The sequence below is a fragment of the Myotis yumanensis genome, unplaced genomic scaffold, assembly GCF_028538775.1.
Source record: "Myotis yumanensis isolate MYYU_CA2020_CCGP unplaced genomic scaffold, mMyoYum1.0.hap1 SCAF_21, whole genome shotgun sequence".
Taxonomy (NCBI): domain Eukaryota; kingdom Metazoa; phylum Chordata; class Mammalia; order Chiroptera; family Vespertilionidae; genus Myotis; species Myotis yumanensis.
The window spans coordinates 11,799,534-11,871,320 of record NW_027223772.1 but is presented as its reverse complement, the minus strand read 5'-3'; the positions used below and the strand labels follow the sequence as shown (position 1 = coordinate 11,871,320).

Genomic DNA, 71,787 nt, shown 5'->3' with positions numbered 1-71,787 from the left:
GTCCTGTGACTCCAAGTCCCTCCAGGCTAGTCCCCCTCACCCATGTGGACGCCTGTGGCCAGATCTGCCAGGCTGGCCTGCCAGGCGCATTGGCCGCTGCAGCGCCACCTGGTGGGGCCTCTGCGCAGTACCAGGAGGCCATCCTTTGCTCAGTAGTGTGGGTTACCTCATCCACCCAGCATTGCTTACTGACAGTCTGTCCCTGCAGAATAATGTCAACACAGGACACTTCTGCGTTTTGACCAAGTCAGTGTCGAGAGCCAGAATTTTTCATGAGGTCACTGGTTTGGTCATCATGATGTAGAATATTTGATCTTCTGACTTATTTTATTAAATGTTTTCTATTAAAGAAGGATATAATTTTTTGTAGATGTTAGAAAGGAGGGTATGTCAATATATTGCGTGTATACCAGGTGTCAGCAATTTATAGTCAGTGGGTGAGATCTGGCCTATTGCCTGTTTATATATGTCCCATGAGATAACAATAATTTTTATTCACTTTTTAAAAGTTAGAAAACAATGAAAAGAATATTTTTGATACATAAACATCATATGAAATTAACATTTTGGTGTCCATAATTAATGTTTGGTGTCCATAATTACTGTTTGACTGGAAGGCAGACATGTACATTCATTTACATATTGTCTTTGGCTACTTTCATGTTACAATGGCCAATGTGAGTAGTTATGACCAAGATGGTATTGTCTACAGAGCCCAAACCATTTACTACCAAAGCCTTTACACAGGAAGTTTGCAGAGCCTTGTCCTTCACCGAGTAGATGAAGGCCATGTGCGTTATTATTAGCTCTGTATTTGGATTTCAAATGATTTTAAATGTCACATATTGCACATTTTAAAATCAACAAAATATGCCTAGCTAGTGTTGCTCAATGGTTGAGCATCAACCAATGAACCAGGAAGGCACAGTGCTCTGAAACCCAGTCATTTGCCTGGGTTGCAGGCTCAATCCCCAGTGTGAGGTGTGCAGGAGGCAGTGGATCAATGATTCTCTCTCATCATTGATGTTTCTCTCTCTCTATCTCCCTTCCTCTCTGAAGTAAAAAAAATAATTAAAAAATAATAAGTAAAATCAACAAAATATGGTAAATATTCACCAGTAAAGGAATACATACATAGTTCTGAAATACTTATATGAATAAATATTACAGGGCAGTTAAAATCAATAAAGAACTATTTGTCTCAAAGTAGATACATTTTAAAATTTATGATAATATAAACAAAAGAAGTTCCAGAATATTACATAAAATATACCTGTATATAAATCCAGAAAGAACTAATACCACATAGGGTTGATTGATATCTATCTATAATAATAAGAGCATAATATGCTAATTAGACTGAACATCCTTCCAGACGAGCTTCTGGACAAAGCCAGGGCTACAAGGGATGCTCGGGTCCCGGGTGCCTGACAGCGGTCAGGGGGCGGGGGGGTGGGGGGGAAGGTAGGAAGCCCAGATCTCTGGTCCCAGAGGGAAGCTGGTGCTGGCAGCTGGGGGAAGGAAGGCCTACTCTTGCATGAATTTCATGTATCGGTCCTCTAGTATATGTAATAAATGATTAAAAACCTAAATTAGAGTAATGATTAGAAAATTTATAATGGAAATATAAAGAGAGAAATTGGACTGAAAAATTATACAGAGTATTACTGTATTGTATTATTTCTTTATTATTGTATTATGTTTATTTTTTATAATCCTCGCCTGATGATATGTTTATTGATTTTAGAGGGAGAGAAAGAAAGAGAGTGAGGGGCAGAGGGAGAGAGAGAAACATCTATGTGAGAGAGAATCATTGAACACTGCCTTCTATATGTGCCATGACTGGGGATTGAGCCTGCACCTTTTTGGTATATGGGACGATGCTCCAACCAACTGAGCTACCCAGCCTTAGAGTTTCATTATTTATTAAAAAATGAAAATAGAAAGAAAGAGGGCAAGATATGATCTCTGTTTTTTCTACACTGTTTATTCTACATCTACTAGATGTTTTCTGTACCATAAATATAACTTATCATAAAAAAGGAAGGCAACATGGCCATGGAAGTATTTATTTTTATTTGTTGACAAGAGAAATGTGAATGGTGTAAATGCAGATCAAATCTGCACATACCACCAAAAAATAAATAAAATTGATGGTAATCAATTGATTGGATTCTGATAACTTATCAGAGAGTCACCAAATTATGACTAGCTTATCCTAAAAGAAAAATAAATAACAGCCAATAGCTTTTAAGGAATACACACTAGATATATTAGTTCTTCTAATGCAACAGGGAACTGTTCCAAGGCTAATGTCAGACATTGAAACCAAATAAAAACTGAGCTTCCTTATAAAAACTTTATTGTTCCCAATAATTACAGATCACAAGATAGTTGCTGCTCATTACTTGCATATGGCTAAATAAATTCCAGTAACTAGCTATGGGATTAGCTTTCCAATGTTTAATAATTTACCTTATTTATCTCAGGGAGTTTGAGGTTTGGCCATTCTGCCTTGTTTCACAAAGTACATTGAGCCTCATTTCATTGCCCTTTTCCAATTATTTCTGCTAAGCTTAGGATGAGCCCAAAGAACTAAAGTAGCATCCTGGATATTTGGTTAACATGCCCCAAAGGTGTGTGCTTTAGGGATAAATCTCCAATAAAATATGTTCAAGGCCATTTCAAGGATGAACCAAACTTCCAGGAACTCTTCACATTTCACCATTCTTGGAAAAAGATATCCTTGATGCCTAAAAGTGATCATTTCCCAATTGTACTAATTCTAGGAACAACCATATGAAGCCTTATCTGCAAATAGTAATATTGTTGGACTCGGAAGATAACAAGGTCCCTCTGTTGTTTAAAAGCCTCCCTGTGTCCCAATCAAAAGAGTGACTCTATATTCTTAGTGTTTTTCTAAACACTTACTGTCCCCTGCAATTCATTTGCCCTGTGTGATGACTGTCTTTTACCCACACCGGTCTTTAAACTTGTAGATAATTTATATAATCTACCAGATGACTCTTATGATTTATTAACGTTCTGAAGTTACAAGAAAAAATACTTGCTTATACTTGCTAATACATCTTAGTTCCCAATATTTCAGAAGGAATATTCTAAAAGACCACAAGATGGGGGTATTCCTGCATACAAGCAAATGCTCTAAGTGGTGCACTGAGCTCCCAAGTTTCAAGTTCTGCTTTGTTTATGTTTGTTTGTTTGTTTGTTATTTTAATTTCTTTATTGATTAAGTTATTACCTATGTGTCCTTATCCCTACATTACACCTCCCCCCCCCCCCGCCCCCACTCATGCCCTCACCCCGTGTTGCCTGTGTCCATTGATTAGGCCTATATGCATGCATGTAAGTCCTTTGGTTGATCTCTCCCCCTTACCCCCACCCTCCCCTACCTTCCCTCTGAGGTTTGATGGTCTGATAGATGTTTCTTTGTCTCTGGATCTGTTTTTGTTCATCAGTTTATGTTGTTCATTTTATGTACCACAGTCCCTAGTGGTCTAGTGGTTAGGATTCAGCACTCGCAAGTTCTGCTTTGACCAATAAGGTAGTCATTACCCACATGTGGCTAATTTAAAATGAAGTAAAAGGAGAAATCACACTCCTAAGTTGCACTAACCATGTATCAAGAGCTCAATAGCCATATGTGGCTACTGGCAACTCTACTGAACAGTGCAAAATAAAACATTTCTATTCTCACAGGATTTTCTAGTGATTTTAAAATTAGTTTTCTTTAATTTAAAAAAATGTAGAAAGTAAATCATATCAAGCACCATCTCAGATCACAATGGCATAAAACTAGAAATCAACTACAATAAAAACTATTAAAAAAATCAAACACCTGTAGGCTAAGTAGCATGCTACTAAACAATGACTGGGTTATCAGAGAGATCAAAGAAGAAATAAAAAGCATCATGGCAACAAACGACAATGAAAACACAACAATCCAAAATCTATGGGACACAGTGAAAGCAGTCTTGAGAGGGAAGTTCATAGCTCTACAAGCCTGCCTCAAAAAACAAGAAACAATGGTAATAAATTATCTAACCTTACAACTCAAAGAGTTAGAAAGAGAGCAACAAGAAAAGCCCAGTGTAAGGAGAAGGAAGGAAATAATAAAGATCAGAGTGGAGATAGACAACATAGAGACCAAAAAAACAATACAAAAGATCAACAAACCAAGAGCTGGTTATTTGAAAGATTAAACAAGATTGATGAACCTCTAGCCAGGCTCACCAAGAAGCAGAGAGAGGACCCAAATAAACAAAATCAGAAATGAAAGAGGTGAAATAACAACCAATCCCACAGAAATACAATTATGAAAAAATACTATGAACAACCCTATTCCAACAAAATTCTATGGACAACCTAGATGAAATGGACATATTCTTAGAAAACTACAAGCTCCCAAAACTCAACCAAGAAGAGTCAAAAAACTTGAATAGGTTAATAACTACCTAAGAAATTGAAACAGTGATCAAAAAATCTTCCAGCAAACAAAAGCCCTGGTCCGGACGAATTTACAGGGGAGTTCTACCAAGTATTCAAAGAAGAACTAAAACCTATCCTCCTCAGACTATTCCAAAAAATTCAAGAGCAACGCACATTTCCAAGCTCTTTCTATGAAGCCAGCATAAGCCTAATTCCAAAACCAGATAAAGACACCACAAAAAAAGAGAATTACAGGCCAATATCCTTGATGAACATAGAATCTAAAATACTCAACAAAATCCTAGCAAATCGGATTCAGCAATACATTAGAAAGATCATACACCATGACCAAGTGGGATTGATTCCAGGGATGCAAGGATGGTTCAATATCTGCAAATCAATAAATGTGATACATCACATAAACAAACTGAAAGACAAAAATCACATAAACATATCAATTAATGCAGAAAAAGCATTTGACAAAATCCAACACCCTTTCTTGATAAAAACTCTCAGCAAAGTGGGAATAGAGGGATCATACCTCAACATAATAAAAACCCTATATGACAAACCTACAGCCAATATCATACTCAATGGGCAAAAACTAAATCCATTTCCCCTAAGAACAGGAACAACATAAGGATGCCCACTTTCACTACTCCTGTTTGACACAGTACTAGAAGTACTAGCCATAGTGATCAGACAATAAGAAAAAATAAAAGGCATCTAAATTGGGGGAGAAGAGGTAAAACTGTCCTTATTTGCAGACGACAAGATATTATACATAGAAAAGCCCAAAGACTCCATCAAAAAACTACTAGACCTAATCAATGAATTTGGCAATGTAGCAGGATACAAAATTAACACCCAGAATTCTATGGCCTTTTTATACACCAATAATGAACTCACAGAAAGAGAAATGAAAAAAAAAAAACAATCCCATTTACCATTGCACCAAAAAAAATTAAGATACCTAGGAATAAACTTAACCAAGGACATAAAAGACCTATACTCGGATAATTACAGGACATTGAAAAAAGAGATAGAGGAAGACATAAACAAATGGAAGAACATACTATGTTCATGGATTGGTAGAATCAACATCATTAAAATGTCCATACTACCTAAAGCAATCTATAGATTCAATGCAATGCCTATTAAAATACCAATGGCATATGTCAAAGATCTAGAACAAACTCTCCAAAAATTCATCTGGAATAAAATAAGACCCCGAATAGCCACAGCTATCCTGAGAAAGAACAATAAAGTTGGAGGGATCACAATACCAGACATCAAACTATATTACCAAGCCACGGTTCTCAAAACTGCCTGGTACTGGCACAAGAACAGACATATAGACCAATGGAACAGAATAGAGGACCCAGAAATTAACCCAAGCCATTATACTCAATTAATATTCGACAAGGAGCAAGAGTATACAATGGAGTCAAAACAACCTCTTTAATAAATGGTGCTGGGAAATTTGGTCAGATACATGCAAAAAAATGAACCTAGATCACCAACTTACACCATAAACAAAAACAAACTCCAAATGGCTAAAGGACTTGAATGTAAGACCAGAAACCATAAAAATCCTACAAGACTCCATAGGCAGCAAAATTGCAGATATATGTCGTAGGAATATCTTTATAGACACAGAAACTAGGGCAAGAGAGACTAAGGAGAAAATAAACAGATGGGATTACATCAAAATAAAAAGCTGCTGCACAGCAAAAGAAACCATCAACAAAACAACAAGAAAGCCCAATGCATGGGAGAACGTATTTGCCAATGTTATCTCCGATAAGGGTTTAATCTCCAACATTTACAGGGAACTCATACAACTCAACAAAAGGAAAATAAACAATCCAATCAAAAAATGGGCAAAAATGGACTCTAAATAGAGTCTTTTTGAAAGAGGACACTCAGAAAGCCAAGAGACACATGAAAACATGCTGAAAGCCACTAATCATCCAAGAGATGCAAATCAAAACGACAATGAGCTACCACCTCACACCTGTCAGAATGGCTATCATCAACAAATCAACAAATGAGAAGTGTTGGAGAGGATGCCGAGAAAAAGGATCCCTCCTTCACTGCTGGTGGGAATGCGGACTGGTGCAGCCACTGTGGGAAACAGTATGGCGTTTCCTCAAAAATTTAAAAATGGAACTGCCATTTGACCCAGGAATACCACTTCTAGGAATATATCCCAAGAAAATAGAAACACCAGTCAGAAAGGATACATGCATCCCTATGTTCATAGCAGCAAAATTTACAATAGCCAAGATTTGGAAACAGCCTAAATGCCCATCAACAGATGAGTGGATTAGAAAACTATGGTACATCTACACAATGAAATATTATGCTGCTATAACAAAGAAGGAATTCTTACCCTTTGCAGCAGCATGGATGGAACTGGAGAACATTATGCTAAGTGAAATAAGCCAGGAGTGAAAGAAAAACACCACATGATCTCACTCATTTATGGATAATAAAGAACATTATAACCTGATGAACAAAAAGATAGATTCAGAGGCAGAAAAGCATGGAACAGACTGTCAAATTACGGTGGGGAGGCTGGGGAATGTTTGGGGTGGGGGAGGTAAGAGATCAACCGAAGGACTTGTATGCATGCATATAAGCATAACCAATGGACACAAAACACTGGGGGGCGGGGGGTGAGGGCATGTGGGGGGGGGGGGGGGTTAGGGGAGGCCAGGGGAAAGTCAATGGGGAAAAAAAGGAGACATATGTACTACTATCTGTAATACTTTAAACAATAAAATAAAATTTAAAAAAATAAAAATAAAATAAAAATTGCATTGAGAATATAAATAAACAAATAAATAAATAGTCAAAGGGTAGATTCAAAATTGTGAATTTTATATCTGAACTGATGGGTTTATGTACAGTAATGATATTTTATAAATTATTCTATCAGTTTTTTTGCATATCTGTATATGACTTGTTCTTACACATTTTTGTCAGGTGTGAATGTTACTATCTTTATATAATATATATATATATATATATATATATATATATATATTAATAGTTATTACTAAAATAGATGAACTCAATAAATTTGTCACTGTATCAATGAAAAAAACCAACTACCATTTATTATGGAAATACCAACCTTGTTGCTTAGAACCTGCCTGGATCTTTTCCTTGGGTCATCTCTGCCATCTTTCTGAGGAAAAAACAGCTTTGGGTTCATTCTGTAGCATCCGTAAAGAGATTTAAACTTAGCCCAAAATTATCTAAAATCCAAAATCAAAGGGTGCGCACGTTTTGTCTTAAGCTAGCTTTCTCTCTTTACGAGTACAGAATCCCAGATGCATCCCTTAAATTCTGCAAAATTTTACCGGAAAATAAAAAACATAGGGGAAATGAGATTTTTCTAATAATACTCTTGGGAGTGGGCGTCCATTTTACAGGATCACCATGTGTCTCCCCACCCCCACATCCTGCTTGCTTTGGGGAAATTTAGCAACTGAACTGACCGCCCAGGTTTCCTTTCTTATTGAATTAAAGCCATGCTTAATAGACTAACAATAAACACATTAAACTAAATACAATGACAGATCAACAAGACTAAAGAAATCAAAGATCTTCTCCTATTCCGCTCTCCACAGCATTGACTGGCCTTTAAAGTTATTTCAGCTCAAATCTGCCTGTCCAAAGGCATCCTTATGGTAATTGTTCAACATGGCATCAGAGAGTTCCCTGGCGAGAGGATTAACAGCTCCATCCTCTCTAGCTGCCAAGTCTTTCCACACTAGAAGCAGAACAAGACCCCACATAGTTAGATGACAATGGCACTCCTTTTCCTTGAGACTGATTTAAGAAAGTATCTTTCGACATTTTAATTTCTTCATCCTTGATCCTGGAAGCTAAAAATTTACAACGATATTTTTGCCTTTTGGTTGAATCCTTCCCCATTATAGCCTGGCTTGAAACAAAAGACTTTCCCACCCACTCTGGTTCTGGAAATCCAAAGCTTGGCACAGGCTTTACACACCAAGTGAACCTCCCCACCAAATTTTCAGTGACCCCACCTCTACCAGTGACCCATCACCTCCCAGGTGAATTTACTTTCTTCCCTCAGGTGAAATCTTCTTCTCCAGATGTCCCAGTTTCAGGCTCCATAAATGCTGGGGTCTTTTCTGCAGCTGCAAAGGTTCAGGAATCTGGAAAAGGGCTATGATGTAAATTAATAAACTACACATGAAATATAAATTTGGAAGGCATGGGGGAACCAGGGGAGGCTTCACTTTCTAGTGAAGTGGGCTCTCTGAATCTCCGGACCCACCGCTTTGTATTTGCTGGAAAACACACAGGCCCTTTAGGAATGCAAACAGGTAAAGTTCAATAAACAGGAAAACATGATCAGGTTAGGGGATATTCCTTCAGCTATTCTGCCAGCAGCAGGTAAACAGGAAAAGATGATCAGGTTAGGTAAAATGCCTACAGCTGTTTCAGCGCCAGGTAATAACATATGCAGATTTTCAGCCCTGCTGAAGCCCCAAGATCCACCAGCCTTCTGATGAACTTCTTGCTTAATTCTGACCTGCTGGAATTTTCTTCCAGCAGGTTACTAAGACCCCATGCACAGATGCTGACACTGCAGTTCTGCCCCTAGTCCTCCCTGGGTTCCCTGTGCCAACAGTGCCCTCTATGCAGCTCCTTGCTCAGTCTTCAGCGTACAGCCTGGGGTCACCTGCTCTGTGATTCGGAAACATGGCTGGGTCAGCATTCTTCCAGGGCATGGGATACAGAATAATTGCCCCCAAACATGTCCACATCTTCATCTCAAGATCTTGTGACCAGGTACTTTATGTGGCAAAGGGATTTTGCAGATGTGGTTGAGTTGAGGTTCTTGAGATGGGGATTTTCCTGGATTACCTGAATGGATCCAATGTAACTCCAAGGGTCCTTATAATATGGAGGCAGGAGAGTCAGAGAAGCAGATGTGATGATGAAAGCCACGGTTGGAGTGATTCTTTCCAGAAGCTGGAAACAGCAAGAAAATGGATTCACCCCTGTGCCGGAAGCCAATTCCAGCATGTCATAATTGCAAGGTTTCATCGAAAGGTTGATGAAACTTGGGGACTCAACAAGGGCTGAGTCACATATGTTATTGCCTGTTGGGAATGGCTGAGGGCATTATCCCAAACCTGAAAAAGATGCATTAAAATCATTGCTTGCTGCCAGACAGCTCAGGGCATCTTAATCTACATGTTATTGCCTCCTACTGGTTAAACACCTGAACAGCCTGAATAGGCTAATTCTGCCCATTCTGACAATGGACTGTGTATAGGAAACCTGACCCTTTCAAGTGTATATCTCTGCCTCGCCTCAGGACAATTTGTGTTAATAAAAAGCATGGGGTCCTGAGATGAGGAGATCTTAGTTTCTTTAGCTGGGCTCCTCTGAACCCCGAATGCCTTTCAAAATTATATTTCGTCTCTGGACCCTTTATTAAGTTACACACAGCCCCTTCTCTAGATTGCTGAACACTTCTAGATGCTGGAACAAGACCCCTGGGACCCCTGGCAGGAGCCAGCCCTGCTGACAACTTGATGATAGCCCCTTGAAACCAATCTCACACCTTCAGAATGATAATTGTGTGTTGTTTACGTCAGTGAGTTTCTGGTAATCTGTTACTAATAATAGGAAACTAGCATAGGGGAAAAGCTAGAGCTGGACTCAGCACCATCTTCCCTGTTGTTTGCTAAAGGGGCAATTGCCCATTTTCTTAAGTCATAGCTCCATCATATTTGATATCTTTGAAAAGGTTAGTGAGTGTCTGCCAAATTCAGTCAACAGCAACATGCCTGAATGTTCAAAATCTGTACTAGTCCACAGGCTTATCATGGTGGTCAGACGTCTCCTCCTAACCCAGAAATACCTTTGAAGGTCACTGTTACACCTGCCAATGATCTTTCTCAATGTGAAAGTGACCAAAAACCTTCCAAGCACACACTTGCCAACCAGAATGAGAGCAGGAGGAGGTGGTGTGGTCCTTCCAACTCATGGAAGTCTCAGGGCTGAGTAAGGTCTGCGGTGGTGTCTTGTCTGTGGCTACCTTCTCATGTTTCTCTAGATGGCAGTGAAGGACAGAGGGCTCAGACTGCCCTACTCATTTTCAGTGAGCAGAGCTGCAGGTGTTGCCATAGAAAACGTGAAATGCAAAGAGATTAAGCAATCAATCCAGTTTCAGAATTAATTTCTTGAGTGATATTTGGTCATTGGGGGACAGTTACTGCAGGGTTTATCAAATATCAGGATTATCTGCACCAGGTGTTCTTAAAGTATAAACTTGTTAGACATGCAAATCCTCAGGCCCTTCTCTGGACCTAAGTGTCAGGGCCAGCCTGACAGGTTGAGCCAGGCTGAGGTAGGGAGGTGGGAATTGAGAATAGAAAGAAAGACAGGAGAGCGGGATCGGGAGGACTACAGCTCAATCGAGGAACTGCAGCAAGTTTATTAACCACACAATGCTTTTTATACACAAGACACTCAATAGGAGGTCTGTCAAGAGGAATGTATTCTTTGTTCCTCTTAATCTCTAAGGAAGGGACAGAGCAGAAGGACAAATTCTCAGTACAGCAAATCTCAGTAAATAGTTACAGACTTCTTGATAAACCATGAAAGGCTGTTCTCATTCTACAAAGGTTGCTCTCATTCTACTGATAACCGCCATGCAAACAAGTCTGGGAAAACTGTGTGGGTAAGGGTCCCAGCCTTGCTAGCCCCTTCAGGTGTAAGGACCATGTCAGCTTACACCTGGTCTCCAACACGTAAGCATTATAGACTGAGAGTCTGTGTCTGCAAAATTTTTATTTTGAAGCCCTTACCCAAATGTGATGGAGGTGGAGCTTTGGGGAAGAGATTAGGTTATGAGGGTGGAGCGCTCATGAATGGGATTAGTGCCATTATAAAACAGTGCTCTCACCTCTTCCACCATGTGAGGACACAGTGAGATGATGGTGGTCTGCAACCCAACCATGCCGCCACTCTGGCCTCAGACTTCCAGCCTCCAGAGCTGGGAGAAATAAGTTTCTGTTGCTTGAGCCCCCCAGTGTGTGGTACTTTGTTACAGCAGCCCAAGCTGTCTGAGACACTGCTCGTCCCCAAACACCCAGCACCCGTCTTCCTAGCCCTGGTGATGTGGTGCACATTCAGGTCTGAACACTGACCTGTACTATTCTGCTGGACACCCCCTTGCAGCACCATGTAGCCATGGAGCCCTGCCTGTACCCTCTCGGTGACAAGGGCTCGCTAACCTCTATTAGGCTTGGTCATCAAAAGCTCATTCTTGTTTCGAATCAAGGCCTGTCCCTGGATCCAAAGCCCACAGGCTCCATTCTGCCTCTGGGAAGCACTTAGACCAGCGGTTCTCAACCTGTGGGTCGCCACCCCTTTGGGGGTCAAATGACCCTTTCACAGGGGTCACCTAAGACCATCAGAAAACACATATATAATTACATATTGTTTTGTGATTAATCACTATGCTTTATGTTCAATTTATAACAATGAAATTGGGGGGTCACCACAACATGAGGAACTGTATTAAAGGGTCGCGGCATTAGGAAAGTTGAGAACCACTGAATTAGACAATGCATCTATCCCACTGATATCCTTCCTTTTATCACAGAACTCTGGGCTCTGGGGTAGCTCTGGTGGCCACTGGCTCTGTCTGAGTAGCAGAACATTCTTGATGGCTCATGCAGTCCCCTGTGGGGAACACAGCAGCACCTGGCAGATCCAGGTCCAGGAGCTGCCAAGGCAGCCAGAGGCCCAGCATGGATGCTGTGCGAGCTTCTTGCCTCATTGCCCGGCACCTCTGCAGTGTCCAACAGTCAGAGCAGGGACATGGGCCACCAGCATGGCTGCCTTTTCCCAGGACACAACACTCCAAGGGAACTTTGTTGCCCTGCCATCACTCACTCTCACTCAGGTTGGCATGTCCTGGTGCTTACAGAGTTGCACCCTCAGAGTTACATGATTATGTGTGTAAAAGCACATTGTGTATGTAACATACTGCAATTATACATTCCTAAGGATGGAGTGGAGTAGAGGGAGAAGGCTTCTTGGAAGGGCTGGGTATATCTGAAAAGCTGCCCAGAGAGTACATAGATACATTTCAGGATTGAGGGAAGAGGGTGGGAGACATGATGCTAGGAACACAGGCAGGGCAAGATCATGAAACACTTTGCATGTCACCCTAAGGAGTTTGGATTTTTGAAGGATGTGGAAGCAAAGAAGGCATGTGAAGAGGGAGTGGAATGACCAGAGGTGTAGTGTGGAATGCTTCCTGGGAGGACAGTACAGAGGACTGAAGCGGTTGGATGAGGCTGAGCGATCACTCAGGAGGCAGGTGTAGTCACTGGCCAAATGAGGACTCAGATTAGGGCGGCCATACTGTAAGTGGAAGAGAGCATGTTAACCCAGGTGGTTCTGAGGAGGTGGAGTCCACAAGATGGATGGCCAATGAGCAGGGAGAAAAAGGAAGGATAGAGGATGCATCCTGGTTGCTAATCTGGGCTGATGGATCAAAGGTAGTTCTATGGACTCATCTGGAAGGAGAAGCAGTTTGGTGAAAGAGCAAGAATCCAGTTTTAGAATGTTCAGTTGTAGATACCTGTGGGATAAGGCAAGTACAGGTGTCTAATAGACTGTTAAATATAGTGTTGGGAACACAGGAGGGAGGTGTGGGATGGAGATAAATGGAAGCTACTCTTAGTGTGATACTAGGGTCACTGCTTTATAGCTGGTATAAAAGATATTCTAGATCCAGGCTTCTTCAAACTCACCCTCTTCATTCCTCAGGGTTTTTAATAAAAGAAAACCAAATAAGAAATCCCAATATTAAGAACATATTCCTAAAGGTCTTTAAACAGATTAAATCTTCATCTGGCACAGCTAGTTTGAATGTGATCAGATCCATAATGATCTATGCTAAGAATACTGCTGCGAGACACACTTTTCCAGGATGGGCACTCCTCAGTGGTGTGCCCAGTGTCACAACAACACTTGCAGTCAAGGGTATCCGTCCACATCCAACCTACCTCTCTCGCCATGTACCCTCACTGCTTTTGGCAATTATCCTCATTAGAAAGTTTAATTTCTTGCCATCAGCTGACACAATAACACTTTTTAACTTTAAACCTGTGATTAGACTATTCCAAACAAATAGATGAAAAATAAAAAATGTAGTTGTCAAAATGTTCCAAATATAACCAACAATGAACATTATTGGTTCCCCACACCTTAGAACAGAGACCTAAGCAATTTAAAAGGCCCTGCCTAGTCTGGTCCCCACCTCCTTCTGTACTGCAGTGTATGCCTTTGCCCAGTGCCCACTCCTCATCTGCCATATGGGCATATTTGGGAGGCACCAGGCCCTTTTTTCACTAACTGCTTCTTTATGACTGCAAATAAACTGAAATACAATGTAAAGTCAAGGGCAGAAATCGGGTCATTTCCTCTCTTTTGGGTCTTGGTTTCTTCATCTATAAAAGAAGAAGGTTGAACTCAATCAGGGTTAGACTCCCAAGAATGAGATCCCAGGGACCCTCCGTGATATGAATGGGGATCAATAAGATGATAAAATGGAACTTTTGCTCACAAAAGGGCTATAGAATAAACATTTACTAAGTGCCCACATATGAAGTTCATGCTTTTTCACAGTTACTTAAGTAGGTGCTACTATACTGATTTTACCATTTCCATTTTCTGACAAGAAAATAGTCCATGGAGAAGTGAAATGATTTTTTAAGGCAGAGCTATGGTTTTACAAGGCTAAATAAAACAAAAAAAAATATCTCCCCCCCTTGTTTGCTTGTATTTTTAAATTTATTTTTAAAAATTTAATATAGTTGGTATATGATATATATACCTTACAATGTGATCACCATACTTATTGTAGTGGTTATCTGTTACTGTTTGTTTTTTTTGCTTTTAAATAGTATTATATCAACTTAATAATGCAACCAAGATTATCCGGATAATAGAGTGTGCTGGGGGAGGGGGGGAGAGGAAAAATAATTGCATTTTGATTGACAGATACCTTTCAAAATACGACCCATAGGGGAAGGCAAATTATCATATGTATCTTTCTCAATAAAGTTTGGAACCTATGTTACAGTTGTATTTTAAAGCAGAGATCTTCCATATAAAAAAATACCTACTAGGACTCTAAGAAAACTTGTTGACACACAATATGTGCATTGATAATTAACTACCAAAGGTGGCGCAATCCACAGTAAAAGAAATGAGGTCAGTCCAAGACTGAAATTTTAACTTTTGTTTTCTCCACTTAAAGCATGCTTTATCCTTTAGAAATTTAACCTTGATTTTTAAATTTATTTATAGAATTGTATTACATGAATGTGTTTATTTATTTGGCCTGAAATCCCTCCCACCTCCCTTCACTGGGTAACTCACATTTACCTTTAGTTATCACCTAAATATTACTTCCTGAGAATCTCACCTCCCTGGACTAGGTTAATTTCCCGAGACCACACTTCTAGATAATATTGCCCTTGGCCATCAGGCTACTTTACACTCTTGAAATGTCTAAATTCTACATTTTACGCCTCATATAAGGCAAGGAACCACATTGATCCATTTGCAGCTCAAACCTAGAGGTCAGTCCAGTTTCTGAGTCATAGTAGTCAGTCAAAAATTAACATTTGTTCAATAAATAAATGAACGGTAAACTACATGGTAGAAAAAGATGTAACCTATAAGGTTTCTTCCAGATTGAAACTTAAAAGATTTCAGAGGGAAAATATCTTCCCACCAGAAACAAAAGATTGACCAACCAAGTTTTCATCTTGTCTGATCTTTAATTCTAAATAATGGTGGTAGAAAATTAGCACTGCTTAGCAACCACCTTAATAATTCTTCAGTTAGTCTCACACTATTACCCATAATTGTTGTGTAATTTAACTAACAACTCCCAGAGCAGGTGTCTGGAGTCACAGTCAAGCCTCTGGGCTGATGAGAATAGCTTGCATCTAGTGTGGAGAGGGGATTTCCTCCAAGCTCACCTGGCAAAGGAAGGACTTTTGTCAGGAACAAGGGCTTTCAATGCAAATGCATCAGGAGAAGTGCTCTCAGACCAGGAGGCACTGTGCTTTGAGGCCACTCGGGTTTAGTGTGTGCAAAAAGCTTGAGCACAACCCATCAGAGATTTGATCTAATCTCTGCTCTTTTTTTATGTGTGTTAATTCAATTTACCTCAAGTTAAGTTTAATCTGACACTGAGCATCTGCTGTGTGCAAAAAATTGTGCTGAGTGACTTGTGATGTCAAGATGTGAAAGGCTGAACTCTGGCCCTGGAGCTGTTTGCAAGTCAGCAATTCTGATTCCAGCCCTGTAGATGAGGAGAGATCAGTGTGCGCTTACTGAACTGATAATTCTAACCAGCGAAGGTAAAGTTCAACAAAACTATCCCCCAGAAGGCACAGGCACAAGATTCGGAATGAAGGAGCAGTGATGATGTGGGCTGAAAGTTAGAGAAATGATATCAGGTCAGAACACAGGCACCCTAACCCTTCCTGCTTCTCCACCCCACGTGGTCCAGCAACAATCTCCCAACTAACAGTTCCTCTGAATGAATACCCACCTGGGATTTAGTTTCACAAGTGTGATCCACCTTCTGCACGTGCTGTGGCCTCTGGGCTGCTCTAGCCCTACCTGCCTGGGAAACTACTTACCTTCAAAATGCAGCCCAGGCTCATAGATGCCTCCCTCCCCCTCAGGAGCTTCAGATCACTTTGTCATCACAGCTCTTTCAGGAGGACATCACATTCAGGCTGCATCTCATTCCCACAGCTCCTCCCGGAGCTGTAGGATGCTGGAGGGCAACCTGCCTCCAGGTGCTCCTTGGCGTCTGCCACAAAGAGGGGGCCCTCCGCAGTTAGAAACTCTTTCTCTTCCCTGTATGTCCACTGATGTGGCCCTAAAATACAGATTACTTTCATGGGAAACTGACCTAGAAGATCCCAGGAGGCCATAAGATGACTAGAAACATTATTAGACTGAGTACTATTCTCTTTCATTGGTACACTTTCTCAAGATTGAAGAGCTTCCATATGCATTATTTTCTTTCAGTCCTTACAAAAACACTGATTTAAGAACCTTAGAATCATCTGAGCTAGAAGGAACCTTAAAGATCATATGTAACTCTTTCAAACAAAAACGAAGAACAAAGGTTAAAATATTTGCTCCTAGTCTTGAGATTTAACAAGAAAAATAGTTTTCTACTGCAGCAAAGCAAATTACCACCAACTCAGTCGCTTAAGACAATACTCATTTATTAGCTCACGGTTTGGGTCAGAAGCCTGGCGCTATGTGCCTGGTTCCCTGCTCAGGGTTTCAAAAGGCTGAAATTCAGGCATCAGTTGGGCTGCGTTCCCACCTAGAGGCACTGGGAAGGGCCACTCCCAAGCTCAGTTCTCTCACTTGCTGGACCAAAGACATCTTTCCTTGCTGACTGCTGGCTCTTGGCTGCTGGAAGCCACTCTGTCCTTTCCACATGGCTGCCTCCACCTTCACGCCAAAAACAGTGCATCAGATCCTTCCCATACTTCAAATCTCTCACTTCTGCTGCTGCTACCAGCTAGAGGAAATTCTCCGCCTCTGACAGTCTGGCGTAATTAGGTTAGGCCCAGTAGGGTTCTCTCTTTTTCTTACCATCAACTGTACCAAGTAATATAACCTAATTACAACAGTAAAGCCCATCAGATTCAGTCCCAAGGACTATACAGGGTTTGTCCATGGAGGTGGAATGGGAGGGGAATTCTTAGAAGCAAGTTAGAGTCCTGCCTCCACACAAGGGCCTGAGCATCACACAGACATGGGGCTGACACCAGCTCCACCTCATGCCATCTCTGCAGTTCACAGTATCATTACATTTGAGCCCCTGTTTCTTCATCTGTAGGATGAGAACACTAGACACGCCACAGGGGTTTTGTAAGGGGTAATGAGAAGGACATAAAAAGTGGTTTTCAGGTGTAAGACACTACCTGGCAGGGTTTAGTTGAAGGAGTATGTACAGGTGTGGCACCACTAGACTCAAAGTACTTAAAGTTAAAGGAAAATTTGTCTCTTCCAACCTGCCAGACCAGGACTTCCTCTCCTGCAGTGAGCCATTCTTTGTCACAATGAGATGGAATTTAAGGCACCAAGAAATGAAGAGCAGCCACAGGGCTTCAGACAGCCCTTTCTTCCTACCAGAACACTGAGCTGCCTCGGCTGGAGTGACCAGACAGCCCTGGACCCCCAAACAGCGATGGTTCACCCATGAGAGTTGGGCTTAACTCAGAGGACAGTCTACTGATTGGAGCAGGCACAGTGGAGATTACCAGGCAGATGTTTTTGCAGGAATGACAGCCTGGCTACCCTGCCCTGTTCTTGAACGTTCCTTAGGGCAGAAATTGTGAGTTATGATAACAAATAATCATAACTCTCTTAACTTACAACACCAAGGGGAACTTCTCCATTGTCCAAAAGAAACACTGAAAGCCAGCAAGCACACACATCTGTGGGAGCCCCATTCTCTCTTCCTTCAGTGTGGCTTAATTCCTGAGACAGGAGCACACAGAAGTTCATTTAACTTGCTTAGGATGATAGTTACATATATTAATCATAATTTCCATGTCAGCAGAAGAAATCATTATGTGATGATCTCCTCAATCCTTTCTTGCTAAATACATAAGAAGAGAGCACAACACTTGACACATAATAGATATTTCAAAAATGTAGTCGCTGAGTGAACAAATTAATAAAACAGTGAGCAGGAACCCAGTTCTCCTATCCTTCATCCACCAGCCTTTCCAGTACACTCTGATTTCTACTATACTGACATGGTGGCTGCCTTTTGAACAGGTTTAATAAGCAGTAGTAAGGCTCTAGCTGAGCTTGAACATGCCAGCTCTCACAGCCACTAGCCAATTCCAAGCCTGCCTGGAAAGAGCTGTGCAGCTGGGGAAGTGAGCAGCTCATTGACCATCTGTCATCTTCCTTCTCAGGGGAGCTGAGTAAAGGAATTGGGAAGGTTAATGAGTCCTCCCTAGCTCATGTGACTTGCACAATCTGTGGGAGTAGGCCTTGTCCATTTGGGAAGATAAACACCTACCTGAAATGCCTGGAGTATACACATGCCTATACAATGATTAGAGTTTTCTTGCCATAGTGATCTGTGAATGTTTTAGAGGCTCTGAAGGGATACGGGAAAACTACTTGGGCATTGTAATCAGACAGTGCAGGGTTTGAAACCTTGATTTCTCCACTTAATTGAATAACTTTCGTTCCTCTCTGAGCTTCTGTTTCTTCACGTACAAAATGAGAATACTAATATTTTATCCTGTGGGGATATCATGAGTACTAAATGAACTGAGTGTGTACAGCATTTAATGTAGAAACGGGCATCCATTAAAGGGGCTACTCTGATTGTTGGCATGTAGGTAACTAACCTTCCTCTTGAATGCCCATGTGTTTGTTTCTTCAAATCATCCAATCATTTAGTCCATAAACATTCACAAAGTGCCTAACTTGCCAGTCACTGTGCGAAGTGATGGGGTTGAAACAAGTAGGAGGACTGGTCAGGGGAAGGGGTTGGAAATTAGCATTTACTGAGAGCCCACATTAAGCCTGCTCTGTGCTAAGAGCTAGGAATCTCAGGAAAACAAGTCAAGAGCATTCTAATTTAATACCTGCTTCCGCTTCTTCATTTCATGCTTTCCTTCATGTAAGAGACATCAAAGCTCACAAAAGCTCCTTTGGTTGTCTGGTGACCAGAATTTCCATTGGACCGGTCTTCTCTGAATTTCACTGTGGAAAAAGAGTGAGGAAACTTACACTCCAGCCAGGGCCAAGCTCAGTCTCAGCTGCCACTACTCCCTAGACATCTTTGGTTTCCCACTCACAGCCATGAATAACTGCGTTCTCAACAGAAACCTCGGTGCCCTTGAACTCAACATGATTGCTTTCTACAGTAATTGTGTTGTAGCAAGATCATCCCGCCCTCTTAAGGGCTTTTGTTTTTTGTTTTAATCTTCATTGTTGGCAGAATTACATATGCCCCCTTCATTCCCCCATTGACCTCTTCTAGCCGACTCCGCCCTCCCTCCTCACGCATTCACCAACATATTGTCTGTGTCCATGGGTTATGCATATATGCATACAAGTTCTGTGGTTGATTTCTTCCCAACCACCACCTACCCACCCCTGCCGTCCCTCTGAGACAGGGTTGCTGCGACTGTTCGTGGTCTTTCTTGGTTCCAAATAAATTTTTGGAGTATTTGTTCTATATCTGTGAAATATGACATTGGTAATTTAACAGGGATTGCATTTAATCTACAGATTGATTTGGGTAGTATGGATATTTTAATGATGTTAATTCTACCAATCCATGAACATGGTATATTCCTCCACTTGTTTATATCTTCCTCTATCCCTTTTTGCAATGTCCTATAGTTTTCTAAGTACAAGTCTTTTACCTCCTTGGTTAAGTTTATTTCTAAGTATCTTCATTTCTTTGTTGCAATGGTAAATGGGATTGTTGATGTAGTTACTCTGAGAATTCATTATTGCTGTATAAAAATACCATTGATTTCTGGGTGTTAACTTTGTATCTGCTACATTGCTGAATCCACTTATTAAATCTAGCTTTTTGATGGAGTCTTTAGGGTTTTCTATGTACAATATCATGTCATCTGCGAATAATGAGTTTTACTTCCTCCTTTCCAGTTTGGATGCCTTTCACATTTTCTGCTTGTTGGATCACTGTGCCTAGTCCTTCCAGTGATATGTTGATTAAGAGTGGTAAAAGCAGATATCCCTCTCTTGTTCCTGTTCCTAGGGGAAATGATTTTAGTTTTTGATGTGGAGTATGATGTTGGCTGTAGGTTTGTCATATATGGCCTTTATTATGTTGAAGTATGATCCCTCTATTCCCACTTTGCTGAGAGTTTTTCTTTAAAACAAAAAATGAGTATTCTGTTTTGTCGAATGCTTTTTCTGCGTCTATTGATATGGTCATGTGATTTTTGTCCTTCAATTTGTTTATGTGATACATCACGTTTACTGATTTGTGAATATTGTACCAGCTTTGCATCCCTGAAATAAATCCCACTTGATCGTGGTGTATGATCTTTTCAATATATTGCTGTATTCGATTTGCTAATATTTTGTTGAGGATTTTTGCATCTATGTTCATCAGGGATATTGACTTGTAATTCTCTTTTTCTGAAGTGTCTTTATCTGGTTTTGGAATTAAGATAATGCTGGCCTAATAAAAATAAGTTGAAAGTGTCCCTTCCTCTTGGATTTTTGGGAATAGTTTGAGGAGCACAGGTGTTAGTTCTTTGAATGTTGGTTAAAACTCCTCTGTGAAGCCATCTGGACCAGGGCTATTGTTTGCTGGCAGTTTTTTTTATTACTGCTTCAATTTCATCAATTATTATTGGCCTATTCAGATTTTTTGATTCATGCTTATTCAGTTTTGGAAGATTGTATTTTTCTAGGAACTTGTCCATTTCATTCACATTGTCCAGCTTATTGGCTCATAGTATTTTCTTACAATCCTTTGTATTTCTCTGACGTCATTTGTTACTTCACCACTTCATTTCTGACTTTATTTATTTGGGTCCTCTTTGTTTCTTGATGAGTCTGGCTAAAGGTTCATCAATATTGTTTATTTTTCTTAAAGAACCAGCTCTTGGTTATTATTTATTTGTTTGTTTGTTTATTTTTGTCTCTATGTCATTTGTTTTTGCACTAATATTTATTTCCTTCCTCCTACTTACTCTGGGCTCTTCTTGTTGTTCTCTAATTCTTTAAGTTGTTTAAGTTGTAGGGTTAAATAGTTTAATATTACTTTTTCTTGTTTTTTGGAGGTAGGCTTCTAGTAGGACTTGTTTTGGGTCCTAACATGTGGTCTATCTTGGTGAATGACCCATGTGTACTGGAGAATGTATAATCTGCAGCTTTGGGGTGAAATATTCTATAAGTATCAATTAAATCCATCTGATCCAGTGTGTCATTTAGGGTCACTATTTCCTTGTTAACTTTTTGTCTGGAAGATCTACCCAGTGAAGTCAGCAGGGTGTTAAAAATCCTCTACTATGACTGTATTGCTGTTGATCACTCCCTTAAAGTCTTCTTGAAGTTTTAAAAAATAGCCCTCACCGGTTTGGCTCAGTGGATAGGGCGTCAGCCTGCGGACTAAAGGGTCCCGGGTTCGATTCCGGTCAAGGGCATGTACCTTGGTGGCAGGCACATCCCCAGTGGGGGGTGTGCAGGAGGCAGCTGATCGGTGTTTCTCTCTCATCAGTGTTTCTGATTCTCTATCCCTCTCCCTTCCTCTCTGTAAAAATAAATATATATATATTTAGGTGCTTCTACAGTGGATGAATGTTTACCAAGGTTATATCCTCTTGTAAGATTGATTCCTTTAGTACTACGTAGTCACCTTTATTGTCTCTTGTTATAGCCTTCATTTTGAAATCTATTTTGTCAGATATGAGTATTGCTACCCAAGCTTTTTATTTTCCCATTCACTTCGAAAATTTATTTCCATCCCTTCACTCTCATTCCGTGTGAGTCTTTGTTCTGAGGTGGGTCTCTTGTAGACAGCACATATTTGGGTCATGTTCTCTTAGCCACTGACCTATCCTATGTCTTTTGATTGAGCATTTAATCCATTTACACTTAAGGTTATTATTGATAGATGCTTCTTTATTGCCATTTTAATTCTTATGCCTAAGTTTCTCTCTCTATTTCTTCTTCTCGTTATAGCAGTCCCTTTAGCATTTCTTGTAATGCTGGCTTGGTGGTGATGTACTACTTTAACCTTTTTTTTTTTTTTTTGTCTGGGAAACTCTTTATTTCTCTATTTTGAATGACAGTCTTGCTGGATATAGTAATCTTGGGATCCTTGCTTTCCATTACTTTGAGTACTTCATGCCATTTCTTACTGGCCTGTAGAGTTTCTTATGAGAAATCAGGTGTCAGCCTTATGAGAGCTCCTTTGAGGGTAACAATTTGCTTTACACTTGCTGCCTTTAAGATTCTTTTTGTCTTTAAATTTTGACATTTTAATTATGATGTGTCTGGGCACGGGCCTTTTTGGGTTCCTCCTGCTTGGGACTCTCTGTGTCTCCTGAACTTGTATGACTTTTTCCTTCAATAGGTTAGGGAAGTTTTCTGCCATTATTTCTTCAATCACATTTAGTATTCCTTGCTCACTTACTTCACCTTCTGGCACTCCTAGGATGCAAATACTGTTATGTTCATGTCCCAGAGCTCCCTTAAGCTGTCCTGTTTGTTTTTTATTTTTTTCATCCTCACCCAAGAATATTTTTCCCTTGATTTTTTAGAGAGAGTGGAAAAGAGAGGAATACCCAGACAGAAATATCAATGTGAGAAAAACACACGTATTGGTTGTCTTCTGCATGCATCCCAACCAATTGTGTTTTTCTTTTTGATTCTCTGCCTGAGTGATATTTTTCTACCCTGTCTTCTAATTCACAGATCCAATCCACAGCTTCCCCTAATCTGCTGTGTATTTCTTTCACTGTGTTCTTTGTTAGTGCTATGCCATTCTTCATTTTTTATTGGTGTTTTTTCATAGTTACTATATCTTTTCTCATGCTGTTGAGCATCCTTGCCATCGTTATTCTGAACTGTATGTCTGGTAAATTTCTTATCTGCATTTTATTTAGCTCTTCTTCTGGAGAATTCTCTTATTCTTTCACTTGGGTTTTTTTTTTGTCTCCCTGCTTTGGCTGCCTTTTTGTGTTTGTACCTATGTATTAGGTAAAGCTGCTACAACTCCCAATCTCTAGTGCATGACAGTATCAGACACTGTTTCTGACTTCCCATGAGTAGCCCTCTTTGGAGCTACCAGCATTCCACAGCTTTTGGCTCCCTCTACTGGGGATGGGTGCCTTTAGAAAGAACCAAGATGTCTACTTTTCCTAGTGCCAGACCCCGAATTAGGTCAGGCAAAGACTCAAAGCCTCCAGAGACCCACCTCTGCTTGCAGTCTGATTGTTATTCAATCTTGATTAACTTCAGGCTATGGACCACAGGGTGTGGTTTTCCAAAAATGTGGGACAATTGCTTCTATCTGCAGGCTGATTATTATTCTCAGTCTCTTAATGGGCCTCAGAAACTCCACAGGGTGGGATAAGGATTTTTCCAATAGAGTGGGGCAATCACTCTTCCCCTCCCCAGGAAAAAGCTGCCTGGGTGGAAGAAGTCTGCTGGAGAAAGATATCCTCTGCATTATGAGGGAATGAGTCAACACAGGAGACCAGGGTGTCTATCTTCTGAGCTCTAATCCCAGAGCCCCCAACTCTGGCTTTTGGTCACATAGCTCCTGTCCTCGCTGCCCTCCTTCTGCCAGAGCCCAAGATGAGTGTCTGCACACCAAATTCTCTGCATTGGCCTTATAAGAGGGTACCTGCATTTCCAGCTGTCTCAACCCTGCGGCTTTTCACCGCCAGGTGTTATGTGGCCGTCTTTCTCAGTTCTGGTGCTCTGGGTTGGGGGGACCAGCTCAGAGTTCTTAGTGGGAACTCTACACCATTGAGATATCTCTCCAGAACTTCAGCTGATGTCTGTGGGAGACTGGCCAGCCCTTTTGCACCGCCACACTTTCTACCATTCTCTATGCTGTTCCCACTTTCTGTCCTTGGTTATCAGGGTTCTCTACAGCTAGTCTTCAGTTGATTATTCAGGATGGTTTTTCTGTATTTTAGTTGTAATTCCAGTTTGGTCCTGGAAGCATGTCTGTTTAGTTTCCGCTTACTCCTCGCTATTTTGGAATCTCCTTTTAAGGGCTTTTGTGGTTTGATGCTTGTCCCAGGTCCTCCTAGTCAATCATGTTCATTTATTCATGTTGTCAATTTCATCTATAAGTCATCTCAGAAGTCACGGGACTAGTGACATGTTTCCACAAAATTTCAGGAAAAAAGTGGATATTACTAGAAATAAAATTACTCAGAGAGCCATAAAACACTTGTCATGGTTTCACTAAACCAATCAACAAATCTCCAGCACAATACTTCATGAACAATTAACACTTAAATGTAAACGGACACTATAAGTATTTTCAAATCACAAATGCAGGAAACTTTTTACATCCCTTAGATGGGAAGATATTTCTAAGCATGACCTCAAAGGCAAAAAGCATTAAGAAAGAGACCAGAGAGAGAAACCAAGATGGTGGCATAGGTAAACACCGGAGATTGCTGCCTTGCACAGCCACTTCAAAAATACAATTAAAAGACGGAACGGACATCAACCAGAACCACAGGAAGGCTGGCTGAGTGGAAATTCTACAACTAGAAGGAAAGAGAAAAGCATACCGAGACTCAGAGGAGGTGCGGTGTGAAGTAAAACACAAAGGTGCGGAGGTGCATGCGGAGAGGGCTGGCGGCTGAGGACATGATTGTCTTTTTCAATCGGGAGGGAGTCTCACGCTCTGAGCTCCAGTTCCGGGTGAGTCTCTGGGGACCCAGACTCATATGGGAGAAACGGGACTGTCTGGCATCAGTCGGAACTCGAGGGCAGCTTTCTCTCAGAGGCGCTCCCAGCAATTGCCTGGGTCTCTGAGGGCAGGACTGACAGCAGCCATACTGCTCACTCCACCTGCCCTGTTGATCCCCTGGGACCCCGCCCTGCCCACACCCTGCAGGGAGGCTTTTGCATATGAAAGGCCTGGCCCTTTGTAATGTGAAAATTACTTAACAAACTGCAGCTGCCCCAAGGCCCCAGGGCAACCTGAATTGCTTCACAGCTGGCTTCTGCTGGGTAGCCTCAGGCAGGGGCTAGATTAGCACCTCCTTAGATCCAAGAGCCAGTGTACCCAGTGGTCAGAGTGGGACCATCCACTTACAACTCCTCAGATCCATAAGGGACACACTCAGGGGGCAGACTCAGTGAGCACCAAAGCCTCACTGAAGCAAGTCTTGCCGCAGAAGGATGTCTTCAGCACAGAAGTTCTCCCACCGTAGACACAGCTGATTCTCACAGCCAATTGGCCTGGAGGTCAATTCCTATCAGTGTTAACTACAACAATCAAGGCTTAACTACAACAAGACTGAGCACAAAGCCCACAAGCGGGTGCACCAAGGGTGTCTACCTCAGGTAATTCTCGAGGCTGAGCCACTGAGCCCTATAGGACACTTAGCACAGAAAGCCACTATATCGACACAGCAAAACATAAAAAATGCTGAGACAAAGAAACAGGACACAAATGACAGAAATGGAGGAAAGCAAACTACTGGATATAGAGTTCATAACCACACTTTTAAGGATTTTCAAGAATTTTCTAGAAACCGCCAATAAACTTAAGGAGACCTACAAGAAATCTAATGAGACCCTCGAGGTTGTGATAAAGGACCAACTAGAAATTAAGCATACACTGACTGAAATAAAGAATGTTATACAGACTCCCAACAGCAGACCAGAGGATCACAAGAATCAAGTCAAAGATTTGAAATACAGAGAAGCAAAAAACACCCAACCGGAAAAGCAAAATGAAAAAAGAATCCAAAAAAACGAAGATAGCCTAAGGAGCCTCTGGGACAGCTTCAAGCGTACCAACATCCGAATTATAGGGGTGCCAGAAGAAGAGAGAGAGCAAGATATTGAAAACCTATTTGAAGAAATAATGACAGAAAACCTCCCCTACCTGGTGAAAGAAATAGACTTCCAAGTCCAGGAAGCGCAGAGAACCCCAAACAAAAGGAATCCAAAGAGGACCACACCAAGACACATCATCATTAAAATGCCAAGAGCAAAAGACAAAGAGAGACTCTTAAAAGCAGCAAGAGAAAGAAAGTCAGTTACCTACAAGGGAGTACCCATATGACTGTCAGCTGATTTCTCAACAGAAACGTTGCAGGCCAGAAGGGAGTGGCAAGAAATATTCAAAGTAATGAATACCAAGAACCTACAACCAAGATTACTTTATCCAGCAAAGCTATCATTCAGAATTGAAAGTCAGATAAAGAGCTTCACAGATAAGGAAAAGCTAAAGGAGTTCATCACCACCAAACCAGTATTATATGAAATGCTGAAAGGTATCCTTTAAGAAGAGGAAGAAGAAGAAAAAGGTAAAGATATAAAGTATGAACAACAAATACACATCTGTCAACAAGTGAATCTAAAAATCAAGTGAATAAATAATCTGATGAACAGGATGAACTGGTGATTACAATAGAATCAGGGCTATAGAAAGGAAGTGGACTGACTATTCTTGGGGGGGGGGAATGGGGTGTGGGGGATGTGGGAAGAGACTGGACAATAATCATGCACCTATGGATGAGGACAGTGGGGGGGGTGAGGGCGGAGGGTGGGGTGGGAACAGGGTGGAGGGGAGCTATGGGGGGGAAAAAAGAGGAACAACTGTAATAATCTGAACAGTAAAGATTTAATAAAAAAAAATAAAAAAGAAAGAGATCAATAGAATTGACTTATGTAAACTTTTATATGGCCAACAATGCCCCAAAATATTAGCATGCAAATTAGGAAAAATATTTGCAATCAACAGAGTCCTGAGCATATGAAGTACTTTTGCAATTGCAAAATGAGCAAAAGTCACGAAAAGACAATTCACAAACACATAGTTCAGTACCATTTAAAAATGTCTGACCTCACCAAAGAAATACAAATTAAGATAATGAAATATATTTTTTCACCAGTCAATTAGCAATACTTAAATTTATGGATAAAGCCAGTGTTTGAAAGTATGTACACAAACCAGCACTCTCATACATTCTTCCTGGAAGTATCATGGGATTAGATTTCTATTTTGCAATATGTAAAAAACTTTTAAAAGTGCATACCATTTGACTCAGCAATTCTACTTCTGGGCATTATCTAAGGAATTAATTGGAGAAGTCCCAAATATGTATTATAATAAAGAAAAGTAGAAAACATATCTAAAGAGAATAGTAAAATTATATTATAACCACACCATATATATAATATGCTACCATTAAACATGATAATAATTCTCCTTTGATGGCTTTGAAGAAGCTACCATGGTGTGAGAGGAGCTATGGAGAGGACCCCATGGCAATGAATGAAAGGGGCCTCTAAGAGCTGAGAGCAACCCACTGCTGACAGCTAGAAAACAGGAACCTCAGTTTCTAGCTGCAAGGAAATGAATCCTACCAATAACCTGAGGGAGCTTGAAAGCAGATGTTTCTCCAGTCAATTCTCTGATGAGATTGCAACCTGGCCAACACTGGATTTCAGTCTGGCAACAAAAATGCTTAAGTAATAAATATGTGTTGTTTTAAGCTGCTAATTTTGTGGTAATTTATATTGCAGAATTCTCTATGTTAAATAAAAAATAGTTTATAAAGATGATTATGATATGATCTTGTTTAAAATTTTTTATTTTTTAAAAAAATCTTTACTATTGAGAGTATTACTGATGCCCCCTCTTAATTACCCCCTTTATTGCCCCCATCTACCCAGGTCCAGCACCCCACCCCAGGCCTTCAACACCCTATTATCTGTGTTTATAGCTAATACATACCTATAATAATAAAAGCATAATATGCTAATTAGACCGGATGTCCTTCCGTCCTTCCGTCCTTCCAGACGAAGCCGAGGTGGGAAGGAAAGCCCAGGTTCCAGGTGCCTTCCAGTGGCCAGAGGGAAGGAAGGCCTACTCTTGCACAAATTTCATGCATCAGGCCTCTAGTATACATATAAGTTCTTTGGCTAATTTCTTCCCATCCTCCAACCCCCTTCACTCTGAGATTTGTCAGTCTGTTACATGTTTCCATGTGTCTGGTGGTTTTTTGTTTTTTTTTAGATTCAATTGTTGATAGATATGTATTTATTGCCATTTTATTGTTCATATTTTTAATTTTTTTTCTTCTTCTTAAAGACACTTCAACATTTCATGGAACACTGGTTTTGTGGTGATGGAGTCCTTTAGATTATTCTTGTCTGTGAAGCTCTTTATCTAATCTTCAATTCTAACTGATAGCCTTCCTGTGTAGGCTAGTCTTGGTTGTAGGTCCTTGCTTTTCATCACTTTGAATATTTCTTGCCACTCCCTTCTGGCCTGCAAGGTTTCTGTTAAGAAATCAGCTGACAATTGTATGGGCCCTCCCTTGTAGGTAACTAACTGCTTTTAAGATTCTCTCTTTGTCTTTAAACTTTGGCACTTTAATTATAATGTGTCTTTGTGTAGGCAACTTTGGGCTCTTCTTGTTTGGGACTCTCTGTGCTTTTTGGACTTATGAGTCTACTTCTTTCACCAGTTAGGGGAAGTTTTCTGTCACTATTTTTTCAAATAGGTTTTCAATTTCTTGCTCCCTCTCTTCTCCTTCCATCATCCCCATAATGCAAAGGTTGGTATGCTTGAAGTTGTCCCAGAGGTTCCTTACACTATCTTCATATTTCTTTGTATTATTTTGTTTTTTAAATATATGGTTTATTGATTTTAGAGAGGAAAGGAGAGGAATAGAGAGATAGAAACATCAATGAAAGAGACATCAATCGTCTGCCTCCTGCATGCCCCCTACTGGACATTGAGCCTGCCACCCAGGCATGTGCCCTAACTGGGAATTGAACTGGGGACTTCTTGATTCATAGGTCGACACTCAACCACTGAGCCACACCAGCTGGACTATCTTCATATTTTTGGATTCTTTTTTTCTTTTAGTTGTTCTCATAGGGAGTTTTTGCTTCCTCATATTCCAAATCACTGATTTGATTCTTGGCATCCTCTACTGTATTGTTGATTCCTTGTAAATTATTCATTTCAGTTAGTGGATCCTTAATTTCTGACTGGTCCTTTTTTATGTCATTGTTTTTACTAAGTTCCCCGAAGTTCTCACTAAGTTCCCTAAAAGTACTCCCTAAGTTCCTTGAAGTTCTCATTAAGTTCCTTGAGCATCCTTGTAACCACTGTTTTAAACTGTATCTGGTAGTTTGCTTCCTTCTATTTCATTTAGTTCATTGTCTTGAGATTTCTTCTGTTCTTTCATTTGCAACATGTTTCCTTGTCTCTGCATTTTGGCTGCTTACCTGTGTTTGTTTCTATGTATTAGGTAGAACTACTATGTCTCTTGGAATTGGTAGAGTAGCCTGTTGCAATAGGTGTCCTGTACGGCCCAGTGGCTCAGCCTCCGCAGTCATCTGAGCTGGGCATTCTGGCTGTGCCCCTATGTGGGCTGTGTGCACTGTCTTGTTGTAGTTGAACTTTGATTGCTGTTGGTGTTACTGGGAGGAATTGACTCCCAGGCGAATCAGCTGTGAGGACCAGCTGCAACTACAGTGGGAGAACTGCTATGCAGGAGATGCCCCTGTGGAGCAAGACATGCTTCAGTGGGGCTTTGGTGCTCACCACGTCCATCCTTTGAGTGTGTCACTGGTGGATGTAGTCAAGTTGTAATCTGGCATGGTCTGAAGCTGACCATTAGGTGCACTGGTTCTGGGCCTCCCAGGGGGTACAATGTCAGCCACTGCCTGTGCCCTGCCTGAGGCCACCTGGCATGAGCTACAGAGTGACCTGCCGATGGCTGCTAATTATGTTGGGCTTGGAGGTGTCTAGGAGAGGCCAACCTATGAACCTTGCCAGGCTGTTGCTACTCCAGCGTCTGGGGCCACTTACCGAGAGGTATGGAAGCTGAGGCCAGCTGCTGCTTGTTTGAGAGATTTAAGGAATGTCTGAAGCCTAAGCCAGGACTGTCCACTGCAAACAGCTTGGGTGGAGCTGCAAACTGGTGGGGCAGGGTCTCAGAGTATCACCAGGGAGGTGGGGTTAATAGTGTGGGCCAGGTTAGTGGATGCTCAGATATGGCTTCTGTCTGTTGGTTCTGTGCTGGGGGAGGGCTCTGATGAGGAACAATGACCTCTGCCAGCACTTTTGTCTGGGAGAAAGCTGGCCCCCACCTCCAGCCCTCCTACTGGTTTCTGATTTCCAGTCTTAAATCTAAGTCTTTAATCCAGTCTCAGTGTGGCTTCTTTAATTCTCTACTTACAGGGCTTCCATTCAGCCAGATTTCAGGTGGTTCTGAAAGATGGTTATTCTGTGGCTTAGTTGTAATTTTGATATCTGAAATCACACTTATGTTTAAATAAATATTCATAAATTTTTATCTAAATATATAGTTAATATACAATATTACTTTAGTTTTGGGTATATAACATAGTTATTCAACATTTGTATACCTAAGGAACAGATCATCACAATAAGTCTAGTAACCATATGGCACCATATATGGTTACTGTGATATTACTGACTATATTTCTTATACTGTGCATTATATTACCATAACTTATTTGATAACTGGAAATTTGTTCCTCTTATTCTTCATTTTTCCCCCTCCCCCCTACCCTCTTCCCCTCTGCCAACCATCAGTTTGTTCTTCATGTCTATGAATCTGTTTGTTTTGTTTTTTATTTGTTTTATCTTATAGATTCCACATGTAAGTGAAATTATCTGGTACTTCTCCTTCTCCATATGACTTATTTTACTTTGCATAATACTCTTCTAGGTCCATCCATGTTGTCACAATGGCAAGATTTCACTTCATTCTGTTTTATGGCTGAGTAATATTCCATTGCATATCCATCTATTGATGAACATTTACGTTGCTTCCAAAGCTTGGCTATTGATAATGATGTTGCAATGAACATAAGTGTGCAAATACCTTTCCAAATTAGTGTTTTAGTTTTCTTCTGATAGATACCCAGAAGAGGAATTGCTGGGTCATATGGTAGTTCTATTTTAATTTTTTTAAGGAACCTCTATATTGGCTTCCATAATGGCTGTACCAGTTTGTAATCCCACCAACAGTGCATGAGGTTCCCTTTTCTACAAATCCTTGCCAACATTTGTTTATTGTCCTTTTGATACTAGCCAACCTGACAGGTGTGAGGTGATAGCTCACTGTGGTTTTGGTTTGCATTTCCCTCATAATTAGTGGTATTGAGCATCTTTTTATGTGTCTCTTGGCCATCTGCATGTTTTCTTTGGAAAAATATCTACTCAGATCCTCTATCCATTTTTTAATTAGATTTTTTATATTTTTGATATTGAGTTGTATGAGTTCCTTATATATTTTGGATATTAACCCCTTATTGGATGTGTCATTTTCAAATATTTTCTCCCATTCAGCAGGTCATCTTTTAGTTTTGTTGATAGTTTCCTTCACTGTGCAAATGCTTTTTAATTTGGTGTAATCCCATTTGTTTATTTTTGCTTTTGTTGCCCTTGCTTGAGGAGACATATCCAAAAAGATATTTCTAAAACAAGTATCAAAGAGTTTACTGCCTATGTTTTCCTATAGGAGTTTTCTGATTAGCAGTCTTAAATGTAAGTCTTTAATCCCGTATTGAAATAAAAGTTCAGGATATGATTGATTATCCCAATAGTACTTACATCAGATATTAATAAGAAAACCAGTAATGTCCATTAAGTTTCATCAGTCATTTAGGTAAGTGTGTAGGCCCTTGAGCCCAATAGTACCCAGGGCACAGCTATGTCCTATAAGTAAGTCCCAAATGTTTGGGGTTAAAGTACACTTAATCCATTACTTTGTGTGCAGTTGGTGTTAGTAGGTGAAGCATGTTCAGCAGTAGCTTGAACCAGAGCAAACAAGTTGGAGCCACATGACCTTACAGTAGGATATTTTCAGTGATTTGAAACACTTCTGTGCTGTGTATTATTTTGAAACAACCACTGATGTTGGGGTTCCCTCTACTGCATGACAACAGCTATGGGGGTGGGGGAGTGTTTCTTTTATTCTTCTCTCTTCTTATTTCCAGTCTAAAGGATTTATAGGAATGCTCTATCAAACATTGGTTTACAAATCATGATTACCTGTCTTTTCCAAGCAATAACCCTATCAGGAGAATATAAACTCAGATATTTCTCTGGAGGTTATCTTTTTATTTCAATTATAGTTGACATTCAATATTATGTTAGTTTCAAGTGTAGAGCATAGTGGTTAGACATTCATATAGCTTATGCAGTGATCCTCCCATAAGTCTAGTAACACCCTGACATTGTACATAGTTTTTACAATATTACTGACTATATTCCTTATGCTGTACTTTATATCCCTGTGACTATTTTGTAACTGCCAATTTGTACTTTTTAAAAAATATACTTTTATTGGTTTCAGAGGTTGAAGGAGAGAAAGTGATAGAAACATCAATGATGAGAAAGAATCATTGATCGGCTGCCTCCTGCACTAGAGATCAAGCCCAAAGCCCAAGCACGTGCCCTGACCAGGAATTGAACCATGACCTCTTGGTTCCTAGGTCTATGCTCAACCACTGAGCCATGCCAGCCGGGTCAATTTGTACTTCTTAATCTCTTCCCCTTTTCATCCAGCTCCCTAGCCCCACACCCACCTGGCAAGCATCAGTTTGTTCTCTGTATCTATAAGTTTGTTTGTTAATATAGTTTTCTGGATTCCACAGATAAGTAAAATCACATGGTATTTGACTTTCTCTAACTTATTTCATTTTGCATAATACCATCGAGGTCCATCCATGTTGTCACAAATAGTAAGATTTCATTCTTCCTCATGGCTGAGTAATATTCCATAATACTACTATTATTTGTACCCCCTCTTCTTTATCCAAATCCTGCTCCATGGCATCAACCCCTGTACAACAGTGTGTCTGCTGTACTCACAGCCATTCCACACAGCTAATCAGCCTGAAAGCCAATACCTCCCCTTAACATACCAATAGCAATCAAGTCTCACCTGCAACAGAATGGCACACACAATCCACACAAGAGACACCCCTGGAGTACCTGGCACTGGTGACATGAAAGACTGCACCACTGGGACCAACAGGACACCTACAACATAAGGCCACTTTACCAACATCAGGAGATGGAACATATCTACCAAATACCCAAATACAAGGAAATACACAGAGAGAAGCAGCTAAAATGAGGAAACAAAGAAACATGACCCAAATGAAAAAAACAGGGGAAAAAATCCAGAGAAAGAATTCAACAAAACAGAGGCAAACAATCTACCATATGCAGAATTCAAAATACTTTGATTAGGATGCTCAAAGAACGTAGGAAAAACATAGATAAACTCAGAACATTAATAAAGAGATAGGATCTTTCTCTTCAATGAGGTGGCAGAGAAGCCTCCCCAGCAGATGCAGAGATGTAGATCTTTGTGAAGTGTGCAGAACCAGTTCAGCCAAGGGTTCAAAAGCCTGAGTGTTGGTGGTGAAAGGATGAAGAAATGACAAAGAGAATAAGCTGGGTCTAGGTCAGCCGTGGGCAAACTACGGCCCGCGGGCCGGATCCGGCCTGTTTGAAATGAATAAAACTAAAAAAAAAAAGACCATACCCTATAATGTAATGATGTTTACTTTGAATTTATATTAGTTCACACAAACACTCCATCCATGCTTTTGTTCCAGCCCTCCAGTCCAGTTTAAGAACCCATTGTGGCCCTCGACTCAAAAAAGTTTGCCCACCCCTGTTCTAGGTGGATCTTCCTGTGCCTGGCAAGCTGAGCCTTTATTTTATAGCCAGAGGTAAACAAGGTAGTGGTCACCATAGTTACAATGTTCTTGTGAGTTTCACTTGTTTTGGCAGCACTTGCTGCACCTCCCACAGCTCATTAGCTACCTAGGAAGGATCTAGGGAGCATCATAAGGTCAAGCCTAATTATGCTAAGAGGACTGTGCCCTCTAAGCTGGGACTTGTTTGTGGCTTTGCCAACAGGTCAGTCCGAGGCTTAACCCTAGAGCCGCGCCCTACAGTGAAGACCCTGACTGGCAAGGCCATCACCCTTGAGGTTGAGCTCAGTGATGCCATTGAGAAAGTCAAAGCTAAAATCCAAGAAAAGAAGGGCATCCCGCCTAACCAGCAGCATATGATTTTTGCTGGCATATAGCTAGAGGATGGTCACACTCTGACTACATTATTAGAAAAATACCACCTTGTACTTGATGCTTCATCTGTGGGATGGCATCATCGAACCCTCCTTCCACCAGCTTGCCCAGAAGTACAAATGCAACAAGATGATCTACCAAATGTGTTACAGTCAGTTGTATCCTCACGCTATCAACTGCCACAAAAATAAGTGCAGCCACCAAAACAACCTGTGCCCCAAGAAGGTTAAATAAGGCCCCTCCACCAGCTCCTCGACTGCAGGGAAGTCTTCTGCCTGAATCCCAGAACCTTGGGGCCTCAATAAAGTTACCCTTTCATTGACTAGAACAGTAAAGAAAATCAAAAGAAGAGATCGGGAACATAAAAATGGAGATGGGAAAAAAAAAAGAATCAATCAAATGAAGAATACAATAACTGAAATGAAGAATACATTCGAGTGAGTCTAGAGTAGATTACATGAAGCAGAGGATCAAATCAGCAATTTGGAAGACAAGGTAGCTGAAAATTGGAACAGCAATAAAGATATAAATTTTTTAAATGCTGATAGCTTAAGAGACTTCTGGGACAACATCAAGCATAACAACATTCAGATCACAGTGGTACCAGAAGAAGAAGAAAGTATAAGGGATTAAAACCTATTTACAGAGGTACGAATGAAAAATTTCTCTAACCTGGTGAAGGAAACAGACACACAAGTCCAGGAAGTGCAGAGTCCCAAAGAAGATGAACCCAAGAGGCCCACACCAAGATACATCATAAGTAAAATGGCAAAGGTTGATGACAAAGAGAGAATCTGAAATGCAGCAAGATAAGAACTACTACTTACCTGCAACAGAGCTCCCATAATCATCTGATTCCTTAGTAGAAACTTTGCAAGGTAGAAGGGACTGGCACCAAATATTCAAAGTGATGAAAAGCAAGGGCCTACTGGTATATCAAGATTACTCTACTCAGCAGGGCTATCACTTAGAATAGGAGGAGAGATATGAGCTTTTCAGAAAAGAAAAAGCAGGAGTTAATAACCACCCAACAGTATTACAAGAAATGTTAAAAAGACTCAAGAAAAAGAAGGTGTGAGTGTGAGTGTGGGTGTGGGTGGAGGTAGAGGTGGAGGTGGAGGTGGAGGTGAACATATGAATAATAAAATGGCAATAACTACAAACCTATCAATAATTACTTTAAATGTAAATGGGTTAAATGCTCCAATCAAAAGACACAGGATGGCTAAATGGATAACACAGCAAGACCCATACATATGCTGCTTACAAGAGACCTCCTTCAGATCTAAAGTAAAGGGATGAAAAATGATATTTCATGCAAATGGAAATTTTAAAAACTGGTATCACAATACTTCTATCACACAAAATACACTTTAAATCAAAGGCCATAAAAAGAAATGAGGAGGACCCAGCAATTCCAATTCTCAGTATTTATTCAAAGAAACATAAAACACTAATTCTAAAAGATATATGCATCTCTATGTCCATTGCAGCATTAATTACAACTAGAGGCCCAGTGTGGGAATTCGTGCACCAATGGGGTCCCTCAGCCTGGCCTGTGGGATCAGGCTGAAACCGGCTCACCGACATCCCCCAAGGGGTCCAGACTGCGAGAGGGTGTAGGCCAGGCCAAGGGATCCCACTGGTGCTGGGGAGGGATGCGGGAGGTTGGCCAGCCAGGGAGGGGTTGCGGGAGGGCTCCAGGGCGTGTCTGGTGCATCTTGCTCAGTCCCGGACACCAGCAGCAAGCTAACCTACTGGTTGGATCATCTGCCCCCTGGCAGTCAGTGCACATCATAGCGACTGGTGTACTGTCTGCCCCCTGGTGGTCAGTGCATGTCATAGCGAGTGGTTGAGCGACCTTAGCATATCATTAGCACTAGGGGGCCAGTGCACGAATTCATGCACCTTGAAAGGAACCGTGGGCCGAGAAGCTGCGGCAGGAATAGGGGCAGGTCTCAGCCCATACTCCACGCCCCTACCCAACCCCTCCCCCCAAGGCCCTCGGTCCATTGTCTGCTGCAGCTACAATCCTGCTGCCGCCACTCCCACATACTGATGGTGCCAGCCCCACTTGCACCCACTGACAGAGTGAAGCAAATGGGGCCGGCACTAGCAGCAGGTGGAAGCAGGGCCGGCACCGGCAGCGGGTGCAAGTGGTGGTTACTGCCCTGATTGCCCCTCAGGAGCACGGGGAGGTGGAGAAGCCCTGAGGGGCAATCGGGGCCAGCAGCTACCGCTTGCAACCTCTAATGGCGTCAAGCGACCAGTGCCATGCCAGGTGCCATCAGCAGGTGTGAGCGGGGCCAGCACTGGCAGCAGGTGCAAGCACCGGGCGGGACCATGGCGCAGGGGAGCAAAGAATTTTTAGTAAACACCAGAGGCTCACCCCAATGACAACAACTGGTGCCCCTGCTCACCTGCCCCACCATCCCGCCGTGGCCAACACCCACCACGTTCTATGCACACCACCTGATGGTCAGCACACATCATAGCAACCAGTTGTTCTGTTGTTCCACTGTTGGGTCTATTTGCATATAAGCATTTTATTATATAGGATTACACTTTGATTTGTGGAACAAATGACTGGCCGACTGGACACTTAGCATATTAGGCTTTTATTATATAGGATAGCCAAGACATGGAAGAAACCGAAGTATCCATCAATAAATGAGTGGATAAAGAAAGTGTGGTACTGCAAACAATACAATTCTGCTCAACCAAAAGATAGAATGAAATCTTGCCATTTGCAACAACATAGATAGAACTAGAGGGCATTATTCTAAGTCAAACAGCTCAGATGGAGAAGGACAAGGACCATGGGATTTCATTTACATGTGGAATCTAAAGAACAAAATTAACCAACAAACAAAACAGAAGTATATACACAGGTGCTGAGAACATTTTGAAGGGAGGTGGGAAGGATGGGGGGAAAAGTGGAAAGGATTAATATCTACAAATTGCCAATTACAAAAACAGCCATAGGGATATAAAGTCAATAATACTGTAAGAACTACGAATGGTGTCAAATGGGTACTAGACTTATCGAGGTAATCAATTTGTAAGTGATATAAATGTTTTAGCACCATGTTGCACACCTGAAACTAATATAACAATTGTATGGAAACTGTAATAAAGCATTTTCTTAAATTATGTTTTTAAAAAGAACAGAAGATTCCTTCTGTCCATGGAGAGACAAGGAAATGACTACACTCCAAAAAAATATCAGCCCCAGAAAAACCAGCTCTGTCCAAGCCCAGCCATTCTAGCATTTTGCATTAATTGCACCTGGTGGGGGATTTTCAGTGCTGATTCAAGATACCAAGGTACTCCTGTTCCTCACCCATAAAACTCAAGAGACGTGCCTTCCCATTTCAGAACCAAAGCCAAAAAATTTTCAACAAACAACCCCAAGAGCATTACCTTGTATATATTATACTGCATGTTTATTTTTTTTAAAATATATTTTATTGATTTTTTACAGAGAGGAAGGGAGAGAGATAGAGAGTTAGAAACATCGATGAGAGGGAAACATCGATCAGCTGCCTCCTGCACATCTACTGGGGATGTGCCCGCAACCAAGGTACACGCCCTTGACCGGAATCGTACCTGGGACCATTCAGTCCGCAGGCCGACGCTCTATCCACTGAGCCAAACCGGTTTCTGCTGCATGTTTATTTAAATATGTAACATTTTAAAATATAAAACTAGGACTGGCTCCATTCTGGCATCAACCCACAACATGATCAGTACAACACACTGTCATTTTCTAGGGGCTAGGTTATGGAGAGGGCAGTGAGAGCTACTAGGAATCTGCTTCTACTCAGACAAGCAGTTATTGGGGCATTCAAGCAAGTGAGGGGTACATTCTGTTGGCAGGAGGATTCACCATGGGAGAGAAAAGACCAGAAGGAGACTCACCATAAGGAAGGAAGACCCAATAGATTCTTGGGAGGAATTAAGAGAGGCAGGAGACAGCTGTGGGGTCAGCTTATGGCTACACTCATCATAGACCATGGTCATTCTGAATCATTGCATTGCTCTGCCCCAGATGCCAGGATCATACAAATGTTAACGAATAAAGAAATGTCCACATGCCTAAAGGACAGACACCCCCAATCCATCTGTAGGAAGAGGGGCCAGAAATCACCAACATTTATGGCATTCTTTGGCCGAAAGAATGGACCAACCTGATTAAGAGCAATGCAATGATTCAGAATGACCATGGTCTATGCAAGGCCCGCAGCCCAAGATGCCTCTGGTGGTTTGCAGATCAACATGGAATAGAGAAAAGAGGGTCAGTGCTAGAATCATCATGAGCCTTCAGATAACAAAGGAGAGCCTGTCTAAAGTGTTCAGAAATGTCACAGACATATATGTCCTCAGAGTGGGACTCCCCTGTCTCTCCAGGTGTCAGCTCCCAGCCATCCTCAGGGACAAAGCCTCTTCGCATCCATCTCTGTCATATCACTGACCCCTGAAGTCCTCCCTATCCAAAAGGATTGAGGTTTCCATGGAGATAAGTGGGTTAAGAACTAGTGATATCACTGACCAGCCTGATACACAACACAACTCACCACCTGGACCCCATGTAAAGGCTGTCCTTGCCCACCCACCTTACCTTTAGGCTTTTATTATATAGGCACCTGCTGCTGCTGCTGGCCTCAATTGCTCCAAGCCATCAGCGGGTGCGAGTGGCAGCTGCCAGCCCTGATCGCCCCTCACGGCTTCTCCACCTCCCCCTGCTCCTGAGGGGCAATCAGGGCAGTAGCCACCACTTGCACCTGCTGACAGCCCCGACCCCGCTCCCACCTGCTGCTGGTGCTGGCCCCAACTGCTCCGTGCAGTCAGCAGGTACGAGTCAGTAATACCAGTACCTGCCCAGCTGATTCTTAGGGCGTTTGCCAGGGGGAACAGTTTGCCATCTGACTTCCAGGATGCCCCCCCATCTTCTGACTGTAGCCTGTCAGGCCAGAAGTACACCTGTGAAGGTTCTGTTCTGCACAGCTATCTGTCCACCAGGCCCACCCATCTAGGGCCCCAGATGCCAGGATCATACAAATGTTAAAGAATAAAGAAATGTCCACATGCCTAAAGGACAGACACCCCCAATCCATCTGTAGGAAGAGGGGCCAGAAATCACCAACATTTATGGCATTCTTTGGCCGAAAGAGTGGACCAACCTGATTAAGAGCAATGCAATGATTCAGAATGACCATGGTCTATGCAAGGCCCGCAGCCCCAGATGCCTCGCTCCCAATTCACACAGAGCCTCCCATACATATGCCCACTGATGCCTGAATATCCCTGCTTCACACGCACATACACTGAGACACACACACACAAGTGGGGTGCTGGTGAATGCTGATCACTCTCAGGAGGATGCAGGAAAGACTTCAATTGTGCTGAGCACCTGGTACAAATATTCCCAGCATGCCTAATTTCAAGGTACCCACTAGATGAACACAGAGCCCCAGAGAGACATGCACCATCAACTATCCCAAGCTAGTATGAGCCAGTTCCAGCACACCCCATCCCCTGTCAAATGATTATGTGCATACAATGCACTTACACCCTGCGTAGGAACCTCCACTCCCACCCAGATATATAAACAAAAATGAATTTACATATATGAACACACATGTACATTTCTACCCTCACTCTCCTGGAATATACAGATAGACCACCTCTTACTACCTAAGTTGTTACAAACAAACCCCTAATCATCCGGAATATTCACATTCTACACCTACAATTATATATACACACACACAACATGGGCCTGTATACAAACATGGGCAACCAACATACCACCCAGATATACACACTGAATACTGAATACTTCAGACCCTCTAAAAATACAAGTAGACAACTGTCTCATGTGGCACCCAAAAAAAGATCCATATGCAACTCCACAGCCATAAAATGCACACGCTCCACAATTCCTGAACACACACACACACACACAAACACACACACACACGCACACACACACAACCTACACAGTCTCTTTGTTTCCAAACACAAAGTGAACTCTCACATTCCCTAGAACACACAGCCCATCCATAAGCTCCAAGAACTCAAATACATAGAGTGACAAACAACCTCTACTTATCAAATACATATAAGCCCACCTCACACACAGAGAGGACTCATACAAGCAATACCACCAAATTCCGCAAGCATTACATTCTGGAACAGATGCAAAGAGGACCCTAAGCTTCCTGATACACTCACAAATCCCAAATAAACACACCCACAAACCACTCACGAATATACACACCCCACACACTCAGATGGATACATGCAAAACACAAACGCACTGACAATCCCTTAACTCTCACTAATATGCATACACTATTCCCACACACCTATGGAAACACACACGCTTGCAAATATTCTCAAGCCCTGAATATACAGACCCCTCAAACACTATACATTATGCCACCTCTCCAGAATACAACCTCGTCACCTCGCCTCTTCAGTATGTAACAAAAGCACACTATACACATTGTTTTCTCTGGCATCACTCTGAATATACAGACCACTGCTTGCTAACTACTACCAAATACATGTAGAAACACTTTAGTATTCTCCAAAGAAATACACTTTATGTACATCTAAGAACCCCATACACCTTATGAACAAACTGATAATTCATGCACCTGGTCATAGATATAAACACAGACCAGTATACCTGGGCAAGACACGTAGATATATCCCCAGGAAACCACATATAAAACAACTTCCAAATTCCAAGTTACCCCTAGCTAATGAGTCAGCTCTCACATCCACAAACACTAACAAATAACCGTATCACACACCTCCCATACATAGATACCATCCTCCATCCCCTGTATAAGCACAAAAACCATCTCTCCCTCAAATACTCACACCCTCGGTACCCAAAACATGTGAGCCTTAGGGCCCGACTGAAAAATGCAAACACGGAGCTCCAGCAAACATCCTTCCCCGGCCACGGCCCTGGAACACAGTACACTCCACACACACACTCTCCACAAGCCCCGAACAGACCCACGAATAGCCCGTGCCCTGCAAACATGCACACCTGTGTCCCCATACGTATGTCCCAAACACACTTCATGCCACGTACACACCTGCGCATACATACCCCCTCCCAAATTCCCACAGAACTCACTCTTCCATCTTGGAGAACCCACAGCCACACACCCCACACCAAACCGCACACACACTACTGTTCACCGGCATATACACCTCCACACCCTCCAAAACCAGCGCTCCGCCTGCACGTTCACCCACGGGCATGGCCGCCCCGTGGCCACAGCCGCCCGCAGACACGGCGTGAGCCGGAGGCGCTGTCAGAGGCGGAAGAACTGCCGGGAGCCGCGCTGTTCAGAAAGCGGGGGACACAGACCGACGCCCCGAGTTGGACTCACAGGCATCACTGGGCCGTGTAGGCCCCCATCACTGACCCCCAACGGCCAGTGGCTGTCAATTCCCGGTGAAAACACAGAAATATGTGAGGGTGTGGGGGCTGAGCACAGACCCGGGGCACAGAGCCCACAGGGAGAACCACAGAGAAGAGGGGGGCCCTGAGGGGAGAGGGGGCCACGCGCCCCTTACCTCCCTGTTTGCCTAACGGACTCCAGAGGCCGCCATTCCAGGCCCCGCGTGCAGCCTGGGCGGCCGTTGGGGACCCGCCCTGCCGTTAGCGCATGCGCGCGCCTGTGGGCGCCAACCGCCCCAACGGACGCTGGGAGCAGTTGCAGGACAGAGTCCCGCCCCCAGTGGGCATGCTCTTGCGCCCTGGCGCGAGGCACCCTGGGAAGGGCCCAGGCTGTCCCTGCAGGAGAGGAAGGAGTGGAGGGAGGGGCCCTGTGAGGCCTCCTGCAGGTCTTCCTCCCAGGAACCTCCCAGCCCGTTGCAGGGAGCACTTGTGACTTTAAAGTTGCAAACGTGCAGTCCATGCACTTGGCTGCCCCTCGGGACGGAGTTTGGGAGAGGCCGGCCTGAAGCACTGTCCTCGGAAGGGCCAGTGCCTTCATGCCCTTGGACTGCAGGTCCGTGGTTTCTAGAAAGTAGGTCCGTCCTCCCAGAAGTCCGGGCGTGCATTGCACAATTCCGGCCAAGAACTTTAGACCTGGACACACTCTAAGAGACACTTGCCCCTGACCCCGTTCCTCCTGTATTTATTCAGTAAGTGGAAGTTTTCAATAAATGTTGCTTCACAGATGTTTCCGTTGCAAGGTTGTTGTGCAAACATTGATCAAAACATGACTGTCTGGGCCAGTTTCCGTTGACATGGCAGGTAGCATGGGAACAATGTCACCCTGCCCGCCCTCATTTTTTGCATTATATTGCAGAATTTCAGTTGGCAATAAAACATATAGTAGCAGAATCAACTTACTAGAGTTTGTCATATTTCAAAAGAAACTGAAATCATCTGATTTTCGTTCTGGTCATTTGCAAGAGGGGAAAGAGGCAGGAGAAAGACACATCACTGCATTTTCCATTTTGCAAAATTTGACTGTGAACTATGCAAAGGCATTACTTTAAAATCTTACAAAACGTAAAAAGTTAGACACTGAACAACATCATACTCTGAGAAACAAAAAGTGGTGGTGTCTGGTCTTGCCCTGTAGGCTACAGGGCCTTGCCCTGATGGACGGGAGCAAAGGGGATGGTTTGTAAGGCTGGGCCGGCTGCATCTGCAGGGCTCCCAGCACTGGGCGGCACTTGGGGCCACAGGACTGCTTCCTAAGGAATGATGTGCACACAGCCACCGAGCATGCTGCCTCTGCTGGGTCAGTCCTAATTTCAAACACTGGGTTCCGTGTGGCCATAAGTTCCCATTATTTCTTCAGGCTGCCCGTTCTGAATTTTGTTCAGAAAGTGTAGTTTGTGTTGAAGTCAACCAAGACCAGATAGGAAGCAGGTTGAGGGACCCAGAACTAGGGTGATGGATCAAGAACTGAAAGAAAGGGCACATCAGGGGACTTTGGGTGCCTAGAACTTAGAGAAGGTCATTACTGCTAGTGTGTCTTTAAATTTGTGATTTTAAATTTGAAAGGAACTGCTGGTTCTGGCCTACCTATCAGAGCCCTCCATGGAATGCCCCCCCCCCCCCCCCACCCCAGCCCATTGGTCCTCGGCCCCTCCCCCGCTGCAGAATGTCTGGAGCCCTACATTCTACAGTTTAAACCCAAACCTTCCCTCCACTGGATGCTGAGCAGCTGTTGGAGCAGGTCAGTCTCTGGATTCTCGACTTGACTTTTCTCATTGTGGAGGCTACTAGGCAGCGGTGGTCGGTGAATGAGTCTGCGGGGATGGCTTCAGTAGGAGGTAAGACTATAGATGGGAGAGGGGATGTTTTAAACACTGAGATGTCCCTCAAAACTTGGGGTTAAACTGTGACACTGGGGAAACACGCTTTGACTGAAGTAGGGGAGGGAGAGAGCACTGGACCTCAAAGCACCTGTCACCTGGGAGGCTGGGAGCCCATGGGAACCTGTGAGGGCACTGGCAGGAGGGCTCCTAGAGGTGGGTCAGGGTGGCTCAGGGAAATGCCTGGGTGTGGAGAAAGGATGGCAGCAGGCACGTGGGTTCTTCCCAGAGGGGAGACAAGCCACTCCCATGTATGTGTGGGGAGTAGTGGGCGATGTCGTGGGGGTGGCACAGGGTGGTCACGGGAAAGCCTAGTCCTGTGTGCTGTTCTTGGGGCACCTGGAGCTTGCCCCGCAGTATCTTTCTAAGGGACTTGACCTGAGTTCACTAGAGCTAATGGGGGCCATGGGAGGGTTTAGCCAGAAAGCTGTCCAGTGGGGCTGCCTGTGGCCAAGTCAACAATGAAATGTCCCCCCTGAGGGCTGGGCTGGAAGGTCCTCCAACTGCTGCAGCCCAGAGCTTCTCCCCTGCTTCTGGCCCAGAGCTCGCTCCTCCTCAGCCCAGGGAGCTGCTTGTTGGCTTGGATTCCACAGGGGCAGGGCGGCCGGGTAACTTCCACCAAGAGAGGGCCCGGTTCCCTGAGCTGTCCCGAATCGTTCCCCCTGTGGCCACCCAGGTCTTCAGACCGACTTCCTCTTGTCGAGCATCTCATGGTGCACCCTCTGCCCTGCCCTTTACCTTTGAGATGAAGGGTTTGCTCATAGTCCATGTCCCTGCTTCAGGGACAGAAAACAGATGTGGAGCCTGCGTGGTGTTCCGTGGTACATCTGTGAAGGCGGATTCTTTTTTAAAGGGGAAGGGGAGTGCACAGGGGCAGGAAGACCATGGCCTGTGTCAGTAGTAAATGTCCGAGGCCGCCTGTCCTGAGGAATTAGGGGCACGCAGTGTGCAGCCTGCTCTCCTGGACTAGGTCTGCTCGAGTTCCTCTGAGCGGGGATGTGTTCAGACAACTGTGTCCCACTGTCACCTGCTCACACCTGCTTCCTACTGGCCTTCACTTTCCACTGTTGGGAGCTGGAAGGGGAAGGACCTCAAACAGTCTGCAGTCCCATGACCCATCTAACAGGACAGCAGCTATGGAAGTTTCTGGAAACCCTACCGACAGCCCCACTTTGCCGCATTCCCTGACTCTTCTCTAACCCTCTGCAGCCATTGCTGACTGTGAAATGACAAGCTCCTGAGGGGCCATTAGTCTGAGCCAGTGATGGCGAACCTTTTGAGCTCCGCGTGTCAGCATTTTGGAAAACCCTAACTTAACTCTGGTGCCGTGTCACATATAGAAACTTTTTGATATTTGCAACCATAGTAAAACAAAGATTGATATTTTTGATATTCATTTTATATATTTAAATGCCATTTAACAAAGAAAAATCAACGAAAAAAATGAGTTCGCGTGTCACCTCTGACACCCCTGTCATAGGTTCGCCATCACTGGTCTGAGCGCTGGGGCCGAGTGGCAGGACCTGGCCCGTGTTGAGTGTTCACTGTTGGTTCTGACATACGTGTGCATGGTGGTCAGTGCGTTCAAAGGTCAGATCAAGGTCCCTGTGCCTTCTTGTGGAGAGACATTACTCAAGTGTTTCTGTGTTGTTGTGCAAGCCCAGGACAGAACAGGGGTGATTTATTGAGAAAAGGGAAGACTGAGGTGCAGATGGGGCCCTGATATTTCAGACACGGCCTGTTCTCAGAGGCCCTTTGGGTGCCTAGAACTTACCTTAGAGACAGTCACTACAGGAGTGGGTCTGCCAGGGGTCATTTCCCCCAGAGCTGACTGCTGCCCAGGGCCATGCCCTGAGACTGGCAGGGTCGGTGCCAGGGAATCCTTAGGGCGGCTCTCAGGGTCAGCGCTGGCTGGGGCCGTTTCTTCTCGCAGACAGTGGTCAGGGAGCCTTGGCGCTGGGGAGCAAGCTCTCCAGTGGAGTAATTCCCAAATGGAGCGTGACAATGACCTGAGGACATCTGCCACCTCCGCAGTTTGCCCATCCCAATGGCCCTCCCCTGGGAGACTCACTGCTCTGATTCCCCGGTGGCTACAGGGGCCCAGAGCGCCTCAGTGCTGTTTGCTGGTTCTCCTCCTCCCTTCACCCTTTCCTTTGTCTCAACAGCATCTGCAGCGCTGGGAGCGGATGTGACCCTGAAGCCCGGTGCCCCCATCACTCCTTTCACAGCACAGCCCTTTCCCCTGCCCACTACTGGCCCCGCACACCGGCCACCTTGGGAGCAGCACCTGCCGCCCCTCAAGACCCCGTCATTCCCTCCTGGCCGCCCCCTGGTGCTGCCCGCTTTGCCCAGGACACCTCTGGTGGCAGGAGATGCTGGTCAAGGCCCCGTTGGGCCTGGGGCTTATAACATCATGGACCAGGCCAGGTCAGAAGGGGGACGACCACAGCCCTCCCAGACTCAGACCATTGTCCTGACTCAGGCCCCCCTCAACAGGAGTGCCCCAGGTGCCATCTGTGGGGGTGCTGTGTGTCCTGCACCCCTCTTCTTGGAAGCCACTGAGGTGGAGGCGATTATGCCCCCCTCGGCTTTTGGGGGCACCCAGGCTGGCGATGGAGGCTGGTGTCCCGGCCTTCCTCCTCAAGCTCCACCACCAGCTGCCCAGCTGGCCCCCATCGTCCCCCGAGTGGATCCTGGACCACGGCCACACACGGCTTCCAGGGAGGGTGGCCTGGCCGGCTCCCAGTCCAAGGCCTCTCTGGATGATGCCTGTAACCCCAAGAGTGTGTATGAGGACTTCCGTCGTTGGCAGTGCTTCAAGGCCCTGGCCCGGGGGCACCTTCTCCAGAGTCCTGATGCGGGAGCTCTTTGCTGCTTCCTCATGTGAGTGCACTGGGCAGGGCAGGGGGCGCGCCTGGAGCTTTCACATCAGAGGAGCTGGGAGGGACTTGCAGGCTGGCTAATCCCAGGATGCTGGAGGGCAGGTCTGAGGGTGGGGTCCCAGCGATGGGTGTGAGTGTAGGGTCAGCCTCCAGTCCTGGTTCATGGGCTGGTGTGAATGTGAGGCCATGACAACAGCAGCTGGAAGGCTTGTCTTTGCACACAGACGCCTCTTCCCTCACCTGCCGGTGCTCAGTGCTGCCGGGTGGGGGTGGGAACCTGGCGCCACTGAGCTGGGGTGGGCAGGCAGGTGGAGGCCAGGCTGCAGCCATGACTGACCCTGAGGCATTACAGGCCAGCGCTGCGGTCCCTGTCCCGCCTGAGGCCCACCATGACGCTGCAGGAGGGAATAGGGCAGGCCATGCAGGAATGGCAGAACAAGAGCAACTTTGACCGGAGGGTCTATTTCGAGATGGCAGAAAAGTGAGTCCTTGGTCCCCACAGCTGGGGGTGGGGGTGTGGTTGCCTACTGGGCTTGGTCCAGCTGTGAGGTCTCATCAGAGAGCAGGGTGGTGGGAGGGTGTCACTCAGCACGGGGTCCCCGCTGCCCAGAGGCCCTTCTCTCCTGGGGAAGCCTCTCCCTCAGCTTCAGAGCGTGGGTGCTTCTGTCCCACCTCCCGGGAGCCCCCCCCTCCTCTGACCCTGACCCATCCTGGGCTGGACATGAAGGCTCAGGACAGGCTGGGGGAGGTGCCCGCCCCGTGGGCAGACTCCAGCCAGAGGGGCTGTGCAGGAGTGTGCTCAGCCAGCCTCCTGCCTCCCCAGTGTCCGGGCCCTGACAGCCCCAAGGCCCTGGCTCTCCCATCCCCCCACCTGCTGCTGCCTTTCTGGGGCCTCCTTCTCAGCACAGCTGTGCCCCCCTCACCCCCAGGTTCATGGAGTTTGAGGCGGAGGAGCAGATGCAGTTTCAGAAGTTGCAGTTGAAGAAGGGGACGCAGACCCAGCCCCTTCCTGCCCCACCGAGACCTGATCCTCGGGGGCCCCCAGCCCCAGCGGTGGGCGGGCAGCCAGGTAGGCCAGCACGTTCTCATGGGAGCCCATGGCCAAAGGCAACAGAGCCTAGGGCAGGCCACTGTCCCACCCACAGGGGCCCTTCGCCTTCAGGGGGGCTTTGGTCTTTCAAGGGAAACAGCCCTGAGAGTTGGGCCTCAGCGGCCCTTGGTCCCCATGGGGTCTGGACCTGGTCCACTTTCTCATCCCCTCTCCCCGCTCCCTGTCAAAGGCCCCACATGAAGTCGGCTGAGAAGCGGGCTGGCTGCGGGGCCCCTTGGAGATTCAGTGGCTCCACACTTCCTCAAACATGACTCTCTTGGGTGCTCCCCTCTGGCCTCTCCCCTCACATAGTCACAGGCTTCAGGTGGCCCGACCCAGCCGCACCCATATTAATGCCCCGAACACTGCCCTCAGCATCGCACGCCCCGGAGGTGGGAGCTTTATCCCCTCACGCTCCCTCCTCTTCCCTCTCTGCCCAGCTCGCACTACCAGGAAGGCTGTACCCAGCGCCCAGTGCACCCACACAGCCCTGCTGCCCCGGGAGACTGAGTCCCAGAATGGGATCCCCCCTGAGGCCGAGCAGGAGGACATGGACATCATGGATGAGCTGCCCATGGGGGCGCCAGGTGGAGGATGGGAAGATGAAGAAATGGAGTGGCTGCAGGATGAAGATCTCCTGAGCTACCTGGACCAGCTGTGCTTCCAGGAAGACTTTGTCACCCAGGTGGGCTGGCTGGCAGCTCCGGGTCTATAAGATCCCAGAGGGTGGAACTGCAGCACCCGACCCGGGTTCTCCCAGGCTGATGGGATTGGGCTCTGCTCTTTGTTCCTGAGCTGGGCACGTGAGAGTGTGTGTGTCTGTGTGCATGTGTGCGCTTTGTGTGTGTGTGTGTGGTGTGTGCTGTGTTCATGTGGGTGTGCCTGTGTGTGTATGTGCATGTGTGTGTGTGTGTGTGTGTGTGTGTGTGCACCTGATGACCATGATGGAGTAAAACACCCGCCTGTGCAGGAGGCTGGGTGGGTCTTGGCTTTCCCACTTGTGCTCCAGGCCCCGCTGACTCCCAGTTTGCTCCCTGCCAAGGGGCTCACAGCCGCTTCCTTCTGTCCCAGGTGGAGGAGGTCATTGACCTCCAATTCATGGAACAAATAATTTCGCCAGACACACAGCAGGATCCCTTGGCCCTAGCTGAGGAGTTGGAGCAGGAAGAAGGGCTGACTGCTGCCCAGGTGAGCTAGGGGAGGGTAGACATTAGGGAGATGGGAGGGGGTACCCAAGTGAGCCATAGCATCCAGGGACCCCAGGGGAGTTAGAGGAGGGAAAGGCCCTAGTGAGTCAGGGAGGAAGGGAGGTTGATCGGGGTGGGAGGCCTTCAGGGAGCCAGGAAGGGCACACCCAGGTAAACCAGGGCAGGGAGCAGCCCAGAACCAGGACACACATGCCTGTGTCCACGCCACCCCTGCCTGCAGGCACCGCATGCCGAGGGGCCAGTCCTGGGTGGGAGCAGGGCAGGACAACAGAAAGGAGAGGGCTACAGAGAGGAGGGGGTGGGAGCCCAGAAGGGGAGGGGCCACAAAGCTGGGAATATGGCACAGGGGACAGAGTAGAGACACATGACTGCGGTGGATTCCAGTCACTTTGTCACCTCCCACTCCCCTCCCCCCGCCTCCCCCGCCCCCCACCCGTGCCATTGTCCTGTCACCCACGCTCCTCCTCCTCTCACATGTGAGCAGCGCCAGTCACTGTCCCTTCTTCCTCCCAGCTGGTAGAGAAGCAAGTCCTGGCCTCCAAGGAGGAGGGCGTGCAGGCACCCCCGAGTCACAGTGCTCCCCTGTGGGACTCAAGTCCTTCTGAGTCTGCGACCTGCCAAGATGCCCAGAGGCATGACCATGGCCCCAAGCTGGGGGTCATTGACAAAGCCTGCCCACCAGAGACTGACTTCAAGGACCAGCAAAGGCGCGGCCCAGCAGGCGCCCACCGGCCCAGGCCCCAGGCCTTTGCTGTCTCTGCGGGGCGTCAGGAGCATCCACCACTGCGGGCTCGATGCCCCCCCTCTGCTCCCCAGGGCCATGGGCCTGCTGACTGTGCACTGGGCCCCAGGGAGGCCTGCATCCCCAGAGAGGCCTCTCCTGTCAGGGAGACTCGCGGGCCATCTGACAGGCCCCGTGAGGAGGACGAGGATCTCTGCAGCCTGGCCTTCCTCTGGGCCTCTCCCGGCCGCCTGCTGCCCTGCACGCTCTCTCTGAGTCCTGTGCCCGCCTCGGGCCTGGCCTGCCCTGGAGGTCGGGGGCCCCGGGGTGCGGCCCAGTCCCAGTCCCTTCAGAGACGAGGCCTCAGCCGCGCTGCACCTGCAGCATCCAAGTCTCAGAAGCGGGCTCTGGGGGGAGGCCCCGTCCATGCTGAGAAGACCCCCCGCCCAGGGGCCGACCTCGGGGTCTGTGGGCGGCCAGCACTGGCTCTGGGGCTGGTGCCCTCCTCACAGCCTCGCAAGAGGAAGTGTGACCCGTCTGACCCAGGGAGTGGGAGGAAGCGGCACTGCAGCCAGGATGGAGCAGAGGGGTGTGCCCCCCACTGCCAGCGCCCTGAGGGGCCCAGACTGCATGGGGCCTGGCTGTCCCCCAGAGGAGCCAAGGGCTCCTTCTCATCGCAGGGCTGATCCTGCTGCTCCACTGACATGGGAGGGTGGGAGGCAGGAGGGAGGGCGGGACCCTTAGGGCAGGGGTGGGTATGGGGTGGGGGTAGGAGGGAGGGCAGGACCATTGGGGGGGGTGCCTGGGGAAGGGGTAGGAAGGAGGGCAGGACCCTTAGGGTGGGAGTAGGTCTGGGTGGGGGTAGGAGGGAGGGCAGGACCCTTAGGGTGGGGGTGGGTCTGGGGTAGGGGTAGGAGGGAGGACAGGACCATGAGGGTGGGGGTGGGGGTAGGAGTAGCACCTTTGGGACATTGTGGGTCTGTTATGAATAAAGATAATTTTGTTTGAAAATGCTCTGGGGGCCGCTGTGTCTGTACTCGGGTCTGCACTGCTCCTTGGAGAGGGGACCTGAGAGGAAGGGAGGATGCGGGAGGTCCTGGGCGCTCTGCATCCACAGGGGACCCTCAGTCCCTCCTCCTGATTGACAGGGACCTCTTCTTGCTCCTGGGAGCACAGAGCTCTCTAATGCCCAGGGACCCCTCCCATCACTTCTGCTCCCAAGGCCAGACTGTGCCCTGACCCGAGAGGGAAAGGCTGGGCCTCAGGGGCACCTGTCCCCCATGGGCCTCCTGCAGGAGGAGCATCCTCTGTCTCAGTGGGTGATTGAAAGTGGAGGGGGGTGGGGGCGAGTCTGGAACAAGGGGGTGACAGGAGAGTAAAGGCGACAAGCCTGTTAAAGGTCGGTCCACGGGGAATGGCAGGGGTGGGGAGGATACCAAGTCCCTTGCGGGATTTCTGTGTGGGACGATCCTGTCCAGCTGGGGGAGGAGGACCCCTGTGCTGTGGCTGGGGGTGGGGCTCAGGGTCAATGGGGATTCAAGGACGCCCATGACTGCTGTCCCTTCCCTCCCAACCAGGGCTGGACTCTTGTGTGATAGATGCTGATGCAGATTTACATCCGCGTGGGAAACAGGTCCTACTCACAACCTGTGGGGCCCTTTCACAAGCTCGACCAGCAGGGGTGGCAGGGGCCCAGGTGCCTGTGACCCCAGGGCTGGTGGCAGCTGAGATCCAGGCTGAGGGAAGGGCCCCGTCACCGGCTGTGGGCACTGCTACCGACCACACAGACAAAGCAGGGACCCAGGCACGGATGTAATAGGGAGATGAGCCAGCAGTGAGGGACGGAGCTGAGCCAGGAGGAGACCCCTGTCTGCAGAACTGCCTGTCCCAGCTCTGCTCCCATGTGGCCACGCCCTGGCCCTCACCCCTGCCTCCTGGCCATTGCCTCTTCCCCAAGTTCAAGTCTGATTCCTGCCCTGTGCTCAGGTTGGGTGGGACGGCTGAGGCTCCCAAGCAAGGCCCCAGCCCACCCAGCATGCAAAGCTGTGGCCCCGGGCGGTGGTCCAGCAGCAGCGATGGGATGGGGCTGAAGCTGTGCAGTGAAAGGAGGCCTGGCCCTCTGCTGCCCCCACAAAGAGCTCTGGCAAGAATGGACTCATGTCAGGGCCCTCACCCCCTCCCTTGCTGCCTTCCCTTGTCCCGTGTGGCGGGCAGCACCCACTCTCCCAGCCTCCTGGGCACTTTGTGGAGGAGACTTCTCACCTGGGCCCATCTTTCCCCGGCCGCTGCCCCCTCCCTGTCCAGCTGGGTCTCAAACAGAGAAACGGGCTTGGAGGTTGTGCCAGACTCTGTGTGTTGTGGGGCTGGTCCAGAAGCCGCCTCCCCTCCCGGGTGAGCAACCTCCCCATGAGTCCCGATGTGTCCCTGCATGGGTGGCAGGCCCTGGATGCAAATGTGTGGGTGACGGCCAGAGCCTCGACCCTGAGTCGCTGGTGTGAATTTGTCCTGCAAATTCTCTGCTTTCAGGGTCTTGGTGGTGAAACAGGGTAACCGCTCCCCCTCCTCCAAGGTGTCAGGAGCACTGAGTTGTGTTTGAAGGGAACACACTTGCTCCACCCCTGTGTGACCTGTCACTGTCATTAGGTTCTCACCTGGCCCCAGGTGTCTCTGCGCCTGTCCTCACTTGCCTGCTGTTTCTGCCTTTGAGTCATTGTTTGGATGAACAGTTCCCAGGGGGAGGCAGAGCCTGGGCTGCCCCCACCTCAGAGCCCTGGGAACCCCGAAATCTCCCTGGAACCTGCACAGTGGGGCCGACTGGAGGCCTATTGCTGCTTGAATCGTGGGCAAGGCCAAGTCCACGGGGTACGTGGAATCCTGGAGAGATTTGCACATTAGCGTTTGGAAAATACTACGGTAGGTGCAATGGGGAGAAAAGGGAAGAAGTGTTTCATATTTCCCTGCAGCCAACCTTCTTTATTACAAACTTATTACAGGCAGTTCTGCAGACATAAATAAAATGAACTGGGTTTGTAATAAATGAATGGAAAATAAACTTGACATGACACCCTGGAGGGCAGCGCATAAGGCAGGAAGCAGGACTGCGCTCCTAGTGACTGAAGTAGAATCTGTGGAAAAGGCAATGCCCTCCCATCACTCCTCAGGGGAAATCACGATGCTCATATGGAGAAGGTGCTCCCTGTGTGCTCAGCGCTCTCTGCTGCTTCTCTTCCTTGTAGGTTCTGGTGGGGCTGCGAATGGGTGGAAGGGGGAGTAATATTGTAATATTACCACCTCCCTTAGAGAGCCTGGGAGTGAGTTCTTTTCCCGTTTTTCTGTGAGGAAAGTGCACCTGGGAAGGTCAGGGTACTGAGTGCAGGTCCCACACCAGGAACTGGGACAGCCTGGGAGGCACCAGGCAGGTTTGGCTGCAGAGACTTCCTCCTTCTCCGCGGGGAATCAATCCCCTGGAGGAAGCCCTGGCATCCTGGGGAAATCCCAGTCACATAGGACCGACCTGTCACCACCCTCGTGACTCGGAGCGGCATCTCAGTGCGGATGGAGATTGCGTTTCCCTGATGCTGAGCATCTTTCCTCTGCTTCTGGCCACGTGTACATCTTCTATGGAACAATGTGCCCTCATCGTTTCCCAACGTTTAGTTGGTTTGGCTTTTATTATGGAGCTGTAAGAGTTCTTTATATATTCTAGGTAAGAGTCTTCCCAGAGATATGGTTTCCACTAAATTCTCCCATTTTGTGGGCTGTCCTTTACTTTCTTGAGAGTGTCTTTGGAAGGAAAAAAGTCTTAACTTCTAATGAAGCCCAATTTATTTATTTATTTTCTTGTGTTGCTTTGGTGTTTGGTGTTATATCTACAAATCTGTTCACAATCTATGTTATGGAAATGTATGCTTATGATTCTTTTTTTTTTAAACCATCTTTACCATTTTTACATGTACACTTCAGTGGTGTCAACTACATTTGCATTGCTGTGTCACAGATTTCTAGACAATTGTCATTTTTCAACCTTGGATCTCTATACAGATTAGACACCAATTCTCCTACCTTCTTCCCCAGACCTTGACAACCACCTTTCTATGTTCTACCTTTGACTTTGACTACTTTAAATACTTAACGTGAGTAGAATCACAGCAGTATTTGTTCTTTTGTGACTTGCTTATTTTACTTAACATAATGTCCTAAAGGCTCATCCTCCTGTGACTCACTTTCCTTGTTTTCAAAGCTCTTGGTTTGTACAGACCACATTTCTTTACCTTTTCATCTGCTGATGGACATTGGGGTTTCTCTTGGCTATTGCAAAAAAAAAAAATGTAGCAATGAATGTGGGTGTTCAAATATTTCATTTGAATATTTTATTTATTTATTTATTTATTGTTTTATTTATTTATTTATAGTTTTATTTTTTAATCCTCACCTGAGGATTAAAATCAGTGAGCAAGTAAGATGATCACCTAAAGCATCTAATATGCTTTTTGTAATTGCCTTTGAAAATCATGCCATCATTTTAATAATCCTTACTTTGTAGGTGATCATCTTACTTGCTCACTGATTTTGAGAGTGTCTTTTGAGTTCTACTGTTTTAAGAAGTGTAGCTGGGTTCAGGTTAAAATATTCTCTATCCTCCTCCTGACCTCTTTTGCTTCATTAACTGACAATACACATTCTTCATCATCTCTAGAAAATGTATCATCTTTTTAATGTTGCATCTCCTCATCTTCTCTTGTCTCTACCCCTACAACCCCAAAAATATGTATACTGTCCCATCCTATGTATTCTCTATGTCTTTATCTGCTCAGGCTGCTACACTGAATACGACAGAGTGGTTTAAACAAAAATATTTATTTATTTTCCTCATTTCTAACTTAAATTAAAAATTTCTCAATTACAGTTCATATTCAATATTATATTACTTTCAGATGAGTTACATAGTGGTTAGACATTTCTATCACTCACAAAGTGATCCTTCTGGGAAGTGCTGCACCCATCTGACAGTATATATAGTTATTACAATATTATTGACTGTATTCCCTAAGCTGTACTTTACACCCCTACGACTGTTTCATAAATGTCAATTTGTGCTTTTTAATCCATTCGGCTTTTTCATCCACTCCATGCAACCCCCCTCCCATCAGGCAGCCATCAGTTTGTTCTCTGTATTTATGAGTTAGGGTTATTGATAGGTATATAGTTATTACCATTTTATTATTTATATTTTACCTCTTTTTTCTTCTTCATCTTATTAAAGAAGTCCCTTTATCATTTCTCATAATATTGGTTTCGTGGTGATGAACTCTTTCAGTTTTTTCTTATCTAGGAAGATCTCTATCTTTCCTTTGATTCTAAATGATAGCCTTGCTTGGTAATCTTGATTGTTGGTCCTTGATATTTGTCACTTTGAATATTTGTGTCAATCCCTTTTGGCCTGCAAAGTTTCTGTTGAGAAATCAGCTAATGGTCTTATGGGAGCTCTGGTTTACATTACTATCTGTTTTTCTTTTAGTGCGCTTTTCAGATTCTCTGTCTAACATTTGGCATGCTAATTATATGATGTGTCTTGGCATGGGCCTCATTTGGTTCATTTTTTTGGGGGGGGACTCTGCACTTCCTGGACTTGTATGTCTATTTCTTTCACCAGGTTAGGGAAGTTTTCCATCATTATTTCTGCAAGTAGGTGTGTAATCCGTTGACTCTCTTCTCCTTCTTTTACCCTTGTGGTGTGAATGTTGTTACTCTTGATGTTGCCCCAGAGGTCCCTGAAACCACCCACATTTTAGGGGGGAGTTCTTTTTTTCTTTTTTTTATTATATTTTATTGATTTTTTACTGAGAGGAAGGGAGAGAGATAGAGAGCCAGAAACATCGATCAGCTGCCTCCTGCACATCTCCTACTGGGGATGCGCCAGCAACCCAGGTACATGCCCTTGACCGGAATCGAACCTGGGACCTTTCAGTCCACAGGCAAAAGCTCTATCCACTGAGCCAAACAGGTTTCGGCGAGGCGGGGGGAGTTCTTTTTTCTTTTCTCTTTGTGTGTGTTCTGTTATTTTGACTTCCATATCATTGATTCAGTCCTCGGGTTTCATCTAATCTGTTGTTGATTGATTCCTATGTATTCTTCATTTCAGTCATTGTACCCTTTATTTCTGACTGGTTCTCATTCAAGTTTTCTGTCTCCTTTTTTACATTTCCTATCTCTTTGTTAAAGTTCTCACTGAGATCATCTGTTCTTCCCCTAAGTTTGCTGATCATCCTTATGAGCGGTGTTTGAAATCTGCATCTGGTAGGTTGCTTGTCCCCATTGTTCAGTTCTCTTTCTGGAGTTTTGTCCTTTTCTTTCATTCGGGACATATTTCTTTTTCTCTTCATTTTGGTTGCCACCCTGTGTCTCTTTCTATATATTGGGTAGATCTGCTATGTGTTCCGGGCTGGGCAGAGCAGCCTTATGTAGTAGGTGTCCTGTGAGTCCTAGTGGCACAGTCTCCCTGATTTCCTAAGCGAATCTCCAAGGGTGTCCCACCAGTGGATTTTGTGTGCTCTCCTGTGGTAGTTGAGCCCCGACTGCTGTTGGCAAATGTGTTGGTGGAACTGACACTCAGGGTTACTGCTTTTGAAGACTTGTCATCACTACAGTGGACAGCAGTTGTGTGGAATTTGAGTGGGATTCATTTGAGCATGGCCGGTGCCGGCCATGTTCACCTTTTGGTGTTTCCTTTTTGGGGCTACGTGTGTGGTGCTTCGGTGTGGTCTGAAGACAGCCACCAGGCATATTGATACTAGAGCCTTTTGGGAGGGGTTCTGGTGCAGGTTCAGGTCAGCCCCTATTTGTGTTTGGCCTGGGGCCACATGGTTGGACTACAACGTGATCTGTGGTTGGTTGTTGCCTGTGCTGGGTTTAGTGGCACCCGGGAGTGGTTGTGCTGTGAACTGAGGCTGGCTACCACTAGGGCTGCTTAGCAAAAGGTACAGGGCCTGCCGAGGTCTGCGGTTGCTTGTTTGGGATTTAGGAACCTGTGATAGATTTTAGAAAACTGCATAGTGTGGGCCCAGGTTGGTCGCTTGTGTGGGTTAACTTCTGAAAGAGATTCTGGCAGGCCTATGAATTGGGTGGGGCAAGAGAACCACCGGTGTGGGGCAGGTTAATGGAGACTCACATTTGGCACCAGCCTTTAACTGCAGGCTGTGTATATGTGGGAGGTGAGGGAGAGGGCTCACAAAGGAACGATGGGTCCTGCCATCACTTTATTCTAGCAGAAAGCTGTTCCACCGAACCTCGCCCTGAAGCCGGACAATTCAGTCCCTCCCACATGTGCCTGGTGCCTTTCAAACTCCTGACCCTTTCCTGGAATTTGGACCGGTTTTGGTGAGCAGGTGTGTCTGTGCTCAAGCTCTTTAGGAGGATGCTTGGGCCTATAGCAGCCCTCCATCTCACCAGGACTGAGTTCCTACTGATTTTCACAACCAGCCACCGTGGGAACTCTTTTTCCTGACACTGGTGCTGTCGGCTGGGAGTTTGATTTGGGGCTGAAACCCCTCGCTCCTCAGTGGGGACATTCACTGCTGGGATATCCCTCCGAATTCTTACCTGCCAAAGGTGTGTGGGGAACCAGCTGTTGTTCATCTTTGCCCCTCTTTCCAGTCTCAACGTGGCTTCTGCTTTAGGTCATGTTATAGAAGTGCTCTTCAGCTAGTCTTCAGGTGGTTTCCAAGAACTACTGTTTGGTCATTTATTTGTAATTTTGCTAGAATCACAGGAAGAGGTGAACAGAGTGCTTTCTTGCTCTGTCCTCTTGACCAGAAGAACAACATTACTTCTTAAACAGAGACTTACTTCCCATGGTTCTGGAGGCTGGAAGTCCAAGATCAAGTTGCCAGCAGACTCTATGTGCATGCATTTCCCTTTCCTATTTTCTGACTCTTTCTTTTCCGGGCTACACTTTATTTAATTTAGTACAGTGACATTCCACGTCATGAATTTCTTCTTTTGCGAAATTTTGCAAAAATGTGATCTTATCTACTTTCCCCCCATTTACTTTAAAATACAAATGTGTAATGTTTGTAACATTCAATTTCATTATATGTTATAAATATATGAATTTTCAATAGTGAAGATTTAACAACAAACATTGGCTACTGCTTTATTCAGAATATTCTTTTTTTGTGATTGAGAAAACATCCTCACCCGAGGATGTGTTTATTGATTTTAGAGAGGGAGGAAGGGGAAGAGAGAGAGAGAGAGAGAAAGAGAGAAACATTGATCTGAGAGAGAAACGTCAATTGGCCGCCTCCTGCACATGCCCTGACCAGGGATTTCACCTGAAACCTAGGTGTGTGCCCTGACCGGGAACCAATCCCACCACCGTTCAGTGTATGGACAATGCTCCAACAAACCGAGCCACCCACCCAGGGCTGTTCAGAATCTTCTTAACTGAAATGGGCACTTTTCATGACGAGTGTGTGATAGTGAATACAATTCCTACTAATGCAGTTTGGTGCCACTCTTTGATCTGGTTGAGGTACTGCCATTGCTTTTGCCCCATCAGTGTACATGGCACTCAATTGTTCCAGGATGAATCAATCATAAGAGTCAAGAAAATTAACTAACAATTGAACTGTTTCAGCACCATGTTTCTTGGAGATTAATAAAGATCTTCAATGATTAGTTGGTGCTGATACTGAACAAATGCATGGAAAACAGCAAGTCCATTGATTTGTGAGACAAAAGTGCTGGAAGTTATCAACCTAATTTCCAGTTTGAATCCTTAACTGTATAATTGGAAAGTGGCAGGGCTACCATTTTTTCCCCACTGTGTATCTTAACAGACAGCTTGTAAGAGTGTGCAGCTGAAGTGGCTTTGTTTGAAGGACCTTGTTAAGCGATGGGCAGGGGGCCATGTGTTCCCAGAAGAATGTGGACGCTCTGGTTTGCAGGTGGCCTTTTTTCAGACAGGGGTGATTCTGCTGGCAACTAATCAGGAAGCTGGCTGGTGTCCTTGGCACTGCTGCCATCCCATGCACAGTAGGGATAAAGGGACTGAAGGAGGATGGGATAGTGGACACCCTCCCTGATAGCAAGGAGCCATTGCCTGTTGTCTCCTCACCTCCACTGCCCATACAGACATGAAGGGTAATAGCTTCCTGTTTAATAAATGCTATTGATTGTACACTGACGACCTGAGGAGTCTCAAATACTGACTTCTCGCTACTCAGCAGCACAATGGAGACATGGAGGGTGGTCGATAGAAGTCATTAAAGATCTTGTTTGAGGCAAACTTGCTTATTCTGCAATATGTGCTTCTTTACTTAATTGGGGTCAGGCTGGTCTGTCTTTTGTAAAAATGATGTTGAGAGTATTTGAAAAATGAAAGATTGGCCCAACTGGTGTGGCTCAGCAGTTGAGCATGGACCCAGGAACCAAGAAGTCTCCAGTTTGATTCCCAGTCAGGGCATGTGCCCAGGTTGTGGGCTCAATTCCCAGTGAGGATGTGTGTGGGAGGTAGCTGATCAATGATGTTCCTCTCTCATCAATGTTTCTATCTCTCTCTCCCTCTCCATTCCCCTCTATCTCTAAAAATCAACAAAAGCAAGTGATTAAGACTGAGAGCTGGCAGACTGGCAAAGTGGGCTGATTGGTCCCACCTTCTTGCAGCCATGGCTGTGGAGACAGACACAAACATAAGAGCAGTGGATTGTTAGGAGCTTCAACACAAAGACAGTGCCTGACAGTGGTCAGACATAACTACCTAACAGGAAGCCCATAATTGGCAGCTAGAACAGAAGAGTGGGGTCCTAAACTAGCCCCCTTTGGGGTATTAAAATATGGCTGAAGCAAATAACACTTATTATTTTTTCTTTTAAATTAAAAAAATGTTAGTATTAGTTATTTTATTTTTAATTGTTATTTAATTTATTTTTCTTTTTTTCACCTTTTTCTTCCTGATTCTCCCTTTTGTATCCTGTTTTTCTTCTTCTTTCCTGCTTTAGTTTTTCTCTCTCATTCTTTTGATCTCTTTTTAAAAATTGGTCTTCTTTATCTGCTTTATTGATGTGTTATTATTACTGTAGTCTCTCTTGGCTTATTCATATATCTAATTTCCTCTTCCCTACTCCTACTCCATTTCCCCTTCTCTCTTTTTTTTTTGCTATTCATTTTTTCTCTCTCTCCTCTCTTTTCTTCTCCTAATTTTTTAATTAGTTTCACTTCCTTAATTCAGGCCTATCTGCTCTCTTCTCTATTCTCCTTTTAAAAAAGTAAATAATTAAAACTTTTTTTCTTCTTATCCACTCATTCTTGTTCTCCATTCTCTATACTACACCATGGTCCTTCCCCTATTCATCCAATTCCTTAACTTTATTTTCTGTATTTGAGCTCTGCCCCTACAGATTCTGCTCCCTTTTTTTCTGATTGTTTTTTATTTGTGCTTTTTGGTTTAGCTGTTTGTTTTGTTGTATTTTCTCCCCATAGGGAAAGGTGAGGACTGCAATCCAGGTTGGAGAGAGGAATGCATGTCGGGGAAGCCTGCGCCCTACAAAGCCCGGGGCCTTTGGGGCCAGGTGATCCATAAGTGTGGAAGGGGATCCACAGGGCTGCTGGCAGAAGGGAGCTCTAAAAATTATCCCATAGCTGGATTGGGCGCAAAAAGGCAGCCTCGGATTTTACCAGTGCGCCGGCTGCTTAGTGCCAGGGGAAAAAGGATGTGCAGAAGAGATGTTTGGAGAATTGTGTGCAGAGCTGGACGGAGAGAAAGAGCTACATAACCAGACACCTGGAGAAGAGAGATCATGGTGAGACAAAGAAATAGCCCACAAATGAAAGAAAAGGAGGCATCACCAGAAAAGGAAGTAAACAAAAAGGAGGCAAGCAATATGTCAGAGAAAGAATGCAGAGAAATGGTCATAAGGTGGCTGAAAAGAATGGAAGACAAATTCAACAATATGTGTAAGAACCAAGAGAAAATGAGGAAGAACCAAGAAGAAATGAAAAATGACATCGCTGCTATAAAGAACTCAATAGAACGCATCAACAGTAGACAAGAAGAAGCAGAGGACTGCCATCAGTGACCTAGAAGACAAAGTAGGAAAAAATACCCAAGCACAGCAGCATCTAGGAAAAAAAAAAACTTAAAAAACAGGAGGAGACCCCAAGGAAACTTTGGGACAACATGAAATGAAACAACATCCACATAATAGGGGTGCCAGAAGGAGAGGAAACTGAGCAAGGAAGAGAAACATGTTTGAAGAAATAATGACAGAAAACTTCCCTGATATAGGAAAGAAACACACAAATCCAAGAAGCTCATAGGTCCCAAACAAAATGAACCCCAAAAGACCGACACCAAGGCACATTATAATTAAATTGGCAAACACCAACGACAAAGTAAGAATCTTAAAAGTGGCCAGAGACAGAAAGTTATCTACAAAGAATCCCCCATCAGACTAGTGACTGATTTCTCAACAAAAACACATCAGGCAAGAAGGGAATGGAGTGAAATATACAAAGTCATGCAAAGGAAGGGTCGGAATCTGAGAATACTATACCCAGCAAGGCTATCAATCAAAATTGAGGGTGAAATCAGGAGCTTCACAGACAAAAAAGGACTATGGGAGTTTATTACCACCAGACCAGCAACGCAAGAAAATGCTAAAGGGTCTGCTGTAAAAAGAAGAAATAGGAAATGAAGAAGGAACACAGGCGTAAAGAATGAAAATGGCAACAAACAAATACCTATCAATAATAACTTTAAATGTTAATGGATTAAATGCCCCAATCAAAAGACATAGGGTAGCTGAGTGGATGAGAAAACATGACCCATATATCTGCTGTCTACAGGAAACCCACCTCAGAAAAAAGGACTCACACAGACTGATGGTGCAGGGATGGGAAAAGATTTTTCAGGCGAATGGAAATGAAAAAAAAGCTAGGGTAGCAATACTTATATATGACAAATTAGATCTCAAAGGGAAGGACATAACAAGGGATAAGGAAGGCCACTTCATAATACTAAAGGGAGCAATATACCAAGAAAATATAACTCTGGTAAACATATACGCACCCAATACAGGATAACCCATATACATAAAAAAAACTTCTGGAGGATATCAAGGAAGAGAGTGATAGCAATACAGTCATAGTAGGGGACTTTAATAACCCACTATCACCATTGGACAAATCCTCTAAACAAAAAAATCAGCAAAGAAACATCAGTCCTAAATGATGCACTAGATTAGATGGAATTAATTGACATCTTCAGAACATTTCACACCAAAGCCACAGAATATACATTCTTCTCAAGTTCACATGGGTCATTTGAAAGATAGACCATATATTGGGTCACTGGAAAGTCTCTTCAAATTCAAGAAGATAGAAATCATATCAAACATCATCTCAAATCACAATGGCATAAAATTAGAAATCAACTACAATAAAAACAATAAAAAAACCCCAAACACGTGGAGGCTAAATAGCATGCTATTAAACTATGACTGGGTTACCAGAGAGATCAAAGAAGAAATAAAAAGCATCATGGCAACAAACGACAATGAAAACACAACAAACCAAAATCTATGGGACACAGTGAAAGCAGTCTTGAGAGGGAAGTTCATAGCTCTACAGGCCTGCCTCAAAAAACAAGAAACAATGGTAATAAATTATCTAACCCTACAACTCAAAGAGTTAGAAAGAGCAACAAGAAAAGCCCAGTGTAAGGAGTAGGAAGGAAATAATAAAGATCAGAGTGGAGATAAACGACATAGAGACTAAAAAAAACAATCCAAAAGATCAACAAACCAGGAGCTGGTTATTTGAAAGGATAAACAAGATTGATGAACCTCTAGCCAGGCTCACCAAGAAGCAGAGAGAGGACCCAAATAAACAAAATCAGAAAGGAAAGAGGTGAAATCACAACCAATCCCACAGAAATACAAACAATTATGAAAAAATAGTATGAACAACTCTATTCCAACAAAATTCTATGGACAACCTAGATGAAATGGACATATTCTTAGAAAAATACAAGCTCCCAAAACTCAACCAAGAAGAGTCAAAAAACCTGAATAGGTCGATAACTACCGAAGAAATTGAAACAGCGATCAAAAAATCTTCCAGCAAACAAAAGCCCTGGTCCGGGTTGCTTTACAGGGTAGTTCTACCAAGCATTCAAAGAACTAAAACCTATCCTCCTCAGACTATTCCAAAAAATTCAAGAGCAACACACATTTCCAGGATCTTTCTATGAAGCCAGCATTCCCCTCATCCCAAAACCAGACAAAGATACCACAAATAAAGAGAACTACAGGCCAATACCCTTGATGAACATAGATGCTAATATCCCCAATGAAATTCTAGCAAATCGGGTTGAGCAATACATTAGAAAGATCATACACCATGACCAAGTGGGATTTATGCCAGGAAGGCAAGGATGATTCAACATCTGAAAATCCATAAATGTGATACATCACATAAACAAACTGAAAGACAAAAATCACATAATAATATCAATCGATGCAGAAAAAGCATTTGACAAAATCCAACACCCTTTCTTGATAAAAACTCTCAGCAAAGTGGGAATAGAGGGATCATACCTCAACATAATAAAAACCCTATATGACAAACCTACAGCCAATATTATACTCAGTGGGCAAAATCTAAATCCATTTCCCCTAAGAACAGGAACAACATAAGGATGCCCACTTTCACTACTCCTGTTCGACACAGTACTAGAAGTACTAGCCATAGTGATCAGACAAGAAGAAAAAATGAAAGGCATCCAAATTGGGAAAGAAGAAGTAAAACTGTCCTTATTTGCAGATGACATGATATTATACATAGAAAAGCCCAAAAACTCCACCAAAAAACTACTAGACCTAATCAATGAATTTGGCAATGTAGCAGGATACAAAATTAACACCCAGAATTCCATGGCCTTTTTATACACCAATAATGAACTCACAGAAAGGGAAATGAGAAAAAAACAATCCCATTTACCATTGCATCAAAAAAATTAAGATACCTAGGAATAAACTTAACCAGGACGTAAAAGACCTATACTCGGAAAATTACAGGACATTGAAAAAAGAGATAGAGGAAGACATAAACAAATGGAGGAACATACTATGTTCATGAATTGGTAGAATCAACATCATTAAAATATCCATACTACCTAAAGCAATCTATAGATTCAATGCAATACCTATTAAAATACCAATGGCATATTTCAAAGATCTAGAACAAACTCTCCAAAAATTCATCTGGAATAAAATAAGACCCCGAATAACCACAGCTATCCTGAGAGAGAACAACAAAGTTGGAGGGATCACAATACCAGACATCAAACTATATTACCAAGCCACAGTTCTCAAAACTGCCTGGTACTGGCACAAGAACAGACATATAGACCAATGGAACAGAATAGAGGACCCAGAAATTGACCCAAGCCATTATACTCAAAAGTGATTGCTGAATTCCCACTCAGCACTGGGGACTCTTTGGTCCTAGCACAGGCCTAGGCACCTACTGGGAGGGAGATCCAGTACTGAAAAGGTTGGTTCTAGATAGGTCTGGAAAATAAACATTTGGCAAATGAATGAACAAAAAGCAAAGAAACGTTGATAGAGAAGATGTTCCACTCTGCTGACTTAAAGTTTGCTTTCAAAAGGAGGTTTGAAGCTTCCTGCTTTTTTTTTTTTTTTTTTAGCTTCTTTGCATTTTTAAAAGGCAGGACCACTGAAGTCTAATGGGAGATCGACAAGAAAGTGCTGGGCATTCAGAATCATGGGCAGTGGGAATATTGGGGAACCTCAGACCAGTCACTTCATCTCCCTGAACCAGTTTCAATCTGCAAAATAACTAATGTGTGTGTTTTAAAAAATATTTTTATTTATTAAATACATTCGGGTGACATTGGTCAACATGAACATATAGGTTTCAGGTGTGGGGTTCTATGTTACTGGATCTGTGTATCGCACCGTGTACCCAACGCAGGAAGCAACACCAGGCTGGTGAACAGGAGATGAGGTGTGAAGGCGCATCATGGGTCAACTGGCCACCAGAGGCCAAAGGGCTGGCCTGTGAAGGACTAGGGACAGGAGCAACATCCTGGCGTGAACCTGGTCTGCAGTCAGAACTCTCTCATCCCTGAGGCAGGTCACAAAGCAGCTACTGCATTTCTGAACAAGAAATTGAGACACGGGTTTTGACAAAAAAAAATTCAGATATTTTAAAAATTCATGAATCTATGTGGGATGTCGGAAAGTGGATTAAGATATCATATGTATGTACATGTTAATGAATCAGGTTTATTACAAATATGAAATCAGAAAAGAGCTCTTTGCTCAGGAATTCATTCAAGTGTGTGCTGTCTACCTGGGTCTCGGGGGCAGGGACTTCACAGGTCACCTTTCAGGTGCTGAGAGGGGCTGAGGGATAGACAGGTGAACAAGAACCAAGGCAACACTTTATTTCAGGAGATAGGAAGAGCCACAAAGAAAACAGACTTAGCTTATTATGACTAGGGAACCACAGGGACACAAAGGATTTCTGTTGGTGCCCTGACCAATGACCTTAAACATAGTGGTTCACAGGACAAAGTGTGGGATCCCAGGTGCTGTGGGTCAGAAACCCGAGGCGGTTCATTGGGTTGCCCTCCTCCCAGGAGGCCTTGGGGGGGCCTGCTCATGGGGAGGTGGCAGAATCCATTCCTTATGGGACAGTTCCCTTCTGTGTCCCTGCCAAAGCCACTCCCAGCTTCCTGGGCGCTCCCAAAAATGTTGGCCTTTGATCCCTTCCTCCAGCCTCAAAGCCAGCAACTCAAGTGGAGTCCCTCCCTGGCTTCTCTGACCCGCCCTCCCACCCAGTTTTCACTGTCAAGAACACCTGGTTATGGAGGGTCAGGACCTCGAGGAGAGCCACACCTCCTGTGCTTTCTGTAGAGGGCCTGGGGTGTGTTGGTGTCAATAAATGTTTATTCACTGATTTTAAACAACACAAGAAAATTTGAGAGGTTGGCCCACATGGCTGACCTGGCAGGGTTGCTAGGTTACCTCTATGACCTGTCTTACCATTCTGACCTCTGTTAGTACTGCCTGGTGTACCCCCTAGGGCTGGGTGGAGGCTCCCCAGCAGGGTGACTCCCCAGAGGCTCAGGGAAGGGCTCCCCAAAATATTTAAACTGTGTAGTGGCTTTTGAGACAGAGCTGGCCCCATGGAGAGCTGGGTAAGCCTCCCCAAAAGGAGAGGCAGTGCCCAGGGCAAGGACAGCCAGGCTGGATGGGAACAGCAGATGGTGGGGGGGGCACATAGGGGACCCTAGTGTGGATTGAAAATGCTGTCACAGCATGGAGGCTTTTAGGCACCAGAATAGGGGGATCTGATTTATATTTTTTAAAGATCACTCGGTGATTTGACATTTGAAATGATATTTGACATGTGTCCTGAGAGCCCGGGAGGATTTGGGCAGATGAAGATGGTGAGATGTGCTTCAGGTACAGACAGTGGACATGGCCTGGAGGCAGGACAGATGAACACTGGGGACCAGCGCACATGCCTTTCAGAGCTTGTGAGTGATGGGACAGGGCAGGGAAACAGAAGACCCTGCATGGAGGGGGCAGGGCAGGGGGAAGGGGTCCTTCCATGGAGAGGGCAGGGTAGGGGAGGCAGTGAACCCTCCATGGAGGGGACAAGGCTGGAAGGGGAGGGGAACCTTCCATGGAGGGTACAGGGCAGTGAGGAGAGGGGACCCTCCATGGAGGGGACAGGGCAGGGAAGAGAGGGGACTTTCCATGGAGGGTGCAGGGCAGTGGGGGCAGGGGACCCTCCATGGAGGGGACAGGCAGGGAAGAGAGGGGACCCTCCATGGAGGGGACAAGGCTGGGAGGAGAGGGGACCTTCCATGGAGGGGACAAGGCTGGGAGGAGAGGGGACCCTCCATGGAGGGTACAGGGCAGGGAGGAGAGGGGACCCTCCGTGGAGGGGACAAGGCGGGGAGGAGAGGGGACACTCCATGGAGGGGACAAGGCTGGAAGGGGAGGGGACCCTCCATGGAGGGGACAGGGAAGGGAGGAGAAGGGACCCTCCATGGAGGGGACAAGGCTGGGAGGAGAGGGGACACTCCATGAAGGGGAGAGGGCTGGGAGGAGAGGGGACCTTCCATGGAGGGTACAGGGCAGGGAGGAGAGGGGAACCTCCATGGAGGGTACAGGGCAGGGATGAAAGGGGACCCTCCATGGAGGGGACAAGGCTGGGAGGAGAGGGGAACCTCCATGGAGGGTGCAGGGCAATGGGGGCAGGGAACCTTCCATGGAGGGGGGGGCAGGCAGGGACGAGGGGTGAGCCTCCATGGAGGGGACAAGGCTAGGAGGAGAGGGGACCCTCCATGGAGGGGACAAGGCTGGGAGGAGAGGGGACCCTCCATGGAGGGGACAAGGCTGGGAGGAGAGGGGACCCTCCATGGAGGGGGACAGGCAGGGATGAGAGGGGAGCCTCCGTAGAGGGGATGGGTCAGGGAGGAGAAGGAACCATCCATGAAGGGGGGACCATAGGGTGAAGGGAATCCTCCATGGAGGGGACAGGTAAGGAGGAGTGGGAACCCTCCATGGAGGACACGGGTCAGGGAGGAGAGGAGACCCTCCATGGAGAGCACAGGTCAGGGAGGAGAGAGGACCCTCCATGGAGGGGGGACTGTAGAGGGATGAGAACCCTCCATGGAGGGGACAGGTAGGAAGGAGAGGGGACCCTCCATGGACGGGAAGGGCAGGGAGGAGATGGGACCCTCCATTGAGGGGGGACTGTAGGGTGATGGGAACCCTCCATGGAGGGGACAGGGAAGGAAGAAGAGGGGACCCTCAATAGAAGTGGCTGGGCAGGAAGGACAAGGGACCCTCCATGGAATGGGAAGGAAGAGGAGGAGAGGGGACCCTCCATGGAGGGGGCAGGACAGTGGGGAAGGGAAACAGGGAACCTTCCAAGAATGGGCTGGGCAGGGAGGAGAGGGGACGCTCCATGAAGAAGGGAGGGCAGGGGAAGTGGGGACCCTCCATGGAGGAGACAGGGCAGTGAGGCAGGGAACACTCTATTGAGACGACAGGACAGGTGGGGCAGGGTACCCTCCATGGAGGGGTAGGGCAGGGAGGAGAAGGGACCCTCCATGGAGGAGAAATGACAGGGAGCAGAAGGGACCCTCTATGGAGGGGAAATGACAGGGAGGAGAAGGGACCCTCCATGGAGAGGAAATGACAGAGAGGTGAAAGGACCCTCCATGGAGGGGAAATGACAGGGAGGAGAAGGGACCCTCCATGGAGGGGAGAGTACTAAGAGTAGAGGAGACCCTCCATGGAGGTTACAGGTAAAGAGGAGGGACCCTCCATGGAGGTTACAGGGCAGGGAGGTTAGGACCCTCCATGGAAGGGAAGGATAGTGGGAATGAGTACTCTATATGGAGGGGGAAGTGAAGGGGTATGGGGGACAGGGAACTCTCCATTGAAGGGCAGGGCGGTGGGGAGGGGGAACACGGGACCCTCCATGGATTGGCTGGTCAGGGAGGAGAGGGGACTCTCCATGGAGGAGGGAGGGCAGGGAAAGTGGGGACCCTCCATGGAGGGGACAGGGCAGGGAGGAGAGGGGACCCTCCATGGAGGGGACAGGGCAGGGAGGATAGGGGACCCTACATGGAGGGGACAGGGCAGGGAGGAGAGGGGACCCTCCATGGAGGGGACAGGGCAGGGAGGAGAGGGGACCCTCCATGGAGGGGACAAGGCTGGGAGGAGAGGGGACCCTCCGTGGAGGGGACAAGGCTGGAAGGAGAGGGGACCTTCCATGGAGGGTGCAGGGCAGTGGGGGCAGGGAACCCTTCATGGAGGGGGGAGGGCAGGAGGTAAGGGAACCTCACTTTGAGAGAGCAGGGCAGAGAGGAGACAGAACTATCCATTGAGGGAGCAGGGCAGGGGGACAGGGATCTCAACTTTAGGGGCAGGGGCAGGGAGGAGAAGGTACCCTCTATGGATGGGCAGGGCAGGGGTGTAGAGAACCTCACTTTGAGGGGGAGGGGCAGGGAGGAGAAGGTTTCCTTCATGCAGGGGGCAGGGCAGGGGTGTAGAGAACCCCACTTTGAGGGGGAGGGGCAGGGAGGAGGAGTTTTCCTTCATGGAGGGGGCAGGGCAGGAGGACAGAGAACCTCACTTTGAGGGGGAGGGGCTGGGAGGAGGAGGTTTCCTTCATGCAGGGGGCAGGGCAGGGGTGTAGAGAACCCCACTTTGAGGGGGAGGGGCAGGGAGGAGGAGGTTTCCTTCATGGAGGGGGCAGTGCAGGGGGACAGAGAACCTCACTTTGAGGGGGCAAGCAGTGGGGAACGGGAACCCCAGTTTGAGGGAGAAGGGCAGGGAGGAGAGGGGACCCTCCATGGAGGGGACAGGGCAGGGAGGAGAGGGGACCCTCCATGGAGGGGACAGGGCAGTGAGGAGAGGGGACCCTCCATGGAGGGGACAGGGCAGGGAGGAGAGGGGACCTTCCATGGAGGGTGCAGGGCAGTGGGGGCAGGGAACCCTCCATGGAGGGGACAGGCAGGGAGGAGAGGGGACCCTCCATGGAGGGGACAAGGCTGGGAGGAGAGGGGACCTTCCATGGAGGGGACAAGGCTGGGAGGAGAGGGGACCCTCCATGGAGGGGACAAGGCTGAGAGGAGAGGGGACCCTCCATGGAGGGGACAAGGCTGGGAGGAGAGGGGACACTCCATGAAGGGGAGAGGGCTGGGAGGAGAGGGGACCCTCCATGGAGGGTACAGGGCAGGGATGAAAGGGGACCCTCCAAGGAGGGGACAAGACTGGGAGGAGAGGGGAACCTCCATGGAGGGTGCAGGGCAATGGGGGCAGGGAACCTTCCATGGAGGGGGGGGGGCAGGCAGGGACGAGGGGGGGGGCAGGCAGGGATGAGAGGGGAGCCTCCATGGAGGGGACAAGGCTGGGAGGAGAGGGGACCCTCCATGGAGGGGACAAGGCTGGGAGGAGAGGGGACCCTCCATGGAGGGGGACAGGCAGGGATGAGAGGGGAGCCTCCGTAGAGGGGATGGGTCAGGGAGGAGAAGGAACCATCCATGAAGGGGGGACCATAAGGTGAAGGGAATCCTCCATGGAGGGGACAGGTAAGGAGGAGTGGGAACCCTCCATGGAGGACATGGGTCAGGGAGGAGAGGGGACCCTCCATGGAGAGCACAGGTCAGGGAGGAGAGAGGACCCTCCATGGAGGGGGGACTGTAGAGGGATGAGAACCCTCCATGGAGGGGACAGGTAGGAAGGAGAGGGGACCCTCCATGGACGGGAAGGGCAGGGAGGAGATGGGACCCTCCATTGAGGGGGGGACTGTAGGGTGATGGGAACCCTCCATGGAGGGGACAGGGAAGGAAGAAGAGGGGACCCTCAATAGAAGTGGCTGGGCAGGAAGGACAAGGGACCCTCCATGGAATGGGAAGGAAGAGGAGGAGAGGGGACCCTCCATGGAGGGGGCAGGGCAGTGGGGAAGGGAAACAGGGAACCTTCCAAGAATGGGCTGGGCAGGGAGGAGAGGGGACGCTCCATGAAGAAGGGAGGGCAGGGGAAGTGGGGACCCTCCATGGAGGAGACAGGGCAGTGAGGCAGGGAACACTCCATTGAGACTACAGGACAGGTGGGGCAGGGTACCCTCCATGGAGGGGTAGGGCAGGGAGGAGAAGGGACCCTCCATGGAGGGGAGAAGACAGGGAGGAGAAGGGACCCTCCATGGAGGGGAAATGACAGGGAGGAGAAGGGACCCTCTATGGAGGGGAAATGACAGGGAGGAGAAGGGACCCTCCATGGATGCGAGATGACAGGGAGGAGAAGGGACCCTCCATGGAGGGGAAATGACAGGGAGGAGAAGGGACCCTCCATGGATGCGAGATGACAGGGAGGAGAAGGGACCCTCCATGGAGGGGAAATGACAGGGAGGAGAAGGGACCCTCCATGGAGGGGAAATGACAGGGAGGAGAGGGGACCTTCCATGGAGGGTGCAGGGCAGTGGGGGCAGGGAACCCTCCATGGAGGGGGGAGGGCAGGAGGTAAGGGAACCTCACTTTGAGAGAGCAGGGCAGAGAGGAGACAGAACTATCCATTGAGGGAGCAGGGCAGGGGGACAGGGATCTCAACTTTAGGGGCAGGGGCAGGGAGGAGAAGGTACCCTCTATGGATGGGCAGGGCAGGGGTGTAGAGAACCTCACTTTGAGGGGGAGGGGCAGGGAGGAGAAGGTTTCCTTCATGCAGGGGGCAGGGCAGGGGTGTACAGAACCCCACATTGAGGGGGAGGGGCAGGGAGGAGGAGGTTTCCTTCATGGAGGGGGCTGGGCAGGGGGACAGAGAACCTCACTTTGAGGGGGCAAGCAGTGGGGAAAGGGAACCCCAGTTTGAGGGAGAAGGGCAGGGAGGAGAGGGGACCCTCCATGGAGGGGAGAGGCTGGGGGGATAGGCAACCCTACTTTGAGACAGCAAGGATTTTGGCACAGATCCTTAAATAGAGGGCAGGGCAGGGGGGAGAGGGCATCCTCCATGGAGGTAGCAGGGCAGGGAGGACAAAGAACCCCACATAGTCTGAGCAGGATAGTGGGGTTAGGGCACCATCCATGGAGGGGCCAGGGAAGGGAGGACAGGGAAGTAGAGATAGGTAACAGGGGAAGCAGACCCCTCCATGGAGAGTCCCCTGTTCCCCCATGGTGGGGCCCTTGTTTCCTAGCCCTGCCCCTTTCGCAGCATTCCCTGTCCTACCTGTCCATCGGCCCCTCCCGTGGTCCCCTGTCCCCGCTGCCCTGCATTCCCATGGAGGGGCTCCTGTCTCCCCTGCTCTGACCACTCTGTGGTTGGTCCCCTTATCCTTCTGCCGTTTCCCTCCATGAAGGGTCTTCTGGTCCCTGCCCTGACCCCTCACTCACAGGCATCTGAGGGGCATATGCTCTGGTCTCTCCAGTGTTCATCTCTCCTGCCTCCAGGCCGAGTGTCCACTCTCTGTACCTGAAGCACATTCTCACCTTCTTCATCTGTCTAAATCCTACCCGTGCTCTCAAGACACATCTCAAATATCATTTCAAATGTCAAATCACAAACAGGGGAAGGGGGGTGTGGGGGT

General features: G+C 46.1%; 2 protein-coding genes across 2 annotated transcripts; both read left to right on the top strand.

Annotated features, from left to right (window-relative positions):
* The first annotated feature begins 31,920 nt into the window (after positions 1–31,920).
* On the top strand, positions 31,921–34,623 carry LOC138998950 (ubiquitin-ribosomal protein eL40 fusion protein-like). The gene is made up of 3 exons (XM_070400986.1): positions 31,921–31,949; positions 34,220–34,347; positions 34,430–34,623. The coding sequence occupies exons 1-3, from the start codon at positions 31,921–31,923 to the stop codon at positions 34,621–34,623; spliced, it is 351 nt and encodes a 116-aa protein (XP_070257087.1).
* A 9,074-nt stretch (positions 34,624–43,697) lies between these two features.
* Positions 43,698–50,342, top strand: LOC138998949 (NUT family member 2G-like). Its single transcript, XM_070400985.1, has 7 exons — positions 43,698–43,713; positions 45,921–46,638; positions 46,990–47,118; positions 47,567–47,706; positions 48,168–48,412; positions 48,799–48,915; positions 49,449–50,342. The coding sequence occupies exons 1-7, from the start codon at positions 43,698–43,700 to the stop codon at positions 50,340–50,342; spliced, it is 2,259 nt and encodes a 752-aa protein (XP_070257086.1).
* The last annotated feature ends 21,445 nt before the right edge of the window (positions 50,343–71,787 follow it).

Bases quoted from the DNA above. Each gene is read 5' to 3' on its own strand.
- LOC138998950 (XM_070400986.1), top strand. From the start codon at position 31,921: ATGTCCATTAAGTTTCATCAGTCATTTAG. The intron at 31,950-34,219 runs GTAAGTGTGTAG...CTTTGCCAACAG, and splicing joins AAGTTTCATCAGTCATTTAG to GTCAGTCCGAGGCTTAACCC. The intron at 34,348-34,429 runs GCATCCCGCCTA...ATTATTAGAAAA, and splicing joins TAAAATCCAAGAAAAGAAGG to ATACCACCTTGTACTTGATG.
- LOC138998949 (XM_070400985.1), top strand. The intron at 47,119-47,566 runs GTGAGTCCTTGG...CCTCACCCCCAG, and splicing joins TATTTCGAGATGGCAGAAAA to GTTCATGGAGTTTGAGGCGG. The intron at 48,413-48,798 runs GTGGGCTGGCTG...CTTCTGTCCCAG, and splicing joins AGGAAGACTTTGTCACCCAG to GTGGAGGAGGTCATTGACCT.